This window comes from Cavia porcellus, unplaced genomic scaffold, assembly GCF_034190915.1.
Source record: "Cavia porcellus strain 051 isolate PalLab524CR breed Dunkin Hartley unplaced genomic scaffold, mCavPor4.1 scaffold_6, whole genome shotgun sequence".
Taxonomy (NCBI): Eukaryota; Metazoa; Chordata; class Mammalia; order Rodentia; family Caviidae; genus Cavia; species Cavia porcellus.
The window spans coordinates 58,555,417-58,627,505 of NW_026947489.1; the positions used below are offsets into that span (position 1 = coordinate 58,555,417).

The 72,089-nt window shown below is 39.9% G+C and overlaps 1 long non-coding RNA gene and 1 pseudogene across 2 annotated transcripts; one reads left to right on the plus strand and one right to left on the minus strand.

Moving 5' to 3' along the window:
- The first annotated feature begins 13,623 nt into the window (after positions 1-13,623).
- LOC134476263 (uncharacterized) lies at positions 13,624-41,276 on the plus strand. Of its 2 annotated transcripts, none has more exons than XR_010047846.1 (3): positions 13,624-13,757; positions 14,557-14,708; positions 40,470-41,276. It is a non-coding gene; the product is annotated as an uncharacterized LOC134476263 (long non-coding RNA). The 2 variants fall into 2 exon arrangements; XR_010047845.1 differs by lacking the exon at positions 40,470-41,276 and adding an exon at positions 21,309-25,086.
- A 10,732-nt stretch (positions 41,277-52,008) lies between these two features.
- LOC100717273 (tubulin alpha chain-like) lies at positions 52,009-54,156 on the minus strand (annotated as a pseudogene).
- Between the last annotated feature and the right edge of the window lie 17,933 nt (positions 54,157-72,089).

Below are 72,089 nucleotides of genomic sequence, written 5' to 3' on the forward strand. Positions count from 1 at the left end.
TGGAAACAAGGTCAAATCTCAGAATAGACCATAAAATGAATGAATATCTTACATAATTTTATTTTTTCAAATTTAAAGCCATCTTTAGATCTCACACTTAAAAGTTTTCACCTGTTGGCCATCTGCCTAGCGTCTTTGTGCTGAGCCAGTAGCTCTGTCCTCTAAAAAGAAAGATGGTTATAGTGGAATTCCACTAAGATGCAATTGCATTTGCATTTCCCAGAGCATTTCTGTGCCAGAGTGTTTATATAGCAAAAGTTCACATGCAATAAAGCCATAACTAGTTCTATATGCATTCATTCAACAAGTATTTGTGTGCTAGATGCGATAGATTTGGGATGAGATGAGACACAATTTCAAAATAAAATTAGAAGTTTTCAGTCTAGGGGAAGAGTCATACCTGGAAATTTCACTTCAGGGCAAACTTTATGAAGATAGGCCAAATCAGATGTTTTGAGGTCAGAGAGGATGAGTATCAGAGCCAGATGGGGGCACCCAGCTGCAGAACTTTCTCCCAAGAAACTGGAATTCAGAGGCATTTCCTTTCATATTCCTGTGTTCTCACAATTTCTTGGCCGCATATGGACTAACGATATTTTGTCCAGAAATACTTTCCTGGTCACATAAGGAGGAATTATGTATCCTCTCCAGGTCTTGTGACTTTTGGCAATGTTACCAGTTCCAACCTTAATTAAAAACTCTATTGAGGTCCATAAACTAAAAGCTAAAGTTTCATTACGTATGATGAGATACGCTACCTACTTCCATTCCTCCAGGAGTGTTGATGAAAAGGGGCTGAACATCAAGACTTTAATAAATTTGGTTCAAGTTTTATGACTTTTCCTGCATAGAGAAATGCAACTGACTATTAATGTTCTCTGAAATTTTTATGTTGAGCCCGATCTCTATGGTATTAAGTGGTGGAAACTTAGGTGATGATTAGATTAAGGAGGTAGCACCCTCATTCATGGAATTTGTGGTCTTATGAAACAGGGGGCATGTTCATCCCTCAGTGTGTGAGTACACACCTAACAACAAAACCTTTAAAGCGAAGAATGAGCCTTCTTCTGACATCAAACTTGCTATTACCTTGATCTTGGATTTCCAGACTCCAGCACGTGAAAGGTAAATTTATATTGTTTGTAAATCACCATCGAAGGTATTTTCTTGTCACTGCCTGAAGGGACAAAGACACTGACAAATAACTTTGGGGAAAATCTTTATAAGCTATTGAAATGCTGGGCTTTGGAAACTATTCATAATCTCTGCTAAGTTTCCATGGGAAGAAGAATGTCAAAGATGGTCAGTCTTGATGCTGCTGTTGCTCCTGCTGCTCTGATTTGCTGCAGACCAGTTCTTCACACAGTGTGCAATTTGCCTTGTAGATGACCTCTGCAGGCAGCAATAGTGGGACATCGGGATGGACCTGAGTGTCCACTGCCAAATCAAAGATTTGAAGTTGATAATGAAGTCAGCCGCGAAGCTCTTCAAACCTCTCTGAAATCTGCCTGCTTTCTGGCAAGGGCTAAGCTGTTGCATGCTGTTGCGTGGGGCAAATGCATCAAGTAGGAAACTTAAAAACACATATTAATTGCCATTATATCAGGAGTAGCAGCCAGGACCACCACTTGTAGGCCTGCAGAATGTGGGCCTGGGGAAGCAATCCCTTGGGGTTGAGCTGCATTTTTTAAACCCAAAATTCTAACGTTTCTAATCACCAGGCGTTGTCTCTCGTAAAAGGCCACTGTAACCCTAGAGACATTATTTCAACACTATGTTTGTCGGCTGCTACTCAGGCAAATGGCAGACCCAGGTGCCCGCTCAAGGAAATTAATGCTCTCATTTGTCACCAGCCTGCACCGCAAATGCCCTCCTTCCCTTTCCTGTGGATTGAGTAATAGTTTGGAAGAAGAAAAGTGATAGATAGAATGTTTCTCCTCGAAGGGGAAAACTGACGAAAGGGATTGACTACTCAGATTCCATTTCCATTTTAATGAGATGTTCTTTCTGCTCAAATTAAATGACTTTGTCAAAATAAATAAGAAGGTATGATCACAGTAGATGGCGAAAGCCAGGTAGTTGGTGGAAGAAAGCAGTCAGAGGTGGGGTGTTGGATTCTCACACTATCCAGCAGGCAAGTCTCTGACCATATCTGCTTCTTGTTCTAGTTTAGCACAAACCACTTCTTTCTGCCCTTGGGATAAGTCTTAGCCTCCTGTTGAGACTGACTTCAATCTCCTCTCCTCTGGGAGTCAGAGTATCCATCTCAGGATTTCTACATTTGCAATTTGCAGTTTGGTACTGCAGTTCTTCTCCCTAAATTATTCTTTCCTGGTTCCATGAGGGCTTGAGCTCTATGCAAGGCCAATTATGTCTTCTGTAATTCTGAATTCTCCATACCACTGAGCATCATGCTTGAGACTCAGCATGTAAGTGTTTGACTGGTTAAATCAGAAGGAATAGCATGTGTCCACTTTTTTTTTTTTTTGCTGTCTAGAATTCATTCTTTTTCCTTCAAAAAGTAAGGAATAATGTTGCACACTGTTTTGGAAGCCACTTCCTCCTCCATTTGGATCATGTGTCTTGTGTCTGATTGGCCTATTCCTCAGCAATAGTTTGATCTCACTGTGCTGGCCACTGTGACTGGCTCAGGGATGCTCAGGGATGGGCAGACAGCATCAGCTAATCCTTTTGGAAGGAACTCAGGTGCTCCTCTAGGGTGTGAGTGAAGACCCTCTTCTTGCACCTTGAGCACTGTGGGAAATCACTCTGGTCCTTGATGAGAGCTGGCATTAGAAGGAAGGGAGAGCAGGGAGAACTTCAGTAGGTCATCACTGAGCCACTGGGTGAAGGCATCCTAGGGAGTTTTCAATGTCAAGAACAAGTAAAATGATCTTCATTGTTTAAGGTAGTCTGAACCATGTTTCAGTATAACTAACAAAATGAATAGAGGAAGTGCTTGCCAAGCATCTCCATAAACTCCCAGTCCCTCTGTTAGGGCTTGTTTCTAGATGTCCTCCCAACAATCTCATGTACTTATAGGTAGGACTCTTGGGGGTCTCTGGGTCATGGGTGTGTGATGTTGGGTGAGGTGTGTGATACTGGGATTAGGAGTGTATGGTAACTACACTGGTTTAGCATAGCTCTGAGTGTGGATAATGGAAGTCTTACTCTGGGTGTAAGTGTAACAGATCAATAGACTTATAGCCTGGATGGAATATAAAGTGACAGAGAGAAGACATGATTGGTGCTGCTGCTTGCTGCCTCTATGTCATGGACTGTTTCTCCTGTGCAGTGCCTCTCTGCCATGCTGCCCTGCCTTGGAGCCAGTTGGCTACGGACTGAAACCTCTACAAATTGTGAGCTAAATAAACCCTTCCTCCTTTAACTTTGGCTGTTGGGTGTACTGTCTCAGCAATGAGAAAGCCTCTTATGAAGTAGACATTACTCATATATGTTTTCAAATCCATCAGATCAGACCAATCGCATTTTCAAATAGAATTATATGTGCCATTTCTTATTTTTAGTAATACCCTATTATTTCTAAGTGGAGAATTTCACAACATTCTTTCAAGTATTTGAGAAAAATCTGAATTAAGGAAAGAAAACAAAGAGCAAAATTTCCTATTTCAGTACATTATGAAATTAGCACACACAGCTCCATCCACCATTGACATATTGATGCAGGAGGTCATCTCCTGTTAAGAGTATTAATCAGTAATTTAAAGAAAAAGAGCAGGATGCCAAGGAAGGAGATGAGCAGGTGAGCCCTGGGGTCTTGTGTTGTGGGAAGTGAGGAGGAGCTGTGAGACACAACAGCATTTCCAAGTGTGTCATGTGGACTGCCGGGGCAGAGCAGGACAGGGAGAATAGGGGGACAACACCTTGTCCCTCTCTAGCTCAGCCCTTATGCAGCATCTCTCGCACAGAGCAGTAAATTCACAGCCCTTAATCTCACTTGCATCACACTTTCCCCCAGCCCACGCATCATTGCCTAGACGGGTTGTCCTCATGAGTCTTGGCCTTCATTAAACACCAGAGAAATTTTGATAATGTCAGCATCCAGGGCTAAGAAAAGGGCAGATGATTCAGTTATATGGGCCCACTAATATGCACACAGGATGATTTGAGAAACAGAAACAGAAGGTTTGGCTCCTTGACTTTAAGATGAGTGATAAATGATCCCAAGTGGATGATGATACAAACTTAATTATGTTAAGCATTTTGGAAATGCAAGCATTTGGCTGCAGGGGCTTGACAGCCCTTGGAAAAGATCAGGATTTTATTGGTCTTTTAGATCTAATTTGCAAGTGGAAAGTGATCGTGAGATATCATCATGCATTGGTGCTCAGCACTGCTTTGGGTTGATAGGCCTGGAGCTTACCTGAGTGTCATGGGACATGACAGCCCATGCACAGCTCCTTCTTCAAGGACTGCAGTTGGACAGAATTCTGCTCATCAGGGAGAAGATGGGTTGGAAAGGAAGCACCTCTGGGTGAACAGGGAGACCTCCAAGCGCTTCCACAGTTCTTGGGACTTATCTCCAACGTCAAGTGTTTGCTCTGCCCTAAGAACCCTGTCTCCACCTCCAGAGACAGGTCTGGTTGTTCTCTGCCAAAGTTACACAGCCAGCAACCACCAGGTACACAGCAAAGGTGACATGTTGGGCGTTAGTCTGTGAAGTGAACCACAGCCCCGAGTTAGTATGGCAGTCAGGGGCTACCACTCTGAGTAATACACTCTGGAGAGGACAGTCACTGTCCCCCATCTGAGGGTCTCTTAGAGCTGGTTGCCCTTCTTCCACCCTGTTGGTTTGTTTGGAAGTAGAGAACCATATGTGAGGTCTCACAGAGCTGTGCTAGAGAAAGCAACAGCAGGTGGACACAGGGAGTGGACAGCACTGACTCAGCCTGTGTGAGGAAAGAGAGGAAAGTAGGACACCTTTAGCCAGAAGAATGGGCCCAGTGAATGTTTGTGGGTGTGCATGTGTGTATGTACACATGCACCCATGGCTGTGTGTGCATCCATCCCTATGTGTGTGTACACATACAGTGTACACTTAAGTGTGCTGTTCATGTGCGTGCATGTGAGTGCATATGTGCATGTGTGTGCAGCTGTGTGTTTTTACATGCTGTGCATGTGTGTACCTGTGAGTGTGTACACCTATGCCTGCGTGTACACATGTGTGTACATGATGTGCCTGTGTATGTGTGTTTTTCATGATAGAGAAACCAGCTGAGGTCAGTTGTCTGGACTAGCAAGTGACCAGCCGCAGGGGTAGGAAGTGACCACTCAGAGCTTGTGCGAGGGCACATCATGGCAGGGAACAGGATTTGGATGCACTGAGGTGCTAGATGATGTGCATCCAGAATTTCCCTGGACAGTTTAGGTGCTTGGAAAACAGCAGTATTGAGTGGGTCTGAGACCAGGCTCATTTAGGTTAATCATTCTGATCTCCCATTCTGCTCCTGCCGCTAGCATGAGGCTGGCAAGACTTTCCACTCTGCCTCTCTCTAGTTTCTGATACTGGCAGAAAATGCCTTTTGTGTGTCTTTCCCAGACCATCTGCCGAGGATTCACAAGCCTGAGTTTGCAGAAGTTTGAAAAATTTGTTTTTCAAAGTGATTAAACTGGTCATGGTAGCTGTGTCTATAATCTCAGCAACTCAGGAGGCTGAGGCAGGAGGACTGCAAGTTCAACGCCAGCCTGGCTAACTTGGAGATACCCCATCACAGAATAAAATAAAAATGGCTGGGGATGTGACTTCATGGTAGAGCACTTACCTAGCATGTGGAAAGGCCCGGGTTTAATACTCAGGATGATGAAAAACACAAAGTGACTCTATGAGATAATGAATATGATAATTAAATTGTATTATGACAATTAAATAGTTCAATTGTAGCAATCATCTCACAGTATGTACGTACATCAAAAAAGTTAAAAGATGATTCTTTAAAATAAAAGAAATAAAACTTCCCAGGGATGAATGTTTCCTATGACTTAATTGTTCATTATCTTTCCTTGTGGCTCCCAAGAGCTTGGGCCTCTCCTCCCCTCTGCTGGCGCCCAAGGCGACCTTCAAAGGGAGAGAAAGAGGTCACACAGCGAGAGATCCAGGAGGGCTTTGAGGTCAGTCCTCTGGACTCCTGTGCCCAGTGAGCTGAGGGAGCCGGTTGTTTTACATTCAATATGCAAATATCTCTTCTTGACCAGCTTCAAGGAATATTCTGAAAACATCAAAACGGAGTTCTGTCTGAAAAAGTACTTGCAGCCCTGTCTCCAAAACATTGCTATTTAAGTCTTGAATATCTAAGCATCTCAATCAGAGCAGTTTTCCTTCCTCTCTTCCCTGTTCTGCATAACAATGACTAAATGCGGGCTTCCAATTTCCTTTTCACACAGTGATGAACGCTGTGTGACTCCCACTACTTCTCCCACAGGCCTGGGGCAGTCTTCAGGTAGGTGTCTTAGACTGCTGTATTTGTGTCGTTTAATGAGACTGCTGTAATCATGAATGTATAACATTGCCAGGCTTCTGGGCCCGGTAACCTTAAAACGGAATCTGCTATGGTTTAGATCTAAAATATGCCCCCAAGTCTCACATGTGTGGAAGGTGCTGTACCACGGGGCATTCTGCTTGGCAGTGGATTCACTCACTGATGGCTTCAGTAGTTGACTGTGCTCTTAGGACACAGGTCTGGGTGGAGCCGGTCACTGCAGTAGGACTCAAAGGTACATTTTGTCTCCTGTTCTTTCCTTTCTCTGCTTCGTGGATTACAAGGACTGAGCAGCTGTTCTCCTTCACCTAGCTGTTCCTGCCTCGGAGCCGGCTGACTTTGGACTGAACCCACGGAAGCTGTGAAGCAAAATGAGCCTCTCTTCCTTTAAACTGCAGGTGTCAGCTGTGGTGTGCCAGGGCAGAGACAACTTCAGAGAGAGTCTTAAGAGCAATTCAAGTGAGGGAACCTGAGAGGCAGATCAATAGTGTAGTTATCTTGGGTTTTTCCCATACCATGCACTGTAAGAAAACAGAACAAGAAAAAGAAAATATGACACTGAGTCTTGATTCAAAATAGAAAATTCAAGCTGGCATTTTAGGCCTGCCAAATTCTAACCACACATCTGCCAGTCTTCCCCTATTTCCTCCTCTGCCAGTACTGCACCGTACCCGAACAGCCTCTGATCCCTGGGGTCTTAGTGTCCCTTGCATGCTCTTGTCCACACTGACAAGACAAGGCACAAGGCTCACCTGCAGTCTCTCCCTCACCCCCTTTTCCAGAGAGCCCTTGCATCAGCTCCTGTCTGCAGTGATGGGCACACGACTGGGACCCAGTCTACGTGCCTGGGCTAATTGCTCAGCGGTGGTCAGTGGCCTGTAGTCACGCGAGACTACAACCGATGTCCTTCATACAGATCTCCACTCAGTCACGGTCTAGCATTGCAGGAGAAATACCACCTTTGAGGAGAAGGGCACTTGGTTTACCTCCAGCTCCACTGGCTGCCATTAGGTTTGGCCTGTGAGACACACAGTTCAGAGAAAGCACTTGGAGTAGTGCATTCTTCCTGTCTGCTCCCTGAGCCCACATTGCTAATGTTTCCTCAGCTGAAGGTCATCTACATGACCCTTTATCAGAAGACCCTACTCCTCTGATCCTCTGAGACCCAGATGCCAGTTGTTCCCCATATGCCTTGGCCTTACTCTTTCTGCTTCCGGGATGTTTTCCTGCAAAATCTTCTCATGAGTTTTGCAATGTTTTGCAATGTTTTCCACCCATGGTTCTGAAAAATACAGCCAGAGAAAATCCTGTACCTTGAGTCCTTTGATTTCCTGGAAAATTTCCCCAGTCATTTCTGCTTTATGTTAGTGAGCTCCTGCCTGTCACCCAGACATGGGTTGATATGCAGATGAGGGAAGGCTGCTAACTGTTGCACTGGTTTATTAGGGGATTTGTAGTAGCAATGTGTCTTAGTTACTTTTTTTTTTAATCGGTACCGGGGATTAAACTCGTGACCACGTGCTTGCAAGGCAGGCGCTTATGTTGCTGAGCTAAATCCCCAGTCCAACTTTTTTCATTGCTGAGACAAAATACCCAATGGCCAAAGTTAAAGGGAGGAAATATTTATTTAATTCATGGTTTGTATTATGGTTTCAGTCCATAATCAGCTGGCTCCAAGGCAGGTGGCACATGACAGAGGGGCAATGTTCATGGCAGCAGAAGACAGCAAAAACAAGAAAGGAGAAAGGACAAACCTCTTTCTGTCCCTAATATTGTATATAGGGACCTGCCCTAGGGCAGGTGTTGCACTCACAGCCTTAATCCTATCATTGGCCCATGAGCCAATCACAAACACTAGATTCAGCCTCCTCTTAAAAGCCTGCTCTCCATGACTGCATGAGGCTTTGGAGGGACATCTACATACCAACACACTGATTTTAAGGGGTTGATGCTGATTGTTGCTGGAAGAGGGACACCACATATCACAGGAGTGAGTTCTGTCTCAGCTATGAAGAGTAGCTGCATTCTCATATACTTCAAATCTTGCTTTTCATGGGCTGTTCTAGGAGGCTGGGATAGGAATCCTCTAAATGAGCCCATATTTCATATTTCCTAGAGTCAGTATCAAGTATCTAAAAGCTGAATTGCAGCCACCTTTTACTCTAGATATTTAAACAAAATTTTAAGGATGAGCACATATTTTTCAAATAAAATCAGGATCCTCCAGAATAATTCTGATGACCCTGGCTCAATCTCACTGACATTGGTTTCCTTCATTGTAGACTTCCTCGTGAATATAGATTCTCTTCCCTTTAGTCTTCTGAAGCTAAAATATACTTGGACCCTGGTTCCTCCTGCATAATCCCGGACATTTCAGTGAGGCTTAAAATTTTACTCTCTTTAAAACATTTTAAGTGAGTTTTTGGGAGGATTATACCAATTCAAGAAACAGATCAAGACTCTCTACTCACTTTTAAATTGCTAACTTCAAACTTGCTGATGAAAAGATGAAACAGCTCCTTGAAAGATTTCCCACTGGGAGATTTTGTTCCATTTACATCTCAATTCAATGAAAGTGTTATAACCAAGCCTGGCTCAAAAACTGAAAATGATAAAAAAAATGCAAAATCATTTCTCTATCATCTGGGTCACCTGACCCTTTGAGAAGCTATGGATGTGTCCTTCCTGCTCTGCTCTCTCCCTGGACTGCTTCAGGGGAGACCAAGCTTGCCTTCAGTGCCTGTTTGCAGCGGCTACTGTCCTCTGTGAGACATTCCCTCGTTCCGTAGCCATGCTGAACTGTCTTCTAGGCTAATCAGTTTCTTTTTCTTTTCACAAAAATAAACAAAATATTAGCTTATTTCAAGGAGGAAAACTGAAAATAAGTCTAGGGCCTTTGTTTTAATCAACATAAGCTATATAATAGAAAATAGAATGTCCCTAAATGTTTTTTGCTATCCTCTTTCTGAAACTTCGGGATCTGCTCTTTCATGCCCATTTCTGTAATGTCCACACAGCCCGAGTAAGTGAGTTCTGGACTTGTCACAGTGATCACTGCTGCTATGCAGACACAGTGTATTCCAAGCTGTTCTATGGAACAGTGGGACTCTGCTCAGGGCTTCCAAGGCCCCTTGCACTCACGCAGAAGGGAGATGCTACCGAAGCCTCCTGCTTCCATTCTAGGGGGCCCTGTGCTGTCTGCCAGGTCTGCTCATGGCTGCACTGCATCACCCTGTCTATGCGAGTAAGGCTGGTTTTCATGTACTTTTCATCCAGTTCTGTTCAAAAGAAGGGCTCTTCATTTCACTGATGAGCTGAACCTTTTCTACTGGGTCCTAAAGCTCCTGTCATCTTTCCTTTCTCTGGTTGTCAGATGACAGATGTTCACTTCCACAGTGATATTGGAGTCATTGAAGACAGACTCTTCCGAGGGTCATTACCCCATGCATCCCACATAGCAGCGAGCCTTATTGTTCCACGTTGCCACCGGTTTATCTCCATGGCAATCACTCTGTGAAGGATCTGATACTCAAACGAGGGTGGGAAAGCAAATGTCTAACAGACTTTTTCTACCAAGTTGCTGCATTTTTATGTTTTCTGTTTTGTTACTGACATCACATTTCAGCACACAATTAGTTTTTGAGATCAAATCATAATGACGCTAAAAATAAAAGTTTTTGCATAGCCAGCACTCCCAACATACATTAGCATGGCTCTTCACCCTTTTTTGGGTCTTGAATTCTTGGAAATGTTGACATAGGTAATTCAGAAAATACACAGCTTAAACATTATTGTTAACGAATACTGTGTACTGCATTTGTAGATACCCAGGATATTCCCAGGTAGATACCCTCTCTAGAACAAGGTCTATCCTGGGAATACTCATCAGTATATATTTTTACAAGTCTAGTTTATTAAAGTATATAGTGTATGCACAGTGAAATGCCTTTTTTGTAGTGCACAGTTCTATGAATTCTGACAAATGTGTACAATTTGTAATTACCAATGCAATACAATTATAAAGTATTTTCATCATCCTCAAGAGTTTCCTGATATCTCTTTGTAGTTAGTACCCTGCTTCACCCTCTGATTTTGGTAAGTGTTACTCAGATTTTGGCTCTTAGAACCTTCCTTTTCCAAAATACAATAGCTATTATGGATATATTTCTGTGAGAGTATTTATTTTCATTTCTTTCATTGAATGCTTAATAGTGGATTCATTGGGATTGCAGTAAGTTTATATTTAACACAAATTTGAAATAACCAAACTGTTTGGGTTCCATAATGATTCTTTGAAAAATTACTGGTACATGTATGCGGTACCTAACAATTTTCTTTATCAAGAGAGTTGGTACATGTACATAACACATTTTAATTCTTCCTTCCCCTTCCTTCTCTTTCCTCTTGCTCCTTGTTTCCCTTCTCATCTGAATATTTTTTTCCCTGTTTCCAAATATCTATCATCCATTTTGGTCTTTCTGTGCTTTTGGCTTTTCACACAAGAAAAACAGTGTGATATTTAAATATGTGTGTCAGATTTATTTCACTTAAAAATATGGTCTCAAGGTGCATCCATTTACCTAAGAATTGCAGAAGTCTGTCCTTCCTCATAAAGATTCTTGAATCTGTGATTTAATATATAAACTAATGAAAATTCCTTTTGCAAAAAACCTTTTTCCAGATTGAACTTTGAGCTTTGCACTGAGCTGTACACCCAGCCTTGTTGTTGCTGTTGTTATCATTATCATTCTTTTCTTTTTTTGATAGGAGAGATCAAAATCATGACCTCATGCTTGCCAGGAAGGTGTTTGTGCTACTGAGCCAAGTTCCCTGTCCCATCATTGATTTTGAGACAGGGTTTCACTAAGTCTCTAAGTTGCCCAAGCTGGGCTTGAACTTGCCTAAGCCAGAGTGGTGGGATTACATGTGTGCGCCTCTATACCCAGCTAGTTTCACAAAATTCTTGACCGTTGTTTCTTCAACAAGTTCTTCTGTCCGATTCTTTTCCTATCTTTTAGTGGATCTCTGATTATGGTGATATTGGAGCACATGCCACGCATATTGTATGACCTTGGTGTATTGCAATTCTTTCCCCCCCTCAGCTTCATTGAAATATAACTGACAAAAATTTTTGTATTGGTGTACAATATGGTGTATAATAAAAGTTATCAGAGTCAAATCAACTAGCACACCCATCACTCAAAAGTGAGTGTGTTTTGTGGGAACATTTAAGAACTCATTTCTTGGCAGTAAATTGTAAGTACGCAATTGACTGTTATTAACTGTAGTTCTTATGTCATATATCAATATCATTTTAATATATGTAAGAGTTGTGTGCATGAATTCTCTCAAGTTCAAAGACCTTTTGGACATGATGGAAAGATATTTTCAAATATTAGAGTGCAAAATGCAATCAAGTGATAAAACTAAATGAGGATTCCAGACTTCTGTGGGTAGATAAAAGATCAGGCTTCTGCTTTCTCTAGGGAATCAGTTTCTGAATATCAGAAATGCAATAGAGTTCCTGTGTAAAAATATCAAATAGTGAGAAATAAGTTACCAATCAATATACAAAATTATAGCACAATTACTGGTGAACTCCAGATAATTTTCTAATCTCTAATTAAAACAGCATAAATAAAATATATACAAGGAAGAAAAATCATATTAAGATGGAAAATATTGCTACCAGGTTATCAGTTAATGTAACTGTTTTCAAAATTGCAGCTTGCCATAATTTTTCATAGTGTTAGCAAAACTGGAAGCATACATCTCGTTTCAAAGCATCCGTATGTGACTCTGATCTTCTAACAACTGTATCTGGAATGAAATTCAAGTGTTTGCAAAAATCATCTGCTAAAAATACCGGATTGGGCTTTGATCAGTATCAACCCTTATGTCTTAAACACTTGCAGTAAAAGACACTGCTGAGCAGGTGGCACCTGTTCCCACCTTTGTAGCAGGAATATTGTGTGAGGATAGCAGAGGTCCCAGTTCTTGAAACCAGGGGCAGCAGGCTCAGAATTCCAACCCAGTGCATGATCTGTAGGTATTCAGGTCACCAAGAGAGACACGGCTCACATAGGCACTGGATAGAAGAACATTTTACCATATAGAGCAGGCTCAGAGCTATTGAGGGCCACCTTGATGACTCTCCTGAACAGAGAGAAATTATCTCTGCCTTGGCTAAACCTGGCCCTATCTCTATGTTCTGGTAGGAACAGAGCTGGATTGGCCATTTCTTTTTTCCTTCAATTGGCTTTAAGCAATGTAAATAGGGCTAGCTGAGGAGCTGATACGTAATCTTTGAAGCTAGGCAACAGTCGCTATTTCCCTAGCCCATGACTCCCATCAAAACATGGTTGAACTGGGCAGGATGAAGAACCACCACTGTCAACTGGGATGAGTCTCAAGAGGCTATGACTTCCTGGGGCAGAAGGGTTTGCACATCAGAGCTGAAGTACTTTCCCCCTAAACATTAAATGCTATATCAATTATGTTTTGCAAATTAGTCTTTCTGCATATCCTTCTCTGTATATTACAGAAGTTCTTTCAGGTCTCTTACATAACCCAGTTTACAGTACTCACATATCTCCCACCATTCTTACAGTCACTCATCCTCAAGCCACTCCCTTCTTCATGAATTAATAAAATCTGAGTTGGGCCCTGAGTTGCAGCCTTTGTTCTGGTGAACCTTCATCCTGGCTGGATTTAGGACCACTTTGGCTTCCTATAACTTTAAATATGTCTTAGTGTCTTTATTTTCACCTTGGGTTGCACTGGAAGTGGTGGATTAGAATTGACTCACTAGAATTTCAATAACATTTCCATGGGATTACAAATATAAGCTTCCTGGACTGAGACAAGGCCCAGTAAGGGCTCTCTATACAGAACCAAAGCAGCTTTGATTGTGAATGTTCATTCCCAGGGCCATGAGGTGTACAACCAACTGTAGATAACCTGTTCCTGCCCTGCTAGAAACAGCTAGGGCCAGGGTTGGTGTCATGGTTTATGTCAGGGGCCCCCAATCCTCATGCAGTTTTGTGTTTTGATTGGTTCATTGTCTGGCACTCAGATTGGTGGTGTGAGTGCTACACCCGCCTAGAGGTGGAGCCAGGATGTGATGTAATAGTGGGAAGAAGGTGTGTCTGTCTCTCTTGCTGGTTTCTTTTTTTCTGCTTGCAGCAGCTATGAATGGCAGCACTGCCAGGCCACACTGCCTTGGAGCCAACTGAGTATGGGCTGAAACCTCCATAAACTGTAAGAAATATACCTTTCCTTCCTTAATTTTGGGCAATAGGTATTTTGTCTCAGTGATAAGTAAAAAGTAACTAAGACAGTTGGCCAACAAAACAGAGCAATGATATACACAGCAGCCCTGGAACAGGGACAGAGAATCTCCAACAGGGCACTGGGCCCTGCACTGTGAGGTTTCTTGCTTCATTTCTATGCTAGGAGATGGTCACCAGTAGCACATTCTTAAGCACCCATGCAAATTATATTTTGTGTATACAGCTCAGTTCTGCAAATATTGAGGAATGAAGTGGCGAACCAAAGGAGGAGGTTTGGAGAAGAAAAATTCTCTTCATTGGTCTCCTGATCTAGTGCTAATTATTGATAAACGGTGTAGGAATTGCTCCGTTGTTTGGTAGCCCCCTATCACAGGTGGCTCTGTGGATTTAAAATGACCAATTGGGAACCAGGATTTTCACTCAATTCTTCAACACGTAGGGTTTATAGGGAATTGGGGCCTTAGAAGAAACTGGTAAATTTGCATTATAATTTCCTCCAAATTCAGGAACTTAGTAAGGAGTGGCTGCACCTCCATTTTATAGAAGGCACGCTGCATTCCGTGCTGCCTGAGAAAGTTCATTTTTTCATTCAGAGTCCCACTTCACTATCTATTCTTAATTCTTGTCAATATGGTTGATCATCCCACTCTGTCTCAGGCTCTTCACCCAGCTAACTGCTTTGCTCATAAGCTAGCTAAACTATCTTCTACATGAGGGTCAGTTGGCTGTGCATAATGGTCTTTCTCAATGGATGCTTCTTATTCTAGGATCCTTGGGTCACAGGAGCCAAGGTCAATAGCTGGGACTGTGTTAGCCAGGTGGAAGCTCTGCCGCACAGATCTATGTCAGGTCTGTAATCTGAATCTCACAGCTAAATTCACTCCCGGGCAACAGTCATTAACAGAACAACCTCAAACAGGTAAGAAGAAAGCAGACCTTTGCTCACAGGGCAATGGTCAGTCTTAGTGGACCAACATCATTCACACCTTGTTGATTTACAATTAAGTACAGTGGCATTTAAGATACTATGAGTCCATTTTACTATTTTATATTTAGAAATCTTTATGTTTGAAATTATGTGTTTACTTGCTCTATTTTGGAGTAGTTTTATAGAGTGGTGATCTAACTTATCCTCCTAAGAATTTCACAAGAGCAGAGATGGCCTTAGAACAATGAGGGAGATATTATATGTATTGTGGTTTTAAGCTTATTTAAAATTAGAATTACTATTAGAATTACTTAAGAACTGGGGAGGTTGTCAGACAACTGGGGTAATTAAAATTCATGTACACAATTTTGAATGTGTGAAGGTTTTTAATTAAAGTGTGTGAATAGTAATAAACGTTATGCAGAGGCCCTCTTGGGAGCAATTGTTAGTATTTCTAGACTCATAAGTAGAAGGCTAAGAAATACTGTACACATTAAACTTAGTGGCTAGAGGAAGAGCTAGAATTCTGAAATGATAACTTCTATAAATTAGGTATTAACTTGATTAGTTAAAGTCAACCTGGGAAGGAGTTAGGTGTGCAGAGGCCTGGGGGTGCCTGTTTATTGTGGCTTCCTACCCTAACTCTTTCATTCTTCTGTATTGATACCTGTTACCTATTTTTTTTAATTTTAAAAAGAATAAACCAAACCAAACCAAACCAAAACAAAACATAAAATAAAAAGATCACGTAAAACAATGCAAATAACACAGGACTTCAAACCAAGACAACAGGAAATCAACAGTGGCTATCATAATGTCTCTTGTCTTCTTCAAAATAGTTGTCTATATTTTAGCACACAATAAGTTAATACAAGACAAAATAGTATAAAAGCAATCAAAACAAAAGAATGAGAATGTCACAGGTCTTCAAAACGAAATAATAGGAAATCAATAATGGTTACTGTATTATTTCTTGTTTTCTTCAAAGTAGCTCTCTATACCTTCACACATATTGAAATCAAATGATTGAAAACAGACTAAAACCAATCAAAACCAAGAATAAAAGCATTATTAGACTTCAATGATGGAAAATCAGCAATGGCTACCATGATATCTCATTTTCTTCACTGCAGTTGTTCATACCATCACACATACTAAACTCTTTAGGTGAAGCTCTAAGGCATGTGCAAGCCTATACGTATATATGTATCCTTTCTCTATTAGAGGGAAAAATAAAGCAAAACACAACAAAATATGAGAAAAATAAGAAACAAGAGTCAAGTAAATAACTGTAACAAAAACCCCAAAACAACAACAATGTGGGCTTTCAAAACAAGGTGGTAGGAACATAACTAATTTTGTTGTTTTGCATAACTAGCTTCAAAAGTCTTACTCAAATTACCAGATACAGTCATGCTGTATTTATCTAACCTTACAGATGTCAACTGCTTTTTTCCAAGAACTAATAGAATTAGTAGTATAATCATCTTAGTAATCATAAGTGTATACACACAAATTTATATCTTTTTTCTTTTCTTTTCTCGCTTTTCCCCTTTTCCCTGTGTGAGTTACTTTTTCCTTTTTGAGCAATTTCTCACCCTTTCACAATATTTATTGAATATTTTGTATCTTATTTACTTTTTCAGTTCCTTACACTAGGAAAACAATATGGTATTAACACATACGAGTTTGATTTACTTCAGTTATGATTACGGTCTCAAGTCACATCCATTTACCTATAAAAGCCTCAATGTGGTCCTTTTTATAGCTGAGTAGTCCTCCATTGTATAAATATATCACATCTTTTTAAACCATTCTTCAGTTGATACACACTTAGGTTGTTTCCAAAATTTGGCTGTTACAAATTGTGCTGCTATAAACATGGGTGCACATATATCACTGTGATATGATGTTTTCATTTCTTCTGGGATTATGCCCAGAAGTGAAATACCTGGGTCAAATGGGGCCTCCAATCCCAGCTTTTTGAGGAATCTCCAGACTGACTTCCACAAGTGGTTGCACCAGTCTGCACTCCCACCAACAGTGCAGAAGTGTTCCTTTCTCCCCACAGCCTCTCCAGCATTTCTTACTAGTGTTTTTATTGATCCTGGCCATTCTTTCTGGGGTGAGATGGAATCTCAGTGTTTTTCTTTTTAATTTGCATTTATCTAATGACCAATAAGACTGAATATTTTTAATGTATTTATTTGCCATTTATATTTCTTCATCTGAGAAGTGCATATTCATCTCAGGTGTCTATTTTTGAATTGGGTCTTTGAATTTTATGGGTTTGATTTTTAAAAATTCTTTATATGTTCTAGATAGAAATGGTTTGTCTGAAGGATAGTTGACTAAGATTTTTTCCCAATTTGTGGGTTTTCTTTTCATTTTGTTGGAGATTTCTTTTGAGATGCAAAAAATTTTTAGTAATATGAGATCCCCATTGTTGATTCTGGGAAGTATTTTCTGTGCAGTTTGATTTTTGTTCATGAATTCTCTGTCGAACTCTATATCTTCAAGATTTCTACCTACTTTGTCCGTCAGCATATTTAGCGTTTCTGTTTTAATATTTAGATCTTTAATACACTTTGACTTTAGTTTAGTGCATGGTGTTAGACATGGGTCTAGTTTTAGTTTTTGACATATGGAAAGCCAGTTTTTCCAGCATCGCTATTTAAAGAGACTATCTTTCTTCCAATGAACATATTTGGCCCCTTTGTCAAAGATAAGGTGGCTCAATGTGTTTGTGGCTGTAGTATCAGGTCTGTTTTTATCCTATTACCATGGCAATTTTATCACAGTAGCTTTGCAGTATAATTTCAAGTCAGAGATTGTGATTCCTCCTGCCTTGCCATTGTTGCCTGGAATTGCCTTTGCTATTCTACGTCTCTTCTGTTCCCAAATTAGGAGTGATTTCTCTAGATCTACGAGGTATGCTAGTGATATTTTAATTGGAATTGCATTATATATGTGTAACCATTTTGGGAGAATGGTCATTTTCACAATGTTTGTTCTTCCTGTTCATGAACAAGGAATGTCTTTGCATTTTGAGATCCTCTTCAATTTCTTTTTTCAGAGTAACTTTACTGACTAGATCTTTTACTTTCTTTTTTAGATTGATTGCTAAGTATTTTTTTTTTTTGGATGCTATTGTGAAGGGTATGGTTTCTCTTATTTCTCCACGAGTTTGTTGTTTGTGTACAGGAATGCTATCGATTTTTGAATGTTGACTTTATATCCAGCTAGAGTATTGAATTTGGCTATTATATTTAGAAGCCTTTCAATGGACTTTTGGGGGTCTTCTATGTAGCTGTATCATTACATTTATCATTTCTTCTTTTATCTGGGAGATTATTTCTGATTTGAGTTCCTTTGCAGCTTCATGGAGTTGTTTCTTTACTTCAGTTGCTATCATTTCAGAAGTTTCAGGTATATGGCTTACATTTTCTTCTATGATGGACTGGAGGTTTGTAATTGCATTTTGCTCTTTCATTTTGTATTTTCCTGTATTCTTTTGGGGTAGTTGAATGCAAAGTCTCAGTTGCTTCTTGAATTGAAGATTGTTATCTCTTCCATACCAAGAGATGGCTGTCTTTGCTGCATTTCCCAGTTGAGTGGGGGATGTTAGGCAGTCCTTACCAGATTCCTAGTGGCACTCAAAGGCTGCCCAAATGGGGGTGGGTGCACTGCGTAGACCTTCCGTACATCCCACATAGCTCACCAAAGCTTCCTGGCTGTTTGAGGTTACTGGGCTGGGCCCCACCAGGTTCTAAGTGGCATAGTAAGGCTGAATGGTATGTGGAGTACACTGGGTGGGCCTTCAGCTCACACCACGTGGTGCACCAAAGCTCCCTGGCTTCGTGGGGTCACTGGGCAGGGCCCATCCAGGATCCCAGTGATGACCCAAAGGTCCTGGAGTATTTGGGGATTCTGGGCAGAGCCCCACCATGTTCTGAGCAAAGTCCCGCTGCTGCACAGCTAGCTAGGGGTTGCTGTGGTGGTCTTCAGGTTGCACTGATCCCCTGCTACCTATTTGTCTTGCTGTGGCAGTTTAGTTATTACACCAGTGAGATGATACTCTTAGTAGCCTAAAGATAAAGGTGCAGAGTTAAGCTTACAAATGTAAAAGAAAACACAAAAACAAAAGATAAAAGGTTACGATAAGCACAGAGAGACACAGACCTTTCCTCCCAGGAAGAAATGTTCTTTTAAATATGCTAACACTCCCTGACAGCTCCCCATAACCTCTTAACCAAACTTCAAGAAACATTAAAGCAGGAAGATAACTGGTTTCCTTCAAAGGCTAATTGGAAAATTAGCCTTTTCCTATACTCTGTTTATTCATATAAGAGCAGGACAAAGAGCACAATTTGGACATTGCTTTGGAGTCCCCTCCTAAAGTGTCAAGATCCGGTACCTATTCTTATTTCCAATAAATACTTTCCTAGCTCCCTTTGTTTTGGTTCATAATTTTATTCTTTGATTTAGTGAGACTTTGAACTCTCTTTATACAGAATTAAACTTAACAGTTCACCCCAAGTGTCATGCGGGCAGATGTCATTTCAATCAGTTGATTCTTGAGAAAATTTGAAGAATTGTAATTTTTAAAAATTTTGAAGGTAGTGAAATACAACAGAACAAGACAGAACAGAGCCAGCTGAGACAGTACAGTGAAACTGGTACAGAAGTCATAACAGGTTTCCAGGAGAACAGTAATAGGTGCCATAGTAGAATTGTTGTTTTTGTATTTCCTGCTATATTATTTCATAAAAATTAATATGATTAATAAAAACTATGCAATTTTTGGTCATCCTATATTTAAATAATTGGACTATTAAGTGGTTAACTGTTTTACTGCCTTGAGGAATGCAGAATGCTCCTGTTTTAACAGTGCACATATTTTGGGTCATGAATGTCCCAATTCTCCATTCTCTGCTGCTTCAGGTGAGGGTTACCAGCCTAAAGCAAATGATGAAAACCTTAAGGGTGAGGAGTTGCTTCCTTATCTTATGTCTCTGGGAGCGAAAGCTTACTATTATTTAGGTTCCTCAGATTCTCGGGGTGCTGAGCCTCAGGACAGCCTGTAACCCTACCTTTGGTTGGAGGAGTGTGAATCTCCTTTGCCTGTTCCATGCTTGAATTTGGATTTTTGCTGTGGTAAATTAAGAAACAGCTTGCCTTGAACGTCAGCATGGAGGACAGCTGCAAACCATTGATTTGTTGTGACTGCAGATGTCACCACTCTCAGATCTGAGCCATGTGGCCTTAGAGAAGGGAGCGTGTGCTCCCTGCCATGACAGAGTTGGTGCAGTCTGTCCCCGGGAGAGTGCAAAGCAGCTTGATTTTCCATTTCTGACTGCTTTCAAAAGCTCTTACATTGTCCCACCACCTAAATGGACAGGTGACTGCTCAGCTTTTGCTTATTTATTTTATAGGATTTCCATTCTCTTTATTAATTCTTACTACAGCAATAGAGGATGGGGGGTAAGTTGGAGACTCCTAGGAGGGTAATTTAACAGAATATATTAAGTTGAGGTAAGAGAGAAAAAAAGTCAAAAAAAGTCAAATTGGAATTTTAAAATGGTACTTTTAAGAAAAACTGCTGCCTCAGATAGGAAGCAGCATAGTGGTGGGCAGTGGATTTCAGCTTCAAACTCAGGGGAGGTGCGCTCCCTGCTTTCAGACAGAGCCCCACATGGGTGGCCTGTCAGGCAGTAGGGACACACATCCTAGATCGCCCTGAAGATGCCCCAAAGGTCCATAATATACTCAGCTCCAGATCACAGCATGTTTCTCTCTCTTGAGAGCCTGCACTCTATTTCTGCAAGTGTATACTTTTAAATCTCTGCCTAATGGGATACCTTATACCTCTTAGGGACACATCCTGAAACTTCTTTTTCCAAGATGGGAGTAAGCAAACCTGCAATTCAATTTTCAGGGTGGGTTGGGTTTAGGTCCTTACCTGGGTATGAGCCTTTTGGGTGACTGTGTTTTATTCTAATGCTAAAGAAAAAATATAGAACAAGGTGAGCAAATGGAAGTTGATTTTACCCCTAGCACTAAGAGTGGTAAAGCTTATCCAATACCAGCTGTGGCTGCTAATTGGCTTCATCTAGTGGAAAAATCAATTTTGCTTAAACTTTTCGATAGCAGGTACTTTTGCCACTCTGAGTACTGACTCCCAGAGAGACTGGGGGAGAGTGGCCCTTTCTTGTTTGATGGCTGCATCTCCAAGGGATGGCTCTCAAGTCTCTAAGAAATTCAGCCCTGGCTTATCAAACTGGCAAGAGGCTTTTTAAAAATTTGCATCTCAAAGGAACAGAGAGAGAAAACATTGGCAATTAGAAGGTTTCTGCAGTAGAAGTTCTCAGTGAGGAAAGTCAGGGCCACAGACAGGAAATTTCTGTCTGAAGCTAAGTCCCACTGGCGGACCTGGGAGAGTGGCCTAGGAAGGTGGTTTTGAGTTAGGATGGATAAAAAAGAGAGAGATGAAAAGGAGGCAAGGGAAAATGTAATGTTTAAATTGTACTTTTTAAGAAAAATTGCAACCACAGGACATAGAAGTTATTCAGCCTTTTCTTCCCTCTGCAGGAACATTGCTGAAGGCCCTGATGGCAGTCGGCCTGGTGTGCTGTGCCTTTCTCCTGTGCGTGGTGTTCCTTCCACCCCTCTGTCCTCCGGAAGCCATTATCCAGAGGACAGCAGAGCTCGGTTCCCAGCACAGGGAAATTGTTTGCATTTAACATGGCCCCTAAATGGGCAAAATCCTATTAACACTAGAATACACATTTTAGATAATCCATTTTAGGAATATCCTCAAAGCCCACAGGTTACCCAGCTGTAGGCCACAAGAAGACCATTATCAGTCACTTAGTTCATATGCTCAGGTTCCCTTGCTCGCCACTGATCAAATTAGAGGAAGAAATTTATTTTGGGAGAGAGAAAAATGGATTTATTTAAAGATAGCTCTGAGAAGATGGAGGGACCCATTGGTCCAAATCACAATTGCAGCTTGTACAGGTGGGCAAGGGCCTTTACAGTAAGGAACAGAGGACTTGGGGGCACAGAGGGTCAGTGCAGAGCTCATACTTGCTTTATCACTTCTGGCTATCTTTAGCTCCTGGTTCTCTTTCCAGTAGAAGTGAAACTGGGCTCCAATGAGGTAGTGAAATAGGGGAATGAAACTCCTGATCTACTCTATGTCCAGAACAAGTCCATGTTCTCTAAAATCAAAGAATGAACTTTAGGAACAACAGAGGTTAAGGGCAGAAATATTTATTGTGGGAAAGAAAACTTCTGAGAGAGACAGAAGGAGTCCCAAGTGGGTTGCCAAAGATTCTATATTTTTGAGGATTTTTACAGAGTAAAACCATGAGATGAGGTGGGTCTAATAGCTCAGACAGAATTGATTAAATTGGGAACAAATGAGAAGGCAAGTCTTGTAGAAAGTGGGCATTCTTAGAGAGCAGTGACTCCTCTATAGGGGATTGGGATGGTGACTCCTAGTTTCTCAGTGTGATCCAGATTTAATCCTTAAGGATTATACTTAAGGGTGTGGTTGCATTTGTTCTGTTTTGAGATCTGGCCCACAGCAAGAGTTGTGTGTCTCCTCCAAGCACATCCGGTGTCTGTGCCAGCTTCTTCGAGGGCCTACCTCAGTCTTACGGCCTATAATATATCCAACTAGCTCAGTGTCCTGTAACAGAAGAAATTGAAACTAGATAAAACGAAGACAAAGACATTGAGATTTTTAAAATTAGACTTAACTTTCCCTAGCACAGCTTTTGCCCGCTGATCTTTGCCTCTGTCCTCTCTTACTTTTCTCTCTGCCTGTGTTGTGGCCATAATGAAAACACCTCCTCTTAAGGAAGGAGATCAGGGCTGTGGCAAAGTGCATAAACAACTGGGCAGGATGTGTCAAAGTTCAGAAAAACTCTGAGGGCATGCAGAGAACCCAGGATCCACAATGACGCCATGTCTCTTTAGCACTGTACCCAGAACCAATCAGAGGGCGGTTTCTTCAATCTTTCTTTTGAATCTGGTGCTGTCTGCAGGGCCAATCAGAAATGTGCTATTTTCAGTCCTTCATTTACATATGGCAGGAAGTCAATTGAGTCTTTCCATGGGAAAGTGTAAATAGGCACTAGCCCAAATATGACTGTCCCATGATGGGGGAAGCCAATTTAGGAACTCACAATTATCCATGCTCACTGCCTTTGCTGTATGTCTTGTCCAGTTCTTTGTTCAGGACATCAAGGAGCTGGGCAGAACCAGCCCTGAGTCCCTTCTTTTATGCTCAGCTTGGTGCCTCAGGGTCTGGGATCTTGTGAGCCATGGGTCTGCTGTATGTTAGGGGGAGAGCAGAGCGAGGCTACAGGGTTGCTGAGAGGAGGGGTGTCACTGGCTATGTAGGTCCTTATTTTAGTAGAAATGGAAATTAAAACTAAAGCAGAAATTTACTAAAAATATACTTTAATTGAAAAATTAGAGGCATGATATAAAAGGAGGCTTGAGAGAGCAGTCTCTGATGCAGAGGTTCAGGCTGCCCACCAACAAACGTGAGAGGCCAGAGCTCAAGGGCCAGCTGGTGGCTGGTGTCCAGAGCTGGGGGACACCAGAACTGAAATCATGTGTATTGTGGCTTTGTCTTTCCTGGAATCCAGGTGACCAGGATTTGGGACAATGGCTAGAGGCTTCTGGCTGTTGCTGAAAGTCCTGGGAATCCTCTCACCTTGGTGTCCTCAGTACTACAGGCGGATGAGATTTGTAAATTCAGGGCTACCATCTGAAAGCTCCTAGACGGGCACTCCCTGAGTGATTGCACAGGTCCACACAGAGCAAAAGAGATTAGATTCGAGATTTACAGCAACAGAGGACACCCAATGAAGGTCAAGCTTTCATTTTTCTTTTTTACTTGCCTGTGGGAAATCTGTAGGCCAAGTGGAGCCATTTTTAGAGCAAAAATGGCTTATTTTTGCTGGCTGTCCCAGGAGTAAACATAAGTCAGCTTTTAATGAGCAGCAGTAATAGTCCCTGTATCATGACTGCATCAGATCACAGCTTCCGTGTGTGTCTGGAGCTCTCCAGCCTGCCACCCTCAGGAACTCTCAGCACCGTCTGGCCCTGGCAGTCTCAAGCACCAGCTCACTCCTCACCCGACTCAGGAAAGGCAAGAAGTGAAACTGTTAGGACAGAGCTACCATTTCGAATGCTGGATTTTATTGTTCCATAAGTCAGCTCCAGATCTCAACAGAGAGCCTGGCATGGTTCCTCTGAGTTTCTGCTCAAGATCCCGCCTCTGTCACAGTTTGTATGACCATATGGTCAGTGTGTCCACCATAGGAAAGAGGATATCTACTTCTGGCACCGAGATGCCCTAGTGCTGCTCCTGAGTACCCACTGGTCAGAAATTGTGTGTGTGTTTTGACGCTTCTACCCACAGCCAAATATTTTCTTTGTTAAGCTAAATTCATTCTATAAAATTGTGCTCCAACAAGATTAAGTAGGCAAGTGTTAACAACCTTTTATACTTGGCCAGGTTCAACGTGTGTGTCACAGACTCACAGCTCGAAATGGAGCAAGCTTGCCTTCAGCAGATAAACCACTGAGTAGGATACGCAGGGCCTGAACTCACACTACACTAGTTTTTACGCTGTTAGTGGGTATGTTTGGCAGCTCTGCTCTATGTGTAATTCTCTCTGTCCACCCCTGGAAATGCTGTTCTATTCTGATTAGTTGGCGAACAACTAAACTCTCTTGTTTCTGGGTTATTGAAAAACTAGATATGAATTAAGACTGGTTTAGGTAAAATATAATCTCTTTCCTGTCATATCAAAGTGTGCATTCTCAGACATGTTTCTATGATTTCCTTTGTTTCTTGTCTATCAAAGTAAAATGGTTGCTACTTCACTGTAAAATGTTTTGATCTTTTTAGCGAATGGTTCCATGCAACTCTCTAGAAGTATTTTTTTTAAATGTGAGATTCAGTAATGGTTTTCTGACATCTGAAAAGAGACTTATGAGTCTGAAAAAGAGGAAAGTTAAAAATGAAAAATACTGCTTTGTAGTCCAACGACAGAAGAGTTATTGATGATTTTTCCCTGGAGAAACATTTGGAAAATGGTACCAGCCAAGAGGTATGTATATCAACACTTAGACTGAAATGGATGTTAAAAACTAATCAGTGGCTTTGCAAATGAGAAAGGACATTTTTAGATGGAATGAAAATCTTGTAAATGGGATCCAGATTCCAAAGTGTGCAGCACCCTGGTAGAAAGGGCGAGAAGTGTATGGTTCTCCTGGACCCAGGCCCTGTCTCCCACCAGAGGCTGTGGGAGCCCAGGAAAGTGGCTTAGCTTCGTGAGCCCGATGCTGCTGTATACTTAATGAGGGTAATGTTGTGAGGATGAGGGTCATTCACACAAAGCACCTGGTAGGAAGTCTGATTCACAGTGGCATTCAGTAGTGGAGTTAGGTGGGATTACAATATCACCATAAGACATGGCTGGGAGGGTGCAAAAGAAATGCAGGAAGTAATCTAAACTTTATACAAGAATCAATTAAGAAAGAAGCTTAAAGAATAATCACACCAAGAATCCTGGGGAGGTGGTGGGGAGAAATCACTGCTATGAATTTTAAACATATGAATAACAAGTAGAAGTTACACATTTCTTACTATTTAACAAAATGTATAGTATTAATTAAGGCAGTGAAGCAGCCTAATTTCAATATAGAAAAGAATTTTAGTCTTTATGGAAAGCATTTGAAAACCAAAATTAACCTTGGGTTTGATCCCCAGCACTGCATTAAACAAATAGTTTGTATATCTCAGTTTTGTCAGGCATGGTGGTACACACCTGTAATCCAAGCCCTTGCCAGGCTGAGGCAGGAGGATTGCTGTGAGTTCAAGGCCTTCTAGGACTACATAGAGAATTCAAGGGCAGCCTGAATGACATAGTCAAACCGTACATAAATAAATAAATAGCAAAATTAAGAGCAATGACAAAAAGAATGTGAAAAATAAACAGATATTAAACTACAATAGGTACCCGTGGTAAGAATTTGATGAAGTTAAAGGATAGGACTAAGTAATGAAATTTCCCTCTGCATATCTGTTAGTCTCTATTTGCCTTCTTCCCCAAGTGTCATGGGACCTGAATGAGAGCAGTGATTTAATTAAGTCTCAGTACACAGTGCTATTCTTCTCTTAAAGAATATGAATTATAAGGCTGAATAACCAGTGCATTCAAACTCTTTGGTTGACCCAGTTCTTTTAAACTTACTTCTAAAACTCTTGGGCAGCCTGATTTTGTTTTTTATTTTAAAGAGAACAAAAAATTTAAAAAAATCAAAACAAGGTAGGAGAGTAATAACAGTTAATACACTGTATACTGTTATCTTTAAATTAGTTACTCAGAGTACAAGATATACGCATTGAATTGTACAAGCAATATTGGCATGAACTTTTCAAAGAACTAGGAAAAATTAGTAGCACTTAACTATAATATTAGTAGTCTATCTATCATCTATCTATCTATCATCTCTTGCCTTTCCTTTGCTTCTTTTCTCCTTTCATCCCAGTTTCTCTTTCCTTTTGAACAGTTTCTTCCCATTTTACAGTATCTATTATACATCTTGGATCTTATTTAATCTTTCAGCTTCTCACACTAGAGGACAATATGATGTTTACACATGTGAATTTGGTTTATTTGACTTATGAGTCTGGTCTGGAGTTGCATCCACTTACCTATAGAAGTCTCCAGTTTATGCTGATGTATGGCTGAATAGTACTCCATTGTATAAAAATACCACATCTTTTTGTCCTTTTCTCAATTGATAGGCATTTGGGTTGTTTGCAACATTTAGTTATCACAAATTGTGCTGCTATAAACATGAATGCACATATATTGCTGTGGTATGATGTTTTTAATTCTTCTGGGAATATAGATACCTGGAAGGGGAGAACTGGGTCAAATGGGGCCTCCAATTCTAGTTTATGAGAAACCTCCATTCTAATTTCCACAGTGGTTGCACCAGTCTACACTCCCATCAACAATGGAGAAGGGTTTCTTTTCTCCCACAGTCCTGCCAGCATTTTTTATTGGTTGATTTCTTGGTAACAGCCATTTGTTCCAGGGTGAGATGGAATCTTAGTGTTGTTTTAATTTGCCTTTCTTGATGATTATGATGTTGAAACTCTCTTCTTGTATTTATTTGCTGTTTGTATTTCCTCATCTGAGAAGTGTGTATTCATTTAAGATACCTATTTTTAGATTGGATCTTTAAATTTTGGAAGTCTGATGTTTTTGCATTCTTTATATGTTCTTGATAGCAATCCCTGGTCTGAGGAACAGCTGTCAAACATTTTTTTCCACATTATGGATTGTCTTTTCACTTTGTTGACGATTTCACTTGCTGTGCAAAAGGATTTTACTTTTAAAAAAATTTTTAAAAATTTCATTTAAAGGAAAAAACAGGAAAAAAGGTAGAAAAATACAGAATTTTGAAAAAATAAACACTAAGAAATCACCAGTTGATAAATTACATACTGTCATCTTAGAAACAATTGTTCAAGTTACAAAATTAAAGCATACAAAGTGGACATTCAAACAGTGAGACTGAAAACAGTTCTACTAAATGATCCAACAAAAACTTAGTAATATGGTTATCAATCCTACACACTTAAACATACATGCAGTTAGAGCACTTTCTTTTCTCCTCTTTTTATAATAGCAATTACACATTTTGGGTTTTATTATTCCTAAAGTTATTACTTTTTATACTAGAGACACAATGCGATATTTATAAATATGATTTTTATTTATTTCACTAATGAGGATAGACTCAAGTTGCCTCCATTTACCTATGAAGGCCTCAAAATCATCCTTTTTTTATAGCTGAGCAATCTATCTATCTATCTATCTATCTATCTATCTATCTATCTATCTACCTATCTAAATACCACATCTTTTTCATCCACCTATGGCCTACTTTTGGAGGGGGCTTTGTTATTGTTCTGGCTTACTCACTGAAGGTAGCAAACTCTATTCCTATTTTAGGGGCAAATTCACCTCACTGATGGAAGCCTGCTGAATTCTTCTTACTGAGCCTCCCCTCGATACTGCATGGTTCATCCACTACAGTCCAAAGTTCTGGGGGAAGGTGTGGGAGCTGAAGTTCAACAGGATTGCTAGGTCTTGAAGGAGGAGGAGTCCCCAATGACAGTGGTGGGACTATGGGAGCATGCATCAAGGGCTGGATTTCCTAGGTCCTGAGGTGGATATGGAGACATGGGAGGGGTCTGGTTTTGGCTTGGCCCACCCATGCTGCTGGCTGGAGTTTCTGGGTCCTGTGAGGTGGTCTGCCCAGACACTGGGGATCACGGGAGGGGCCTGGGTCTAACCTGGCCCTGCATGCACCACTGGCTGCAGTTCCCAGTCCCTTGAGATGGTCCGCTGGGATGGTGGGTGTTGCAGGAGGGGCATGGCCCCATGTGTGCCTCTGGCTAGAGTTCCTGGGTCCTGAGGAGCCATCTGCCGGGACACCAGGAGTTGTGAGTGGAGAAGCATTTAGTAAGATCAGATCCCAGTTGTTGATTCTTTGTGATAGTTATTGTGTAGTTGGAGTTTTGTTAATAAAGTCTTTGCTACAACAGTGTCTTCAAGAGTTTTACCTGTTCTGTCTTCCAGCAGATTTAATGTTTCTGTTTTAATATTTAGATCTTTGATCCATTTCAAATTTAGTTTAATGCATGGTGAAAGATATAGGTTCAATTTTAATCTTTAGAATGTGCAAATCCAGTTTTCCTACATCATTTATTAAAGAGGTTTTCTTCCAGGGAATGTGCTTGGCACTTTTGTCAAAGACAAGGTAGCTGAGTATGTATGGAGTTGTTTCTGCATCTTTGAATCTGTTTGATTAATCTTTGGGTCTGTTTTCTTAGGACCACTTCATTGCATTCCATAAGTTCCAATATGTTGTATTGTCATCGCCATATTTAAATTTTTTTTTATTTTAAATAGATTAAGACAAAAGAGGACAGAACAAACGAGATCAGAACACAACAATTTAAGCAACACAGTATTTCACCACAAGGCAGCCCGATATAATACTAGCTACCATAATGTCTCTTTATTTGAAATAGTTGAGCATACCTTCATATACAATGGTATCAAACATAACAAAATAGTATAAAACCTTTGAAGAGAATGAAAGTATTACAGAGCATTCAGAACCAAATAACAGAAATGAACAATGGCTACTATATTATCTCACTGTCCATAAAAATTTTGTTTATATTATCACATATAATAAATTCCAATAAGATACAACATGATAGAACCAATGGAAACAGAAGAACAAGAGCATGGTAGGACTTCAAAACAAGATGATATTAAAGCAGCACTGGCTATTATACTGTCTTGTTTTCTTCAAAATAGCTGTTCATACCATCACAGATAATAAAATCAAACAAAGTAGGATAAAATCATTCCAACTAACGAATGAAAACATTATAAGAGAGTAATGCAATGGGGAATCATGATTACCATAAACTCTTATGTACTCTTACCATTTCTTACACCAGGGAGACTATACAGTATTTATACATGTGAATTTGATTTATTTCGCTTATGAGTATGATCTCAGGTTGCATCCATTTATTTATAAATATCTCAATGTGATCATTCTTTGTATTAAAATATCACAAGTTTTTTTATCCATTCCTCAGTTGATGGACACTTAGGTGGTTTCCAAGATCTGGCTATTACACATTGTGCTGCTCTAAACACAGGTGCACATATATCACTGTTGTATGATGTTTTCAGTTCTTCTGGGAATATGCCTAGAAGTGGAATAGCTGGATCAAATGGGACTTCAAATGCCAGCTTTTTGAGGAATCTCCAGTCTGACTGGTTGCACCAGTTTACACTTCCACCAACAGTGCAGGAGAGTTCCTTTTTCCCCAAAGCCTCTCCAGCATTGGTTGTTGGTAGTTTTCTTGATCCTGGCCATTCTTTCTAGAGTGAGACAGAATCTCAGTGTGGTTTAAATTTGCATTTCTCTAATGAGTAATGATGATAACATTTTTTCATGTATTTATTTGCCATTTGTATTTCTTCATCTGAGAACTGTGTGTTCATGTCAGATGCCCATTTTTGGATTGGGTCTTTGAATTTCAGGGGTCTGATTTTTAAAATTCTTTATATGTTTTAGACAGAAGTCCTTTGTCTGAGGGACAGTTCACTAAGATTTTTTTCCCCAGTTTGTGGGTTTTCTTTTCACTTTGTTGGAGATTGTCTTTTGACATGCAGAAAGTTTTTAATAAGACGTGATCCTGGGTTTTGGTTCTGGGAAGTATTTTACATGCAGTTTAATTCCTGTTCATAAATTCTCTAACTACCCCTATGTCTTCAAGGTTTTTACCTAATTTGTCTTCCAACAGATTTAGTGTTTCTGTTTTAATATTCAGATCTTTGATCCATTTAGATTTTAGTTTAGTACATGGTGATAGGCATGGGTCTAGTTTTAGTTTTTGGCATATGGAGAGTCAGTTTTTCCAGCACCATTTATTAAAGAGACTGTCTTTCTTCCAGTGAACATGTTTGGCCCTTTTATCAAAGATAAAGTGGTTGAGCGTGTTTGTAATTGTGGCTGTATTTTCTAATCTATTCCATTGATCTTCAGATCTGTTTTTATTACAGTACCATGTTGATTTTATTACAGTAGCTTTGTAGTGTAATTTCAAGTCAAGGATTGTGATACCTCTTGTCTTGCCTTTGCTGCTTAGAATTGTCTTTGCTTTTCTAGGTCTCTTCTGGTTCCAGATGAATTTTAGGAGTGATTTCTCTAGATCTATGAGGCATATTGATGATATTTTTATTGGGATTGCATTGAGTCTGTATAACAGTTTTGGGAGAATGGCCATTTTCACAATATTTATTTTTCCTATCCATTAACAACTATCTTTACAGTTTCTGAGATCCCCTTCAATTTCTTTTTTCAGGGCATTATAATTTTCCATGTATAGATCTTTATTTCTTTTGTGAGATTAATTCCTACGTATTTCATGTCATTGCCATTTAATTGAAGAAACTAATTTATTATTTAATTTTACCTGTGACTCATTGGTTGTTTAGGAGGGTGCTATTTAATTTCCATGTGTGTATGAAGTTCTTGTGGTTTCTTGTGCCATTGATTTCCAATTTCATTTCATGATGGTCTGATGGTATGCATGGGATAATTTTAATTCCTTCACATTTAGTTGAGCATATCCTATGAGCTTTATATGTAATCTACTGTGGAGAGCATCATCTGAGAAGAATGTGTGTCTTGATTTTGTGAGATGGAACACTGTAGATATCTACTATGTTCATTTGTTCAACAATTGGGTTCACTTCCAATATTTCATTTTTGATTTTTTTGTCTAGTTGATCCTTCTTTTTGTGACAGTGGAGTATTCAGATCTCCCAATGCAACTGTTTAGTGCTTATTTGATTTTTCACATCGATAAATGTTTGTCTTATATAGTTGAGTGCATTGGTATTTGTTGCATTTATATTTATGATTGTTATCTCTTCTCTTGGATTGTTTCCTTTACACGGATGTATTGATCTTCTTTGTCTCTCTTAATCAGTCTTGGCTTGAAGTTCACTTTGTCTGTTAATAGAATAACTACCCCTGCTTTCTTCTGGATCCCTGTTGCATGTAGTAATTTTTTCATCCTTTGATTTTCAGTGTATTAATTTCTTTTCGAGTTAAATGTGTTTCTTGTATGCAGCATATTGTGGGATTTTGCTTCTTGATCCACTCTTCCAGTTTGTCTTTTGATTGGTGAACTGAGACTATTAACATTGATGTTTATAATTGATATTTGTTTTCCTGTTGTTGGTCCCCCCCCTCCACCATTCATTTGCCTTTCCTGGTGGATTCTTTCTGTTGGGGTTGATGGCATTGTAGTCCTTGTTATTTCTTCCTAGAATGTCTTTCAAAACATTTTAGAGTGCTGATTTGACAGTCATAAATTTCCTCATATATTCTTTATTATGGAAGTATCTTTTTTCTCTATCAGTTTTGAAAGAAAGTCTGTGGGATATATCAATCTCGGTGGAAGATTGTTTTCATTTAGAGCTTGAAACACTTCACTCCAAGGTTTTCTTGATTTGAGGGTTTTTACTGAGAAGTCAGCTGTGGTTCTGTTGGGCTTTCCTTTATAGTTGATTTGTTTGTTTTCTCTAACAGTTTTTTATATTCTATTCTTGTGCTGAATTTCTGGAATCTTGACTATGCTAAGCCTTGGTGTAGTTTTTTTTGATCATGGCTAATCAGAGTTCTATAAACTTCATTTACCTCTATGTCAAATTCTTTTTTCCTGCCATGGAAGTTTTGTACTATGGCACATATGAACAATTTTTAAAAATATAATTTGTATTATCTCCTGCTGTTTCATTGACTCCAATCAATCTTAAATTATTCTTCTTTGCCTCACCTAACAGTTTCTGCACTGATTCCTCATGGTCCCTTTCTATTGGACATCTGCTTGAATATATCTTATAGATTCCATTTCTTTCATACATTGAGCATTCATGGCTTCCATAATTTTCTTATGCTCCTCTACTGTTTATCTGTATCTTCTAAAGTTATTAAGCATGGTTTTCATTGTGGAACCATCTTTGAAGTTATATGAGACATTATTTCTGATCTGATTTTTTTCCAGAGCCTCATTCAATTGCTTTCTTGCTACCGCTTCACAGAGTCCAGGTGGATAGATTTCAGATTGTTCTCCCCCTCTGCCTCCTGAATTTGTCTTTGGTGAAATAGATATCTGGGATTGCATTTTGTTTAAGTGTCTTCTCATTTTCTTATTTTTTAAAGTTTAATTTCTTGGGTGATGCTTGTAAATTGCCCTTGGTGAGTTGTTTATTGATAGTATTTAGAAGACTTAGGAAATGACTACTTCTTTGAGGTATCTTCCAAGTGTAGCTGGTTTTTGGGCCTTGAATCTGTTGTACAATCCTGCTTCTTCAATTTGTTGCAGATGAGAAGTTTCTGCCCACTTGGCTCAACTCCTGGTTCTTTGGCAGTGTGCTACCATATTTTCTATGACCCTCAGTTTTGGAATACCAGGAAGAAAGCTGTTTAGAACAATCACATGTTTTGGCTAAAGTGGTCCCATCAATGATAACAATGGAATCAAACATAGCCTAGAAAGTGACAAACTGAGGTAACCATTAATTTTCCATCTTTAATCATATAAACTAGATTTGTGGTTATATAACAAAATCTAAAACAAATAAGAAAATTATATGCAATATATATGTCCTTAATTTTACTCCCAGGGTTAAAATTTAAAAGGGATTGGGAGAAAATAGAGAAGTAGAAGAACAGGAAGAGATTAGAAGTAAGGCTGGAGGATAAAGGGGGATCATGATGACTTTGGGAAACTGGTGAAGAAGACTGAAGGAATAGCAAGAAGGAAGAGACAAAAAGAACAGAACAGAAAAGCAACCATAAAGAGGCTAGAAACCATACTCATATAAAAATAATATCAAACAATGAATGAGAAGAAAACAGAAAACAAAAAACCAAAAACAAAACCACTACCACCACCATCAAAGCAAAAAGCAAATGAGAGAGAGAGAGAGAGAGAGAGAGAGAGAGAGAGAGAGAGAGAGGAGGTCTACTTCCAGGTTCATCTCTGCTCTCACTGGTAGACAATGTGTGGAGACAAAGTCCAGTTCTGTGTTGATTTATTCTAGGAAGCCAGCAGTAGCTTTTTGGTGGAGGTAATGGGTAATCTCAGAAAGCCTGCACCTTCCGGCCAAGACCAAACTCAGCTGGTCTGCAACCATTAGTACACCTTCCATGGGCCTGAGACAAGCTGGGAGCGCTAGTTGGAGACAAGCAGCCACTCTGAGCTCAGCCAGTGCCTGTCCAGGATGGCTTCCAGCCAATCACTCTCTCCCACAGGATGACTGAGCCCTCAGCACTCATTGCTAACTAGGGCAGTCCTTCCTGTCCACTGCTCCCCCTCTCCTGCCATGTCTCTATGGAGGCCGCTAGGGCCACCAGCAGTCACTGTGTGTCTGCGGATTTGAACTGTTCCTCTTATGCCGTGAATCCCATCTCAGGGAGAAGGTTCCACTGCCTACCTCCTTTTGCTGTGCTGAAGTTTCTCTCTTCACTCTCTCTATGGGCTTCAATCCATGCTTTAGATCCTTGCTGGGCCCAGGGGACCCACTTCTCCCCTTCTTGTCTTCGTCATGTTGCCATATTCCAGCATCTGGATGGTGACCTTCTGAGAGACTTTCTCCACTGCTCAGCACTCCACCATCTTGGTGCTCCTCTTGTGTTTTATCTGAGGATGTCTGGTGATCCCTGTGGTGTCCCAAGGTGACAGACATGTTCGAGTGTCAGTGGAAGAGAAAGACAGGCAAAGTGGGCACTGGGGAATATCTATAGATGAAAAGTTATTGTTATCAATAAGGTATTTGGCCTGCACCCATCAGTGCCATTTTATTCTCACACCTGCCTATTTTGTAGGTGAGGGCTTTGTAGGTGGGGAGCAGAGAGCATAGAATGTTTGTGGTTGAGTTTCTGCTAGCTGGCTTCACACCAGCACATTGTCTGTTCTTCTGCAGTGGATCTCTGCTTGGGTCCTTTTTTCTCCTTCATTTTCCTTCTCTTAATACCCAAACTCCTGGAAGGCACTGTGTCCTGAATCCCTCTTATGTGCTCAGATAGACTAGGACACTAGGAGCTAAGGAAAGTACTTCAAGTGACTGTAATTCTGACATATATTTGCATTTTTGATCAGATATTCTTTTTTTTTGGTGCCTTGCTTTTGCCAAACAGGCACTTACACTGCTGAGCTAAATCCCCAGAGATCAGAAATTCTGAAAAAAAAGATATTCCATGGCATTTCTCATTCAGTGTGGCCATCTAAATTCCTCATATAAACTACATTGAATTTACAATAAAGAAATATAGTGAAAATTTCTCAGGAGAGCTCTGTCATAGATCAGAAATTTGGGAAAATTTCTGAAAGATAGGTTTTTCACCAGACCAAGTCATACAATGTTATCAGAGAGGTAGGGAGGAACCTGAAGCCACCCTACTCATAGGATTAAGTTGCAGGTTCACTGACTCTTGTTGCAGAAAAAGAATTTTAAGAAGGCATCAGTAGAGGCATAAATGGATTTATTGGGAAGGACTCCTTTCCCTTCTCCCCTCCACCTCTTTCTTTTTTTTTTTTTTTGAAGTTATCAAGTTTTTAAGGATTCCAGAATAAGGTAATACCATACATTTGGAAAATAAGGATCAAAAGAAAGCATTTACAGTAGTGCCTCTTCCATTGTGTTGAATTGTATTTAGGACCAAGATGTCTCATGAAATACTGTTGAACATCCTTCCAGAGAACAGTTGACACACCGGACTGCAGGAGAGTTGGTAGGTGGCATCTGCTTGCCTGGCAGCGGTGACAGTTCCAGCTTCCTATCTAATCAAATTAGTTCCTCTCCTCGCTCAAACTAGTCAGAAGCAATCATTTCCTAATCTGTTCTTGATGGGCAAAAGCAAATACTGTCATGGTGTGATGCTCATAAGACAAGATGGGAAGGAAGGCTGCTAATGTAATAGACATATCATTTGGATATAATAAGCCATTTAGAAAAACTGTGGATATAGATTTTCTGTCTTATACTAAATTCATTTTATTTTCCACAAAGGAAAGACTAAGCAGCTGTTGAGAAGATCCAGGCACTTGCTTTATATATACCCTACCCTGCCACTGACTTTTTCCCTAGTGGAAGTGGCCGGGATATCTGGCGCTGGAGGCCCATGAGTGGCCTGTTACTAGCTCTTGAGAGCCTGTTTAGCAATGTCTACCTGCTTTCCATCAGACAAACACCAAGAATCAGCAAAGATAAGTGGAGACTTTTGAGAAATGTCTTTTAATATGAAAATAGTCCAGAGGCATTATGGTTCTGAAAGCCAGAAGCATATCCAATTAGAAGGTATTTAATCCTCAAATGAATTCAGTTAGGTGGAATTAATCTTATTTATTAATACATTGCGTTCCCCCCAGGTAGTAAGACAAAAGTTGGATAGAAATTTGAAAATGTAGCAGAGCATATATGAAAAAAGGAAGCCAAATAATAAAAATAAGAGATGCTGGAGGAAGTAAGACTACTGATGATCTTATTAATAAATCCTTGTACTTAGCCAACAAACATTTATTAAGATGATTTTATTCCAAGAGAGATGTAAGCAAATAAATTAATGACCAAATTAGTGAGCAGTGCTTTAGAAAAGGAGTAGTGAGAAGGATTGTTTCTGTTTTCATGGAAGTAGTAAACACTAGCTGAATCTTGAGTGATAGATTGTCTTGTTCTATGTCTTTACTTGCTTCTTTGGGAAAGGGCCCTTTCTCTGTGTTAGAGATGACAGAGTAGACTCTTTGCCCTGTAGATGCAGGTTGGACTATGCCACTTTCATAACCAATAGAATTGCAGGGAACTTGATGTGAGGGTAAGTGGTACCACCTGTCCTCTTGTGTTTCATCACTAAAGACACATGGTCTGTGCAGCTGCTGGTGCAGACACTGTGCAGACAACTGGGACAGAATTGGACTCAGTAAATAGCTGGGAGCCAGGCTGAGCCAACCCACAGCCTTACATGGCTGTTCTAGGTTACTGGTTGTTTTGTGAGCAAGAAAAAAATGTAAAGGCAAATTGTCATTTCCTGATTTTTACCATGGTGTTTTTACACAGTATTAGTGTGATAATAGCTAACACAACCATATGATCAGTATGACAAACATCACATTTTGAAATAAGCTTATTGGTGAGGTAATTTTGGCTTCTACTAAAAAATAGCAATTTTAGTTTTGAAATCATTTGAAAGACTTTTCTAGCTGAAAATACAGAATCTTCCCTAGTGTAAGAAATGGTAAGAGTACATAAGAGTTTATGGTACTCATGATTCCCCATTACATAGCTTTGAAGCCTTATAATGTTTTCATTCATTAGTTGGAATGATTTTATCCTGCTTTGTTTGATTTTATTATCTGTGATGGTATAAACAGCTATTTTGAAAAAAACAAGACATTATAATAGCCAGTGCTGGTTTAATATCATCTTACTCTGAAGTCCTACCATACTTTTGTTCTTCTGTTTCCATGGGTTCTATCATGTTGTATCTTATTGGATTTTATCATGTGTGGTAGTATAAACAAACTTTTTATGGAAAATGAGATAATATAGTAGCCATTGTTCATTCTCTGTTATTTGGTTCTGAATGTCCGGTAATACTTTCATTCTCTTGAATGGTTTTATACTATTTTGCTATATTTGATAGTATTGTATGTGAAGGTATGCTCAACTATTTCAAAGAAAGAGACATTATGGTAGTTACCATTAATTATGGGTTGTCTTGTGGTGAAATACTGGGTTGCCTACATTGTTCTGTTCAGATCTGCTCTGTTATGTCGTCTTTTCTCTTAATATCTTTAAAATAAAAAAATAAAAAAAGAAAATACAGAATTCACCGAAAAATGTACACATGCTCCAGGAAAAGAAAAAAACCCATTTAAGTATTTTAATATACACCAGATATTGACTCTCAATAAATTGATTGCTTTTTCCACATGCACTTTAGGATTTTCATGATATCTCAGTTAAATTAGGATTAAAATATTTGCACAAAGTTGTTTTTTCCTGAAGTCTGTATTCATCTTTTTTGGTGGACTCTGTGTATAAGGACAAAAAACAAAACAAAACAAAACAAAACTTCTCCAAAGAGCCCGATTTCACTTGGCTAGGTAATGTTTTGCAGACATTAGCAAACTGTCCTTGAGATTCTGTTTCACCAAGTACGATGAGTGCTCTGTATCTGTGAGCTCTTTGTTGGTAGACTCAATCAATCATCGATCAAAAATATTCAGGAAAGAGTTGCATCCTTACTGATCACATACAGACTTTTCTACTCATTGTTCCCTAAATGGTACAGAATACCAATAATGTCTTAGTGTTTACAGTGATTCAGGTGTTTTGAATAATCTAGAGGCGATGTAACCCATACAGGATGATCTGAATTGATAGATCACAAGACATACTGTGCTGTTTTATATAACTGACTTGAGTACTTTCAGATTCTGCTATCTATGGGAGTGCTGCAGCCAGTTCCCTGTGCTTACTTGGGACCACTGCAGTTCCCTGGCTGTCACAAGTCATTACCTCTCCCTTTCCTTCTCCACTTGCTATGGTAATTTTCTCATCCTTGTCAGGGCCAGATCAGCACCTCTGCCACAAACACTCCTTGGAAGTGAATTGTCATTATTCAAAGGAGCCTGCCAATGTCACATGCCCAGGGCTCATGTCCTTATGGAGGACACTTTCTCTCGTCATTGCCCAAGCTGTGGGAACAGTTGTGCAGATGGCTTTTGCGTTAAGGCTTCCAAATCTCACTCAGAATTATTCAAGGCTGCCATCTCATCTTGAAATTTCTTGTGTCAATCCCAGATGGGACAAACCATCTAAGAGCCAGACAACACATTGCCATTGAGTTATTCCCCAATCTCTGGCAATTTCCACACTCTGGGACTTGACTTAAGAAATTTGACATTCTTCCTGAGATGAGTGCTTTGCTAGAAATTTCTCAGCCCTCTGTGCATTGCTTCTGGAAGGCTGCGTCACCTGCTTTCCTCCAAGCCCAGGGTCCACAGCACGCAGCCCAAAATAGGATCCTGGCTCTATTTGGATTTCTTCACATTTTGCTTTTTTCCAGAATGGAGAATTAAATTAGAACAGGGTGATAGGTGACATGGGATGACCAGCATCACAGCCATGAAGAGCTATAGAGAAGGTGTTTACTGGGGAGAATTCTCTGAGCCAGTTCCTTGGCAGGAAACCTGTGTTTTGAGTCTCAGGGACATATGGGCTCTTGTATGGGTCTGGATGGAACTGAGAGTGAAGAAGGCGTCTGAGGCCAACACCAAATGGCCCAAATTGTGCAAAAATCTGACCACTGGGGCACGGAAGGAAGTGAGGCCACAGACTACAGAGGGCAGTGATGTCTAGAAGAGCAGTAGGAGATGAAGTCGTCAAATGAGTGAAAGAAGAATGACATAGGCAGAGACTTTTAAGACTTTGTTTTATGCTTCTAATACATAGTTTAATGAGGTGACTTCTAAGGACACCTGGACCTCTAACTTTCTATGACTATCGAGATATTTAGAGGAATCTCTTAGCTTTTCTCCTATTGCAGCTGCCACAGGCCTTCTTCTTCTTCTTCTTCTTCTTCTTCTTCTTCTTCTTCTTCTTCTTCTTCTTCTTCTTCTTCTTCTTCAACAGGCTTGCTTTAAATTCTGCATATTCAGAGGAGATAGAAATACACCATGCTGAGTTCCTTCTCCTCCAGCAGCTAAAGAAGAATGAAAGTGACATAAAATTAGGAGACTGACTTTGGAAAATTTTCTTACTTTATAGGAAAGACGATTAGTGGGGACTGTCTGTGAGGCTGTGATAACGCACCCTGGGAGGGGACAGAAGGTATTTGGCGATGCCTGGTTATTGACTTGGACTCTGGAATTTTGCACATTTTGGCTGTGTGTGTAATTACTATTGAATTTCCCTCATTTGGCTAAATTCCAACTTTTATTCCAATCCACAAATCTCATCTTTCCAGTTTTTTTTCTAGAGTAAATCTGATTATAAAAACTTTATTCTTCACTGCCTGACTTAATTCCCTTTATTAAAAATTATAATGAAATATCATCACTTAGATTTGGGGTTTGAAATCCCCTTTCTAAGCAAGTATGGATGCCCACTCTTGTACTGTGTGTCCTGTGCCCATGGATTCAACTAATTGCCTGTCAGGGATACTAAGAAAGATGTGTTCTCTACTGAAAATGTGTGAATTATTTTCTTGTCATCATTCCCTAAACAATACAGTATAATGATGAGCTACATAGTATTTATATTGTATTAGATATGACAAATAATCCAGAGACAGTTATAGGTATAGAGAGGATGTGTGTAGGTTATATGCAAACACATCCTCATTTTACAGAAGAGACTTGAACATTGTCAGATTTGGCATCTTGGTACCTAGAATCAATCCCACGTGGATACAAAGGAATGACTGTGATTTTCTTTATCTACCCTTAATTTGTGACCTGCTGAGAAAGAGCTGTGGTTTTCCCTTGGCGTCTGTTAAGAAGGGGGGTGGTAAAACCTACTTAGCACCTAATGAAGACCACAGGTAGAATGCCAGTCTGCCGAATAAGGGAAATTAAATGGTGCATGCGAGATCCCTTAGACCCTTTCTAGGGCACAGCAAACAATGTCCACACATTATAAACCCGAACTCTCACGGCTTCCAAAAAGCAGGTGTCAAAACCTCTCAGTCGAGTGCTGGGTCAGCTTACTCTATATGCTAAAAAATAGTAGAACATCTGTTGAAGAAGAGTTTATGATTTTATTTTCACTACAATGGGATTTACTTTTTACCCCTTAGCCAATGAGCCAATATTTGTTGGGAGGCAATTATACCTAAAGTCCCCTCTTTGCAAAATACAAAGAGAGAGAGTAAGGTTTATTCTTAAAATTAAAATTTGTTCGAAGAAGCCAAACTTCTTGTATGTATCAAATTAGCACTATCTGTCTCAGGTAGTATAAAGAAAATATGCCATTGTTTTCCACCATAGATGGCTCAAGTGTTAAAAAAATTCATTTTCTCCTTGTTATGCAATGATAGGAAAATTCAAACTATCCAATCCAGTTGTCTTCCTCCAGCCTGCACCCGTGAAAATCTGAAATGTGAATGACTCACCGGGGCTGCCTCTCCTGAATCCTGCCCAGGGCTCTGCCCATCTGGCTGTCTCTGAGAAGCTTCTTCCATGGACCCTGGAAGCTCCTGCCCACCTGCACCACAGTCATCCCTCCAGCCTTGGACCTGTACCAATCCATTTGCTACTGTTGTCTGTTCTTAGCCGCTTGGTTCTTGCTGTCTGCAAAGAATAAGATCCTGTGGAGAATGTGACGTTTGGTTCTGGTACCTTCTGAACTGTCTATCCCTTTCAGCATTTTGGTTTGATGAGGACACGTGTGAGTACAGAATTTTGGCACTATGAGAGTATTGGTGGTGTGAAATCTCCTGTTTCATCCTTAGTAATCAAACTCGCTGCTTATTGTAAACTTTGAACTGTGCAAACCCAATGCCTTCCATACATAAAAAGTAATTTGTTCCCAGCAAATGGAACAGATTTTAAAAGGATTGCTCATGGTGATTTAGTGAATTGTCAGATTTCTATTTCATAAATAACAAAATAGAAATTAGGAGCATGTCAGAATGCATTAACACTTACACATAAATAAAGTGATTTTATTAGAGTTGGTAAATTATGCTTCCTTAATCCACATTGTCATGCGTGGCACTCTGCTATATATCCTGGGGGTTTTTCACTTCCTACTTGTGTTACAATTCAATAAGACAAACACATGGGGTAAGAAATATAATGAGAATGCAATTATGAGTGAATAAATCTGGTTTTTGTTCACATCACTGTATGAAACAGTCTGTCTGGCTCTCTTTCTCTTGACGTATCAGACAGAACTTGGCTGAAAATGGGATATTAATACTCCCCCCCTCTCGCCCCCGGCAAATACAGAGAAGAAACAAAAAATGGAGAGTCTGTCAGTCTACTCTCCGGGCCAGGATACAGGACACTTGTTCTTTAGTTGGCTGTGGCCCCCTCTGAGCGTTATATCCCGGGCAGAAGAGGTCTCTGACCTGGCTTTCTATGTTACTGTGATGACCATGGACATCTGTTTGGCCGTCACATAGACCAAATCTCATGACAGTTGAATTTCCAGCCTCCTGACCAACCCATCTTCTGAGTCTCATCCTTCCCTCCTCAGGGCTCGTGATTTTCAGCCCCAGATATTGTGCCAAGTCTCAGAACTCTTTCTCCTTCCTTTTCTTTTTCTTTTTTCTTTTCTTCCTTCTGTCTTTCCTTTCTTCCCTCATTTCCTCTTTCTTTCCATTCCTCTTTCCTTCTTTTCTTTCACTCACTTTCCCTCCCCCTTCTTTTCCTTCCTTCCTCCTTCCCTCCCTCTCTCCCTTTTCTGTTCCTTTCTTCCTTCATGTGCTGGTAATTGAATCCAGGGCCTCATGCTTGCTAGGCAAGTGCTTTACCACTAAGTCACACGCCCTATCTATATTCTGATTCTGTAATGCACCTGTCCACCAGGCGATAATGCAGTGAAAACAGCACACATAAAATACTGTGCAAGGAATAAGTTAATTCTTCTCTTACTCCAATGAGAATGACTATCCATAAGTGCAGTGCTGTGGAGAGCCCAGGAGACTCTCAGGTGCCACTGTGTATGGGGTGCCCCTGGATTAGCAGTGCTCCCTGTGGGAAATGTCTCAGATCACATCATGGAAGCTCTTCTGGCCCCATGCTCCTTCCTCACCTCCACACCTGGCTGAGCCCAGGATTGTACTCTTTCTTTTTGATCATGTATTCAAAGCACATTCCAGTGGGATGTTTTGTATTTGATCCCCAAATAGCAAAGCAGGGGAAGGGATCTTTATCATTGGCAGATGGGAGAAATGAAACCACAAAGAAGTATGATTGCTCAAGATAAGTGGTAACAGAGACTAATTTGGTGCTCAGGTGTCCTGACACTCAGCTCAGATCCTTCTTCCCACCCTGCTGCTGGTGGGAGATAGGACCACACTGAGCTGGACTTGCAGATTTTCCCAGGCGTCTGGATATCAAGTTCTTAGCTCCAGAAGAGAAGGTGTCTAGTCAAGTGAGTGGATAAATTATTATCAAACTCCGGTTTTGCTCACTGAAAGAGAACAGTGGCTTTGGGGAGGGGGTAATCAGCGACAGCTAATTTTCAGTGCTTAATTAAAATGTAGTGGAACCTTTCCTCCTATCTGTTTAATGCTTTTCATTTTGCAAATGAAGCAGAGATTTAAAGGCACCCAGTGATTCCAGGTTGAATTTGCTGGTTTCTGACTCAACTTGGTATTTCTGCTTCCATCTGGTTTCTCTCTCACTTGGCTGATGAAGGGAAAATTGAATCCAAATATAACTCTGAGTCCATGTATGTGATGTGTAGTTACTGTATCCCTTAGAAATTCAAAATCTTTTATAGCAAAAGATTAACGCAACACATCTTGGGGTTTTGGTATCACAATTCATTTCCATATTTAAGCACAGCTGGTTATTTAAAAAATGTAGCAGATAAGCTGAGAATTATTTTCTGGGCAATAATAGGGAAGGGTGGATGTGGGTACTGGGAGCTCCTGGATCAGGAAAAATAGCAAGACATCTGCAGTATATCTTGTCTTTACACACATAGGAATTTCAAGGAATGTGCTTATTTCTCCTCACGCTCTCAACAACTTGATTCAGCAAACTCAGTTGATCCTTTTATTAGGCAATCTTGGAGATGAAGGCATAAAAGGTCATCAGGGAATATTGTAGAGGCCTCTGGCTACTCTGTAGAGGCAGAGGGTGCTTAGGAGGCCTGGTGCCCAGTGGAAAAAGGGACAGATCACAAATCCAAATATCCTCAAGCCATCTTTACTTTAATAACCTGTTAAAGATATCTTTGGTACTTGTAGCTTTATGTTTGATGCTAAATCTTTTGTTAGAAGTGATAGAATTTGGTGTGGGAATGCCTGAACATTTTCAAGACTATGAGCATTTGTTCCTGACATGCTGCCACCCTGACACTCTTGATCAGGCCATTTGGCTTGGGGACAGGGCCATTAAGCTGGAAGGAGCCCAGACTATGGAAATAGAGCATGTGTCATGAAACGTTGATTAGCCTCAACATGTTGTTTAATCAACTTGTGCCTCAGTTTCCCAATCCTTACATATTAATGTTGACCTAACAGTCCCTAGGTAGCTTAAATGGTTACTGTGAGGCTCAAAGTGATTGGAGACCAAACGAGAAGCCCATGCCTGTACTTGAGTGTGCTAGGTACAATTTGAAAGCTTTAGATAGTATCATTATTACTGTTAACTTCTCATAACTTCACTCTCCTTACCCATAGGATAGGCATAAAAACAAAACAAAACAACAAGATAATCATCGCTTAAAGAATATTAATATTCTTTAAAGATGGTAAAGACATGTCTGCTGTGATAATTATGATCAACATCATGGTACTCTTTCCTCTGATTCATGGCATTTGTGAGACAGAGAGACTGGGAGGGAGGTATGCTGGGTTGGCATCCTCTACTTATTCTTTTCAATACTGTTTACCACCCCCACCTTTGATCTCTACTAAAAATCTCCCTCAGCAAGCCTTGATGGTTAAGTGTGTTCAGTCAGAAAAAACAAAAGGTTGAGAGCCACTGGTGTAAATAGAAAAGTGAAAATTAGCCAATTAAAATGGAAGAATTTCTGTTTAAACTTCATTCATGTATTGAAAATTAGTAATGACATTTATCTCCCATTAATATGCTGAGCATTATCTGTCCATAATAACTAGGCAAGCACAGACTCCCCTGGTGTGAAATGAACTCCTGGCCATGGCCTGGCAGCTGATTGTTGGTGAATTCTATGTGGTGTCCACTGACGGTTGGGACAAAGCAGAACAAATAAGTCTATTAATATGCAGCCAAATACCAATAAAGTCCTTGTTCAATGTGATTTATTTATCGTATTGATCTTCCTTTGCTAAGCCAAGAGCAAATTAAATGAGCATTGGCTTGTATTGCCTGGAAAATGCAATCCAGATAAAAATCAAATTGTTATCTTCTGTGTACTCAGAAGATTAATTGGAAATTCCATTCTTTTGGTGTTCAGTGTGATGTGCTAAACTGTTGTTTGCAGGGGAATCATGGCCTTTGACTAACAGAACAGCATTTATCAGAAGGCATCTCTGTATTCATGAAATAGCTAATTAACAATTCTGCTTGTGTCTTTTTCTTTCTTGAAAATAATGTCAAGTTAACACTGTACCCCAATACCTACTTGTGGCCTGTTTTACCATCCAATCCTTGTGCAACCAGGATTTTAGGATGGACATGTCTCAGAATGAAAATGTTTTTGCAGCCTGTAATAACCGACATGGGACAGCAGAAACTAGAGGACCCAGGGGTGCAAAACTCTCTAGACACAGCCTTATACATCTGGGCTGAAAAATTTTCTGAAATTCTATATATTCTTTGAAGGGTTTTGAATGTTTCTGCCTTACTGTTTAAGGAACCTGTGGCCACAGAAAGTTAGAGCAGGAGACAGCTTTAGAACTTCTTGTCGGCCATAGGGTTAGAGTCAGGGTTAAGGTCACCACTCGCCAAGCCCCCAGAAAGCTAAGAGGCAGAGAAGTAGGCATAGGACTTGCTTTCCACCATCACATGGGGAGTCATGGACTGCAAGCTGAGTGCCAAGGACAGAATCCTTAAGGCATCATGACACATATGTACAGAATGACTGTTTTTCCCAGATGCTGTCTGGAAGCAGTTGACACCAGAGACAGGAAAGTGACCTGCCTGCCTCACCCTGCAAAAATCCCAGCTTCTCAGGGCTCCAGTGATTAATCAGAGCACAGCCCCAGAACTGAGGGAAACACCTCCATTCTGCTCATCTTTGTTTTCCAGGAAAAGTGTAAAGCAACTGAAGTTAGGACCTGATCTCTGCTCTTTTACATCTTCTGGAAACCTTGTCTCCCACCTCATGGTTTCCAGGGTACTCTTTGGTCATGTGGGCTTCCCATTAAAGCAGCCTCCTACCATCGTGCTCACACACATCTACACACACCATGTAGTTTGGATGTTAAATGTCTGTCACCTTGTTCTCTGGAGTGGTGTTAGTAGGAGTTTTCCCTGGAGTGGCACTTTAGCAGGTGGGACCTGTGAGAGGTTCTCAGGTCATTGCGGGGGGTGCCCTTCTCAGGACTGTGGGGATCCGGGCCCCTTCTCTCTTCACTTCCTGGATCATGATGCAAGTGGTTTGCTCTGCCACATAGTCTTCTTGCTGTGTTGTGTCACCCGGTCCAGATGTCTAAATAAAAGGGCCACCTGTTCTTGGACTGAACCCTCCATAACTGTGATCCAAAATATGCATTTCTCTCTATAAGTGGATCACCTCAGATATTTAATTGTAGTAATGTGAAGCTGCCCTATGTATATGCATATACACACATTCATACACCCAATACGTACAAACACATACACATATGCTCTCATCCACTTCTCTTTCTCTTCCCAAACTCAGGACTTACTTGATAATCATTTTCTCTTTTAAAATGACAACTTGGAGATGAGGGAAATTTCCCATCAGTTAAGGCTATTCTTGTATTTTAGAAGGCTACATGTTACCTTTGGTGACTTTATAAATCCAGTGTTGAGAGGAATCTAGTGGAAACTGAGGCGCAAGAAGTCACCCAGGCTCTGGAGTGCTCAGTGGTCTTTGGGGACAGCAGTGCTCCTGGCATCTCATTTTCAAGACTTTCACCTGATTCAGGATGATCAGGCACTGACCTCGCTACAAAGCATAGCATGGTAGGAAGCAGCAGGGTGATTTAAGGGAGCTGTGTGTGCTCCACCCCTCAGACAAGGGAAGTGATTTTACTTCAGGCAGACACATTGGTATGATTTACTTAACAGCAAAATGGTTCTTCTCCACAAATTTTAAGGTTCCTATTCTGCCTGGATTAGAGGAAAGGGCAGTAAACAACTGGATTCAAAACTAATGGTCTGTATAATATTGATTCTTTGGTATTTACAGAAATTTTTTTTTTTTTGCATCTCAGTATGTGATCAATTTTAAAAACGATTCTCTTCATGGTTGGAAAGAATTTTATGTATAGCATTCTATCTATGTCCTTTAGAACAAGCTTGGGATTGTGTTGTTCTGTGTCCTTAATAATTTAAATTGATTAGTTACTGAAATAGGCATAAAATCACTTTCAGTTTATATTTATCATATTTTTCATATTATCCTTTCAGTTTTAATTTGGTCTGGTTGAAACCATAATAGGTTTCTGTGAAGATCTAAATAGCAATTGCTTTCTAGTGATTTTTTCTTTTACAGTTCGGTTGTGTGTTTGTGTGAATGAGTGTGTGTGTGTGTGTGTGTGTGTGTGTGTGTGTATCATATCAAACATACTTTGCCTGATACAATGATGTGGAATTATCTTTTGATTTATTACGGTTTGCTTGTTATATCTTTTCTTCTCTCATTATTTTCAACTTCAAATTTAGGAATTTTCTCACACTCAAATTTAGGAATTTTTCTGTGCACATGGCTAAATGTTATTAGCCACATACCAAATGAAAACATATTTTCTGTAATCTGGAAGGTTTAATTCAATTATGTTTCTTTTGTATATTTTTTTATACAGGACTGAATTCACAACTTATTTTCTGCTTGATGTTTACTATGTTTTGCTTGTTGGTTTTCTTCTCTTCTTTTCCTTTACTGTATTATTTTTTTAATTTTGAAGAGAATAAAATCAAGTAAAATAAAACAGAATAGAGTCAATCAAAACAAAACAATGAACATGGTACAGGACTTCAAAACAAGATAAATGGAAACCAATAATGGCTACCATAATGCCTCTTGTTATCTTCAAAATAACTGCCCATACCATCAGACATAATAAAATCAAACACAGTAGAACAGAATAAAGCCAATCAGAACAAAACAATGAAAACAATACAGGGCTTCGAAACAAGATAATAGGAAAACAAGAATGGTTATCATAATGTCTCTTTTTATCTTCAAAGTAGCTGTCTATACCATCAGACATAATAAAATCAAACAAAACAAAATAGAATAAAATCAATTAAAACAAAACAATAAAAGCCAATACAAGGCTTTGAAACAAGATAATAGGAAGTCAATGGCTACCATATATATTTTGTTATCTTTGAAATAGCTGCCATTACCATCAAATACAATAAAATCAAACAAAACAAAATGCAATAAAACCAAACTAAACAGAACAATGAAAACAATACAAGGTTTCAAAACATGGAGACAGGATTCTCCATGCCACTGCCTCCCCTTTTTAGACATTTCCTTACCTTTCACTCTCACACTATCTGTTGTGCCTTTTGGATGCCGCTAACTCTTTTAGTTTTTTTGTACTAGGGAGACAATATGATGTTTATCTATGTGACTCTGAACCATTTCACCCATGAGCATGATCTCAAGTTGTGTTCATTCACCTACAAGAGCCTCAAGGTTACCTTTCTTTATAGCTGAGTAGCTTTCCATTGTATAAAAATGTCATATCTTTCTTTTTTTTAAATGTCATATCTTTCTTATTCATTCTGAAGGTGATGGGCAAGTTTCCCCTATTTTTTTCTGGTTCCTTGTCATGTGGAGCATTGTTTTCTCTCTTTTGAGTTTGTCTATGAATTTTCTTTCAAGTTAAATGTGTTTTTTGTATAAAGCATACTGATGGAGCCTGTCTCCTGACCCTCACTGCTGTGTTTCTTTTTACTGGTGAATTGAGGCCATTTATATTCATGATTATGGTCAACATAGTCTGTCTCGTCTCTGTCATGCTATTTTCCTGCTATTGCCACCCTACTTTTCCCCTCCCTTCAATTGTCTTCCTTGCTTGGTAATCCTCCTCTGCTGCTGTTCTGGAACTGTGGTCATTTTTATCTCTCTCTAGAATGTCCTTCAGTACTCTTTGTAGGGTTGTTTTGGTAGTCATGAATTCCTTCAGTTGTTCTTGATCCTGGAAGTATCTTGTTTATCCATTAATTTTGAAAGATAGCTTTTCAGGGTATATCAATCTGGGTTGGAAGTTGTTTTCTTTCAGGACTTGAAATACTTCACTCCAAGTTCTTCTTGACTTGATGGTTTGTGTTTAGAAGTCTGCTGTGATTCTGATTGGTTTTCCTTTAAGGTGATCTGTTTAATTTCTCTAGTAGTTTATAATATTCTGTTCTTGCGCTGAATTTCTGGGATCTTATTATATGTCTGGGTTATAGATTATTTTGGTTATGGCTATCTGGAGTTCAAAATGTTTATGTCACATCCTTTCCCCACGCTTGGGAAGTTTTCTGCTATCACTTCTGTAAATAGACTTTTTGTGTCATTTGTGTTGACCCTTGCTTTTTCTGACATCTGTTATTCTTAAATTGTTTTTCTTTGCATCATCTTGCAAGTACTGAATTGTTACTTCCTGGTTCCTTGTTACTTAAGAGCTCTTTCCTTTTGTGATTGCTAGCTGCAAACCTGTCTTCAAAGTCTGAAAGTCTACCTTCAGTTTCTTTCAAGCAGTTTTGCCAGCTTTCAATGGAATTTTTAATTTCCTGGGTATCTCTTTGAATCTGTTTCATGCATTCTAAATCTTTTATTGTTGATTCAAGGTTTTCCTCATTTTCTTATGCTTCTCTATTTTTATGTATGTCTTCTTTAGAGATGACTAACAATTTTTATTATGTTTTTCATTTCTTCTTTTACCTGAGATAGAATTTCTGTTCTAATTTCTTTTATTACCTCATTAAGTTGTTTCTTTACTTCAGTTGCCATTACTTTAGAAACTTCAGGTGTGCAACTCCCAATCTCTTCTGTTTTTACATCTTCTGGATTTTATCTGCATGGGTTGGAGGCCAGAGACAGGCTTTTGCTTCTTAATTTTGCCATTTTCCTGGATTCTTCTGGAGTAGCGGGTAGTGGGGTTCTAGACACTTGCCACATTGGCTACAATTTCTCTGCCTGTTTGGTTCTCCTGGCCAGTGCTGGCTATGGGTGTCCAATGGTGGCAATTGGATATGCAGGTACAGGGCTGGCTGCTGCTTTTCCCAGCCTGTGCTGGCTACTGGTGGTGAGAAACATCCCAGATGGTGGGTGGTATGTGTGCAGGGGCAGGGCTAGCCACTGCCTCCCAGACTTGAGCTGGTTCCTGGCAGGAGGCATCATTTCCTTTACTATCGTCTTAAAAACGGAATGTTTTCATAGTTCTTATTTCTCTTGACAAGGTTGGAAGTTTTAGATTTTATTCCCATTCTTTTTTGAGACTAAGCTGAAATTTTCTATTAATTTTTTAAAAAGCCATTTATAACTTGCAGAAAAGTTGCATTTGGAATATAAGAAACATTGATTTAACACCATTACCACTTCCATTGCAAAGAATGTAAGTCAGAGTTACATAGTACATGAGTTGTTTTATTTTGTTAATCTTCTTAAACCTAGAATAGTTCCATATCCATCTCTTTGCTGAGGAGCACCAACTCTAGCTCACTGGTCCCTGTACTTTGTACCCTCAGCAGGCCAAGTCCCTCCCTCATCTGTGTATGACACAGGGAGGGAGCCTCATGTCTCCTGATCCTTTGGATATTTTGGAACAATATACATGTGGTCGAGAGCATTTTCTTCCCCTCCCTGCATTGCCTCCTGAGAGCACTGGTATAAAAAGAGAGTGTGAATTGAGAAGGAATTTCATCTTTCAAGTCCATAAAAAAGATCAGCTACTATGGGAGAAGAGGAGAGGCAGTATGCAGACCAGACATCCATACCCTAGAAAGACCTAAGGGGAAAAACAGGACCAAGCCATAAAATGTTTATGGTGTCCTTGGAATAATTGAATATTTCCTAGTTTGTTGCACTGAGATTTTATGAACCAAAACAGAGGACCTTTAAAGCTGCTTGTGTTTTGCTCTTCAATAGGTTTAATTAAAGTTGGACTTAAGATTTAAAGTTGTTGGCAAACTTGAGATTTAAAATGAAACAACCCAAGAAACCTACTAAACCACCCATGCAAATGTCTGTGTGATGGCTGGATGGCTCTGTGAGCCCCAAATGGCCTCATCATTTCACACCCTGCCATAGCAAAATCTCTAATGTTCTCACTTAACAATTATTCAGTGGGTGCCAAAAGAAATGTATGACCGCAAGGCCTGCTTGATCCTCCTCCCTAGCAGTAAGGCTGACTGTGGCTTCCTCTTCTTACATCTTTCCCCTTCTTCCTTCCTCTGGCTATTGCTTCCTTTGTCATAAAAGGAATTTATTTTCCTTTCTCATTGCCCTCTGATCTCAGATCTTGCTGAACCATTAGATATGGAAGTGATTTATACCTAGATGTCCTGCAAAATTCTCACGTGCTCATTAGCAAGAGGTTTGAAAGGAGATTGAATTACAGGGCAATAGAGCTGATTTGGTGTCAGAAGGTCAGGTTTGGTCAGCAGAGGTGGGTGACTTCATGTGTCTCTCTCTCCTGGATTCTGGGCTTTTCTCTTCTCTCTGCTTCCGGGTTGCTATGATATTAGCACCCTTTCCTTCCCCCTGTTCTACTGTCATACCTTCCTTCATTGGAGCCAGCCAACTATGCTTTAAAACATGAACCAAAATAACCTCTCCTCCTTTGAGTTGTGAATTACAAGAAAGTAACTAAAAGATTTGTCTATCACTTAATACGTTCTTCAACCAGTATCAAATCTGAGCCATTACGTGCAGGAAAATATGTTAGAAGTAAAATAGTGACTTTCCTAGATATTAATATACTTAAGGAAAGGTTAAAATCATATACAAAATAAGCAATTTACCATGTGTTTTGATTCAGGTTATAACCAACCTGTGTTTCACTGATCAGTGTTTAATATATTTTATAGAAACTGGAGTTAACTGGAATATCATTAACTTAATAATGTTTGATAGGTTTTATATTTTAGATTCACAGCAAAATTTTGCAGAAAGACAGAGCATTCCAATTATCTTTTGCTGCCATACATCCAACAGTCCCCACTGGCACACCACATCAGATTGGTGCACTGTGGTAGAAGTGAGGATCCTGCAGTGACACGTCATGACCATCTAAAGTCCATGGTTTTACATTAAGATGCATTCTTAGACTTGCATGTTCAATGTGTTTGAAAAAGTGTGTAATGACATATGCATGCTGAATGGTTTCACTGTACTGTTCTGGTTAGTTTTATTATATAACAGAATAGTTTTACTGCACTAGAAATCCTTTGTGCTCCTCTTATTCATCCCCCTTTCTCCTAGACCCTGCCAGTCTTTTGGTGTCTCCAGCAAAAGACTGGCAGTTTTTTTTTTTCAAATTGTATAGTTGGAATCATAGACGAGGTATTCTTTTCCAATTTTTTTTTACCATAGTACTATGCATTAAATTTTCCTCAGTGTCTTTTACGAGCAGCAATATTTACGTGATATTTTTCCTCAAAGCTTTTCTTTAATAAATGATGAAAAAGTCATAGAAGTACAAGTGGAAAAGAGATGTGATCCAGAAGGCCACAGACATGATTAAGTGAAGATGATCTAACCAGAAAGCTTAGTGTTATGCTCTAAGTGACGTTCTGGGAATATGGCAGACTGCAAGGGCTGGAAAGGATGGATAAGCATTCCCCACCCTGTTGACCTTCTCCTTCTAAAGAATCCATGCCAACATCCTTACAACACTTCTCTAAGGCCTCTATGTCCTTTCTGATCTCAGAAAACTCTCCTTCCTCAATCCTCTTACTCATGCATATAGAGATGGGAGATCAGGACATGGCAAAGCTATCTGGGATTACAAAATCCCAGGACACATGTGCAGCATGGCTTGTAAGGCCCTGCAAATGGGCTTCTTATGAGAACTCAAGCAGACTTTAGAATGAGTGGTCTAGACCTGATGTCATCTTGAAGCATTGAGTGATACCAAGAGGACAAACCCCGCTGAGTTTTTGCCACCATGTTCTCCGTTGCATGTGTCCCATCCTCATGGGACTTAGGGTGTACTTCTTTTCCTACTTTTACTTGGCCCACACTTGCTTTGCCTGTTTCTTTTCATAACTGTAATCAAACTTTGTGACTGTTTGCACTTGGCCAATTCTTTGCTCAGGACAGAAAAAGCCTAGCAACATCCTGAAGAAGACTCCCACACTCCAAAATCTGGTAATGGTATCAGTGAACAGAGGAACTCTTGGTGTACATCAGAGATAAAATCTGTGGTTCAAGTGAGCGTGGGTTGTGGTATTGCTCAGTATGCACACAGCCTGCTGTATCTTGGCCAGGTTTCCACCAAGCACCATAGTGGGAGGCTGGTAATTAATGCCAACTTTGAAGCCACTGTGGCACACATCCACATACTGGATGTTAAACTTAGTCTTGATGGTGGCAATGGTAGCATTGACATCTTTGGACATCACATCGTTTTAGGACAGGCACCAAGCCATGTAATTATCATGGTGAAGGTCATATTCCCCATCTGGTTGCCTGGCTCAAAGGAAGCATTGAGGATCTCTGATGCAAAAAATTCTTCATGGTAGAAGTTCTCTACAGAGATAATGGGCATATGTGCTTGGAGGGAATTGGATGTGATGATAGGGTACCAATTGATCTAGAGATCTTTTAGGTTAATATACAGGGCTCCACTGAATGTAAGGGAAGTAGTGATGGAAGACTGCTGATTAGGCAGGTAAGGTTAGTAGGCTGGATGCTCAATCTCAAGCTTTGTATGACAGAAGTCATAGATGGTCTTTTTGTTTACTATGACATCACAATTAGATCATTCCAAGGTGGCATGTTTTCTTGGTTACTTTTACTTTTCTGTCACTGCTGGGACAAAACACCTGACACCCCAAATAAAGGAAGGATAGGTTTATTTGGTTTAGAATTTCTGGAGGTTTCAGCTGGCTCCAAGGCAGGATGGCATAGCACAGGGGCAACACTTCAAGGCAGCAACCAGAGCACAAAGAAGAAACAAACCTCTTCTGGCTAATATGGTACACAGGCCACGCCCCTCTACAGGGCAGGTGTAACACTGACAAAATCTCCTTGCCTTCCTTGCACAGGAGGAGGATATTTAAAAAGTAAGAACCCTGGCCCCCTGATGAGTCTCTTAATTAAACTTCTAAACTGCTTATATTGACACCATGTATTAACTGTAACATATGAGTAGTGGGGATAGAGTTGTAGGGCTTACTGGCAGCTGTGAATACCTTAGGGCTGGGTAAATGGAGAACTCCAGCCATAGTCAACAGAGAGACTTTATATCAGCGGGATGGAGAATCCAGAGCCTGTTGTCCCACCAAAGCTGTGGAAAACTAAAATTCCCTCTAGACCTGTGCACTTCCCATCCAGCTTATGAATTCAGTCCAAGATGAAGTCAATGGTTTCCATGCCAATGGTGCAGTGTTAATGGGCATGTTTGTTGGCAGCCTGTTTCTTGCCTGTGACAAGCTACTCAGGATGGAAGAGCTGGTGGTAGGTACCAGTGCAAACTTCATTAATGACTTTGGGTTTCAAGTCTGTAAAAACGTCCCTGGGCACATGCTGCTAGCAACAGTCTCACTGAAGAAGGTGTTGAAAGATTTGCCTCCTCCCCTAAGGATCTTGGAACTTGGCATCTGGCCATCAGGTTGGTTGTCCTGTTCTAGGCAGTGTAATTTCCAGAAGGCATTGCCAATGTGGACATCAGACTGGACAACAAGGGTGGAGATGTACTCATGCATGGTATCTACAGGTTAGGGGGTGAAGGCATAGAGTAGACAACAGGTCCCAGGCTCTGCCATTGACAAGCTAACAGTGAGCTAAGTAATGCACTCCATTTGATATTTTAGTGATGACTTAGGGTGACTTCTAAAAGGATAAATAACCCAGTCTCCCCCCAAACTGTGTATAACCTCTTCCTTTAAGAACACATAAAAATGATGTCATGTTGTCCAAAAGCAGAGATGATAGAGTCTCAGTTTCTGCATCATGGAAACTGAGTTATTTGTTCATACCATCTGACCATGGAAGAGATATCCAGCCAATGCAAAAGTCTTGCTGGAGCAGAGAAATTGGGAAACAATGATGTCTTACAAACAGTCCAGTGAACATCACTCCATGAAAGCATGACCTTCACTTTCATCTTGAAAGACTTTCAATATGCCTTGAATAAAATGTCAGTGCATCCTAGCTTTTAAGTAACAGACATATTAAGTGAGAAAGAACTCATGACACACAATGTCTCTCCAAATTTCACTGTGATCTGGAATCCAGTGACTCTCTTCCCTCTGGTTCCAACATGCAGCCCTGGCCAGTAGTTGCACATGTTCACTTAGACTGTAAGCATGTGAGAGGGCTGAGGACAGGATGTCCCAGAAGCGTACTGTCCTTTAACTCAGTGCCAAGCCAAGGGCCACTGGGAATGCATCTCCTACCCTCTCTTTCCCTGAGTTGGGATTTATGGACAGCCTTTTGGACCAGATTAGTCCTCCCCTTCCTCCACTTCTTGCCTCACTAGAAGCGCAGGCTTTGTATGTTTGAGTGAGCTCTGGGCTTATTATGGAACACAGTGATAAGAGCAGACACAGGGTATTTTTCACACACAGAAATTACTGCTGGGAAGACTTCATCCATCAGGCTCCAGAGAAGCCTGTCCCATCTTTGATTGATGACAAAGACATTTGGTCCCCAGTGAGGTACCTGGTGCTGCTTCTGCCCCAGCCTCTCTCCTTTTTAATTCACAGAATTTCTTCAGTAGCCACTAAAAAAGAAGTAACCACATCACAATTTAATGCCTTTTCTATGTTCATTGTATTTTATTAGTTGTTGAATCGCAGTCCAAGTTTTATCTTGTTGGAAGGTGTGTGGTCTGATGAATCTCGTGCAGTCTTTCAGACATGCCATTTAAAGGTGCTTGTGACAGCATGTATTAGATTCATGACATCACTGCTTTTGATGAATAACAAAGAATTATCAAGCTTTTCTAGGGTGAGCGAGTGTTTCATTTGGCACCTGAGGAAAGTGAGGTACTTTCAAGGGTCTGGTAACCTATACAGAACCACTCAATTTCCTACTCACTACTGACAGCAGAAATTGGTGCTGCTTAATCTCACTGCTACTTGCACGTTACTTATGTTTTAGAGCTTTACTGAGGTATAACTGATACACAAAAATTCCCACATTTTAATTTATACATTTTTATGATTATGAACATATGCAGATACCAGTGCTATCATCACTACCATCAAGGTAGTAAATGTATTGATCCACTCCAAAAATTGCCTGTGTTCTTTGGTTGTACATGTGTGCATGTGTATCTGTGTGTGTGTGTGTGTGTGTGTGTGTGTGTGTGTGTGTGTGTATGTGTGCAGAACACTTAACATGAGTTCTGTTCAAGTATACAGCATTATGATCTCATGTATAGGTGCTATGCTCTGCAGCAAATCATCAGCATCTATCTGTCCAGCGTTACCAAAACCTTACATACTTTAAGCAACAATTTTCCAACTTCCTTACCACATTTTTTTGGAAATAACCATTGCACTTTCTGCTTTTATGGGCTTAACTATTTTCAATACCTTTGAAAATGAACTTCTACAAACAATGGGGTCCTCTTTGGTTTTAAAAATGAAGGATGTTCTATATCAGCGTGGATAAACATAGAGGACTCATGCTGAGTGAAATGACCCAGGGGAGGGGACAATTGCTATGTGATTCTACTTCTAGGATTGGCCTAAAATAGCCAAACACAGAAAAGCTCTCTGTGTGTATTTATTTCATTAAACAGATGCAAACGGAACTAACATTTGAGCCAAGCACCATTAGAACAATTATTAGCACTGCAGAAGTCTGCACTATTTTTATCCCTAGTCTGCACAGGAGAAACTAAGAGAGGTTTTAATAATTACCCCAAGGTTGCAGAGTGTGTGAGTGGCTGTGTCTGAGGAGAACTTGGGCAGATTGGCTTCCGCAGCCTACACTCATGCCTGCCCTCCCTCTGTTTGTCTGCTACAGGCAGGGTCATTGTTGCAGCCTTACCATAAATTCACAATGAGAGTACTGTCCCCATATGGGAAAACAGATATTAACTTTGTCTGCTCAGTCTTCAACATCCAATCAAAGTTTAACTATGGTTCAGCTCTTAAGTTACTTCTTAGGAATAATTTTATTTCCAATTTAAGATCCTTTGAGAATCTTGCAAAAATAATGATTTCTTTATACTTGTTGGTGCCTGATGGCTTCAGAAAGTGTTAATGTTATTTATCTTGCATATCTGAATTATTCAAAGCAGTATGGAAAAAGAACTAGGCTGCTTTCCCATCCAAATCTCAGCCTGGAGAGTTTTTTTCCCCTTTGATATAAACAATGATGCCCAAAAACATAATCACTCTCACGAATGACTTTTATCTCATCACACCTGCTCAGACTCCCAGGTTCAGGACAAGCCTTGAAAGCAGCCAGATGCTTTGGCTGTTTTTAGCTTTCTCAGCTATTTTTTGATCTAAAAGAGGAATGCAATGTGAAAAGAAATGTTGTACAGTGGTCCCTTGACTTAGGAACTCAGTTTGTTCTTAAGGGCTGACTTTAACTCAAGTTGGTTGTAAGTCAAGACTATATTTCCTATAAGAAATAATGGAAATATCTGTATTCTATTCTGACTCTCCCAAAGTACCTGTTACCTTTCAGGATAAAAAGTGTTGCGTGGTATGCATAATTTACCATAAACACCAATAATTTTTTTAGTATATTCACCAAAAAATTATAAAATGTGCCTGATTTACCAGATACCACAGTTTCATATTGTGCTCACCATTCATGTTGGTACCTTTGGCTTGCAGAAAGTGAGGATGAAATGGAGGTGGTTATTGTTTGGAAGGAGAGTCCTTATCCTTAGGACCATCAGGAATCCGGCTCTCTGGTGTCCTCGTTCTTCTTGGGAGAGTCTGTAGCACATTGGGACTGCTTCTGGCTCACTAGATCTCAACATTTTCAGAGCTAAAAATTGGTCTAAAGTTTGTTTCTATATTTTCTTTAGTATTGTTCTGTAGTATGACATTCTCATAAAGCAAGTGAATGCAATGATTACTTTTTCTCTGGGTGGAACTTTTCTACAGATGATTGCAACTGTGTCCATTTTTTCAGGGTTTCCTTCACTTCAGAGAACTTTGATGCATTGATTATTGATACTTTCCCTGCTCTCCAGAAGTCTCCTTAGCTGCCATTCTCTGGCGCTCAGCCAAAAGTTGCTGACCGTCTGTAAACCGTTCCTCAACATCACCACTGTCTGTCCATCTGCAAGCCTATGAACCCTGCTATCGTGACAATGTCATCGACCAATTGAAGGATCAGTGGAAAACTCAGGCACCTCAATAAAGCCTTCAAAATTCCTCCTGTGTAATTTTAGGCCACACTTTCTATAGGCAGATCTCAGTATCCTCAGAGAGACATGGCCCCAGGATTTCTTAACCCTCTAAGGAAACCATCTTGTAATGTTCCTTCCAGAGCTCTTTAAGAGTTAAATATGTATCTGAGGCCATCTGAAGGACTCCAGGAACAGTTCTTGGTGCATAGCTTCTTGAAGTCAGCTATAACCTTCTGGTCCCTAGGCTGTAGTAGAGGAGTTGTGTTATGTGGGAGGAACTCAATTAAGAGCCATGGGAATTCTTCAGTCAATTCTTCCAAATATTGTGAGCAAGCAGGAGTGTTGGGCACAATGAGAGAGCCTTGAGTCATAAACCTTTCTCCTCTAGATATTTCTTAATAGTAGGATAGAAAGTTTCCCAGATGCACTCAAGAAAAACTACTCTTGTTATCTAGGCTTTTGTGCTAGATTTCCACATAGCCCCTAGCCCATTCTTCATGACTTTATGTTTTCTGAACGCTGTAGGGATCTCAGAGTGACAAGGCAAGCCACCACTTACATTGGCAGGTGACAATAAGTTTAACCTTCACAGGCTAGAGGTCTGGCATTTCCTTCTGTGCGAGGTCTGGCATTTCCTTCTGTGCCTGGCTAATATCTGTTCTTCTAGGTGTGTTCTTCTAGAAAAGGCCAGTTTCATCACAGCTGAAAACTTGATGAGAGCAAAAGCCGTTTCTGTATCATCATTTAGGGTGGTGTATGTAATTTTCAGCAGTCGTTTTATGAGCACTGACTACTTTACCCTACCTAGTTATGTTATGAATCCCAGCTCTCACTTTAAAATTGTGAAACCACCCCTTTCTGGCATAATATGTTTCACCATTATCACGTGTCAGTGGATCATCTTTTCTAAGATCTGATTTTGTAGCCCTAACTTTCTCACAAATATAGACTCAGATAGACCATAACCTGCCATCTGCCTTTCATTTATGCACATTAATAATGGGCTTTTTGGCCTGTCTATCTCACCTAACACTGTTGATTGTGACATTAATTTGAGTACCACCTTTGGCCACACTAACTTCCTAATACAAGTCTTTTTAAGATTGTTGAGATGATGGATATTACTGAGGTCAGTCACATAAACACCACTCTCATATTCTCCACAATTTTGTTGTTCTTTTCAATTGTGATTGCTTTCTTTATCCTCCCTTTCTTCTTTGTATCTTTTCCTTCTGTGGGCCATTTTGATAGCAGTAAATGTAGGATTTTATAAAGCACTGACCAAAATTGTGTCCACAAACACATGCACTGGACTCAGACTGATGCTTATGTGTACATTTGCACATGCTTTTCTGGCATCTCGAGTCTTTGTTTACAGCTGCATAAGCAGCTGGTATTTGGGCTGTAACCCAAGATTTTGGTTCTAAGTTAAACCTACAATTCTGGTCATGACCCAAGTTGTTCATTCATGAGGCTGGTTGTCACTCAAGCACTGCACTGGACTTTAGAGGGGAGATAAGTGTTTCTTTAACATCAGTAGGAAGCTCTTTGGGTTCTTTCACTATTGATGAGAAAGCAAGAAGAGGCACAGTGACAGCACAGTGCTCTTCCCAAAAGTTTAATCTGGGACCTTAGGTTCTGCAGTGCAGGCTGTGTAGATCTAGTGGCTGCAGCATCACTAGGTTTTGTTCTGGCTGAACGTGACTGTGTGGCAGATGCCTGAGTGAGCCCTGAGTGTGGTGTGCAGAACAGCAGAGGGGGAGGGGGCTGATGGAGCTCCCATGGGTGGCTCAGGGTTTGGGTATATGCCAGTGTTTGGCCTGGAGGGGCTTTTCTTAGCAGCAGAAGAAAAGGGCATCATTGTAGCCTAGCATTCAGCATTACCTCTGGAAATCTCGAAAACATTAACCTCAATAGGAGCTGATGTTTTGCTCTCTCAGGTCCTAGTAATCATCAAGATATTTATGTTTATAAGTTTGGGGATGTGACCTGAAGACCACTAGCAAAACCAGCTAACAGATTTCACAAGTGAGTGAGAAAACTCCTTTATGAAAGCTGAAAGGTGCACAACATATAAAAATTCTTTAGAAAATTTAGCTAACTTGAAAAATGTCCCAGCATAACTGAAGTAAGAAACTTGACAAATAAGAATGAGTGGTAGAGCAGAAACAGCATGGGAAGGAGAAGGAGAAGAAAATAAAAGATACAGATAGAGAGACGATAGACAGATAGATAGATAGAGACCAATAATTGAAACCTGAGTACTGAAGTGCTTGGGGTAAGCTTCTGGGCACCAGAATCTAGTCTTTTGATGATTTTAGGAGAAAAATCTCAGGCTTTCTAAGTGAACAGCAGTTGGGTTAATGAGCAGGTGAAGGTGGATCCCTAGTGCATGAGTGTCCTGGTGTTGCTGTGACAAATACCGTCATCCAGGTAACTTCAGCAACAAAACATTGTTTTCTTGTAAGTCTGGAGCATGGAAGGCCAAGATGGGGTGTGAAAGGGCTGGTTTCTTCTCAGGCATGTCTCTTGGCTTGTCGATGGTACCCTTCACTGTTCTCTCGTGGCCTTCCTTTGTGCTCTCTCTCCTGATAACTCTCTGTTTCACATTTCCTCTTGTTATAAGGAACCCTGGTCAGGTTGAATCGGTCCCCACACCAAACAGTACATGCTTTTTTTTAACCCTTTGTCAGCCCTCAAAGACCCTGTCTCCAAGTACAGCCCATTCTAAGGGTCTTGGGTTTAGAGCATCAAAATGTAAACTGGAGAGGAGATCAGAATTCATTTAGGAATGGGCAAGGCCAGAGCCAGTTAAGAAGGCATCAGCATGTTTTGGAGATTCCTCAAAAAACTGAAACTAGAAATTCCACTGGGCCCAGCTATTTCTTTTGTAGGTATTTCCCCAAACAGTTAGACACATCATGTTATAGAGATCCATGCACATCCATGTTTAGAGCAACACAGTTCATAACTAAATCTTGAAAGGGGCTTACCTGTCCATCAATGGATGAATGGATAAAGAAAATGTGGTTTCTATAGACTGTGGAGCACTAATCTTCCACAAAAGACAAACCTAAGTCATTTCTAGGAAAAAATACATCTTGGACCATAATGTTAAGTGAAATAAATCAGAAACATGAGTTTAAATATCCCCTGGGTTATCTTACATGAGAAACTCAAATTATAAGTAAAGAGAAAAATAAAAGGGAGATAATAGAACATAGGTAGATAGATCTTTCTGAAATGGCAGGGAGATGAAGAGATGGAGGGAAGTGTGAGGGAGGGAAGACAAAGGGATGAAGAAAAGGTACACGTCCATGCACCCATTTCTCACAAGTAATGTGAACATTATGTACCACATACATTCGCTAATATAAATATTTATTTAAAAAGAGGGCACTATAGTGTATTTACCACGTCAGTAAAGGAGAGAGTCTTGTTATTCATACTTTAGAAACACAAATTTGAAGTGTCTATGGGCTATGGTTTAGCTCTAGATGGTCCCAAAGACTTGTGTGTTCAGAGGTCAGAATTTTGGAAGGTGAGTATACTGTGGGTTTAGAGGAGAAAGTGCTGTTAGGAGCGGGGGCCTGGTCAGAAGAGGCAGGTTATGAGCACTGAGATCCAGAAGGGTCCATCTTCCTAGCTGCTCCTCCATTTTCTCTCTGCTTTCTTGCACCCATGATGTGAGTAGTAGCTTTCTTTTACCAGACCCTCCCACTATACCTTTCCTACCTTGGAGCCAGCCGATTGTGGACTGAATCCTCTAAAGATCATGATCCCAAATGAATTTCTCCTCCTTGAAGTCGTGGGTATCAGGTATTTTGTTCCAGAAACGAGGAAAGTGACTTAGGACACTATGAATTGTGAGATGTGGATAGGATTAGCCTTCACACTACAGTTCTCTAACAGTGTTGTTTGTGCTTTTCTGTGCACTATGTACTGTAGAAGATCCTGATTGTGAAAACTCAGGATGGGCTCCAAACATTAACCTCTGTAGAAAGCTGCTTCTTTAGGTCCAAAAGAGAAGGCTTCCCCATCTACATGACCTAGCTGTCTTATTGTAAAAGGATTTGTGCTGTGGCACAAAAAGGAACATTTTAGGATTTATGTTGCCCAGCCCACAATTAATACCTCTTATGTTAATTTCTTTTTATTTTAAAGAGGGTAAAATTAAACAGAGCAAAACAGATCATAAAGAAACATTTTTAAGAAACACAGATTTCAAAGCAAGTCCACTGGAGATCTTCGTTGTCTATAATATTGTCTCTTGTTTTTTCCAAATAGTTGTCCACATCTTTACACACAGTGAATACAGACTGAACATTATAGTACTAAACTAATCAGAACAGGATGATGAAGGATTTTTAGGTCTTCAAGACCAAACAATAGGGAAGTCAACAATGGCTGCCATATTATCTCTTTCTCTTCAAAATAGCTGTCCATATTTTCTTTATTTAAGGAGAAAAAGAAAAAACAGAAAAAGGGTACAAAGAATACAAAATTTAAAATATAAACAGCAAGAAATCACTAGTTAATAGATTACATATTCTCATCTTAGAAATAGTTGTTCAAGTTACAAAATTAAAGCATATAAAGTGGACTTTCAAACAGTGAGAGTGCAACCAGTTTTGTTCAATGATCCAAATAACTCAGTAATATGATTATCTATCTTATTCACTTAAACATATATGCAGTTACAACATTTAGAGCACTTTCTTTTCTTTTGTACAATCACAATTACACATTTTGGGTTATTACTCCCACAGTTCTTTTTTCTTTTTTGAAGAGAGTAAGACCAAATGTGACATATCAGAACAGAGTCAGTCAAATTAAAAGGATGGACATAATAATGTAAAAAACAAAATACAAGGTGATCAACAATGGTTACCATACTGCCTCTTGCTATTTTAAGAAGAATTGCCTATATCATCAGTTATAGTAAAATTGAACGAAACAGTAAAGAATAAAATATAAAGCATTGGAGACATTGCAGGACTTTAAAAGAAGATAATAGTCAATCAGAATGGGCATCATAATGAATCTTCTTGTCTTCACAGTTGTTGCCTACACTTTTGAACTTGGTACTATCAAGCAAAGCAGAATAGAGGAAAATCAGTCAAAACAAGATGGTGAGGGCAATACAGGATTTCAAATCAAGTTAATAGGAAATCAAAGTAGGTTACTATAATGTATCCTGCCATTTTCTGTTTATTTTTCCCTTAATTAAAAAGATAAAAATAAAAAGTAAATAATTAAAAAAAGGGATTGAGATAAAAGAAGGCATAACAACAGGACAGCGCAGGCTAAAACAAAACCATTTAGGCAAAATAGGGTTTCACCACAAGATATCCTGAAATAAAAATAGTTACCATAGTGTTTCTTTCCTTGAAATCTTTGAGTATAACTTTGTATACTGTAGCACCAAACATATCAAGACACTATAAAACCATTCAAGAGAATGACATTATTACAGGGTATTTAGAACCAATTAACATTAAATGAACAATGGTTTCTGTATAATTTCCTTGTCTATAAAAGTTTTTGCTTATATTATCATATATAATAAAATCCAATAAGATACAACCTTTTAAGACCGATGGAGACAGAAGAATACAAGTTTGATGGGACTTCAAAACAAGATGATACTAAATCAGCACTAGCTATTATGTCTTGTTTTCTCCAAAATAGCTGTTCCTACCATCCGATCTCTGCCTCATTTCTGTTGAGCTCTTTTTCTGTCATTTGTTGTCAGTTTGTCTTCTTCATTTTGCTTTCTGCTCCATTCATTGTGGCCTCTCTGCCACTATTTCTCGAATCTTGGTATTTTCCTTTTTTAGAATATCCTCCAGTATTCTCTGTAGAGTTGAATTGGTGGTTGCAAATTCCCCTAGTTCCTCTTTATCCTGCAAGCACCTTGTTTTTCCATCAATTTCTAAGGACAGTTGTGCAGGATATATCAATCTTGGCTGGAGGTTATTATCTTTCAAAGCTTGAATTATTTCCCCCCACACTCTTCATGATTTGATGGTTTGTGCCGAGAAGTCTGCTGTAATTCTGAAGGGTGTTCCCTTGTAAGTGATCTGTTTTGTGTCTCTGATGGCTTTTAATATTCTGTTCTTACATTGGATTTCTGGAATTTTGATTATTATATGCCTGGGTGTAGCTCTGTTTGGGTTGTAGGTGGCTGGGGTCCTGTATGCCTCATACATCTGAGTATTTTTATCTTTTGCTAAACTAGGGAAATTCTCTTGGATTATTTCTGTGAATAGCTTTTGTAGTTCATTTGTTTGTGTCCCTACTTCTTCTTTTATGTTCTTAATTCTTAAGTTATAGATCCTCTTATCATCCTCTAGCCTTTGTATTATTGCTGTTTGTTTGTTTTTGTTATTTTTAAGAAGTTTTTCGGCGCCTGGCCATCGGTGTGCGGAGGAGGAGCCGCCGGATCCGGAGCGCCTGCAGAGGCCCCTTCCTTTGTCTGGAGGAGGAGGGGTCCCGGGTTCCTGAGGCACCTCGGCCCGGGCCCAGCCGCGCCTGGCCATCGGTGTGCGGAGGAGGAGCTGCGCGGATCCCGTGCGCCTGCAGAGGCCCCTTCCTTTGTCTGGAGGAGGAGGGGTCCCGGGTTCCTGAGGCACCTCGGCCTGTGCCCAGCCGCGCCTGGCCATCGGTGTGCGGAGGAGGAGCTGCGCGGATCCGGTGCGCCTGCAGAGGCCCCTTCCTTTGTCTGGAGGAGGAGGGGTCCCGGGTTCCTGAGGCACCTCGGCCTGTGCCCAGCCGCGCCTGGCCATCGGTGTGCGGAGGAGGAGCTGCGCGGATCCGGTGCGCCTGCAGAGGCCCCTTCCTTTGTCTGGAGGGGGAGGGGTCCCGGGTTCCTGAGGCACCTCAGCCCGTGCCCAGCCGCGCCTGGCCATCGGTGTGCGGAGGAGGAGCTGCGCGGATCCGGTGCGCCTGCAGAGGCCCCTTCCTTTGTCTGGAGGAGGAGGGATCCCGGGTTCCTGAGGCACCTCGGCCTGTGCCCAGCCGCGCCTGGCCATCGGTGTGCGGAGGAGGAGCTGTGCGGATCCGGAGCGCCTGCAGAGGCCCCTTCCTTTGTCTGGAGGAGGAGGGGTCCCGGGTTCCTGAGGCACCTCGCCCGGGCCCAGCCGCGCCTGGCCATCGGTGTGCGGAGGAGGAGCTGCGCGGATCCCGTGCGCCTGCAGAGGCCCCTTCCTTTGTCTGGAGGAGGAGGGGTCCCGGGTTCCTGAGGCACCTCGGCCTGTGCCCAGCCGCGCCTGGCCATCGGTGTGCGGAGGAGGAGCTGCGCGGATCCGGAGCGCCTGCAGAGGCCCCTTCCTTTGTCTGGAGGAGGAGGGGTCCCGGGTTCCTGAGGCACCTCGGCCTGTGCCCAGCCGCGCACAGCCATCTGCGTGCGGAGGAGGAGCTGGGTAGATCCGGAGTGCCCGCAGGAGGCCCTTCCTTTGTCTGGAGGTCTGTGGATATCTCTGCAAGCAGGGAGGGATCACAGGCTCCTGAGGCACTGCGATCTGTGGTGAGTACCCTAACCCGGCTGCGATCCAAGAGCTGTGGATCTACCAAGGGGCAGGTGGGCGCACAATGTCCCTGAGGCCCAGCTTGTCTGGAACCGCGGAGTTCTGAACAAGCAGAGAAGGGCCATTGGTTCTGCAGGCCCAATGGCCTGGGGTAGCGCGGTGCCAGAGTCTCAGTAGCTGCAAACATATAAGGGGATTTTCAACAGATCCTGAGGAGGCTTTCAAATAACACTTGAAACACAGAAATATAGGAAAATGACAAAACGAAAGACCAAATTACAACCTCAAACCTCCAGCTCATCTCAGGAAACCCTAGCAGAAGTGTATTTAGAAGAAAATATATCCCATCCTCCTCATATATTAGACACAATAGCTACTGAAGTTGACAAGCAACTCCAGGAAGCTTTAAAGAAATTCAAACTCGAAATAATATCCCAGATAAAAGAAGAAATGATAAAAGAAATGAAAGAGATTCTAAATATATCTAAAGAAAACACAGATAAAAAATTGGAGGAACTAAACAAAAAGATAGAATCCCTAGAAGAGCAATATAAGAAACAAACAGAATACATAATGCAGATGCACAGAGATATACAGGAAATAAAAAACTCCACTGAAAGTTGTAAAAACCGCCTTAATGAAAGTGAAGATAGAATTTCAGACCTTCAAGACAGGATTGCAGCTAGTGAACAGGAAAGGAAAGATCTTTTAAAAATAACAAGGAATCAGGAAACAACAATTCAACAACTGCAAGATGATGCAAAGAAGAATAACATAAGAATGATAGGGATTAATGAAAAAGAAGGAGACAACATAAAGGACATCAAGAGGATATTTAGAGAAGCAATAGCTGAAAACTTCCCAAGCATGAGATCAGAAACTGACATCAGGATCAGTGAAGCATATAGAACTCCAAATAGTCATAACCAAAATAAAACTACACCCAGACATATAATAATCACCATCCCAGAAATCCAACACAAGAATAGATTATTAAAAGCTGTCAGAGAGAAAAGACAGATCACTTATAAAGGAAAACCTATCAGAATCACAGCAGACTTCTCAGCACAAACAATAAAGTCAAGAAGAGCATGGAGTGAAGTATTCCAGATCCTAAAGCAAAATGATTTCCAACCTAGACTGATGTATCCTGCAAAACTATCATTCAAAATTAATGGTGAAATACGATACTTCCATGACAAAGAACAGCTGAAGAACTTCATGAACACCAAACCAACCCTGCAAAAAATATTGAAAGACAGTTTAGATACACAAAGGAAAAAACCACTAAGCAAAGCAGATAATTAAACAGAACAGAAAGATAAAGATGCAACAGCAGAGAGATAACATGTCAACAATAAACCAGCATTTAACAGTAATAACCATTAATGTAAATGGTCTCAATGCACCAATCAAAAGAAACAGACTAGCAGAATGGATCAAGAAACAAAATCCAACCATATGCTGTTTACAGGAAACCCATCTAACCCAGAAGGATACTCACAGACTGAAAGTCAAAGGATGGAAAACAATTCTTCATGCAGCAGGAATCCAAAAAAAGGCAGGAGTAGCCATTCTGTTTGCAGACAACGTGAACTTTAAACCAACAATGACCATAAAGGATAAAGAAGGTCACTACATACTCGTAAGGGGAAAACTCCAAGAGGAAGAGATAACTATCTTAAATATATACGCACCAAACTCCAGAGCGCCCAGTTATATAAAACAATTATTAACAGAAATGAAAACTCAAATTATCAGTAACACAATTGTAACGGGAGACCTTAATACGCCATTGACACCAAGGGACAGATCGACCAGACAGAAAATGAGTAAAGAAATAACAGAACTGAATCATACCTGTGAACAAATGGGTTTGATAGACATATACAGAATGTTCCACCCAACAACATCAGAATACACATTCTTCTCAGCAGTACATGGATCATTTTCTAAAATAGACCATATATTAGCTCATAGAACATATTTAAACAAGTGCAAAAGAGCTGAAATCATCCCTTGCATGTTATCGGATCACAGCGCTCTGAAATTAGAAATTAATGATAAAAGATACCGCAAAAATCCCACAAACACATGGAAACTGAATAACACACTCTTGAGTAATCAGTGGGTCACAGAAGAAATTAAAGAAGAAATCAAACAATACCTAAAAGAAAATGAAAATGCAGATACAACTTACCGGAATCTGTGGGATGCAATGAAAGCCGTCCTGAGAGGAAAATTTATTGCACTGAGTTCCCACATCAGGAAAACAGAACAAATACAAATAAATAACTTGATGCTACACCTCAAACAGCTAGAAAAAGAAGAGCAAGTCAAGCCCAAAGCCAAAAGAAGAGAGGAAATTATAAAAATCAGAGCAGAAATCAATGCAATAGAGACTAAGAAAACAATCCAAAGGATCAACAAATCAAAGAGTTGGTTCTTTGAAAGAATAAATAAAATCGATAAGCCCCTAGCCAACCTTATCAAAAAAAGGGAAGAAAAAGCTCAAATTCATGCAATAAGAAATGAAAAAGGAGAAGTCACTACAGACCCAATAGAAATACAGAAGATCATCAACACCTATTTTGAAAACCTCTACTCTCAAAAGTTTGATAACACAGAAGAAATAGACAGTTTCTTAGAAGCATATGAAGTGCCAAAGCTAGATCAAGAGGATGTAAAACTGTTGAATAACCCAATCTCGGTTACTGAAATTGAGAATGTAATTGGGTCCTTGCCCACCAAGAAGAGCCCAGGCCCAGATGGATTCACTGCAGAATTCTACAAGAAATACAAAGAAGACCTAATACCGACACTCCTCAAACTATTCAATGAAATTGAAAGGGAAGCAATCCTTCCTAAGTCATTCCTGGAAGCAAATATCACTCTAGTACCAAAACCTGAGAAAGACCCAACTAAAAAAGAGAACTATAGACCGATCTCCCTAATGAACACAGATGCAAAAATCCTCAATAAAATATTGGCAAATAGGATCCAGCAAATCATCAAGAAGATTATACACCATGACCAAGTGGGATTCATCCCAGGAATGCAAGGATGGTTCAACATACGCAAATCAAATAAATGTAATCCACCATATCAATAAAGCCAAAAATAAGAATCACATGATCATTTCTATAGATGCAGAAAAAGCCTTCGATAAGGTCCAACATTTATTCATGATAAAAACTCTACAGAAAATTGGAATAGATGGTCTTTACCTCAATATAATAAAGGCCATTTATGACAAACCAACAGCCAGCATCATACTAAATGGCCAAAAATTGAAAGCCTTTACTTTAAAATCAGGCACAAGACAAGGATGTCCTTTATCACCACTCCTATTTAATATAGTACTGGAAGTACTAGCCAGAGCAATTAGGCAAGAAAGAGAAATAAAAGGGGTAAAGATAGGAAAAGAAGAAGTTAAGTTGTCATTGTTTGCAGATGACATGATACTCTACATAGAAGACCCCCTAAGCTCCATTGAAAGACTCTTAGATACAATAAATAAATTCAGTAATGTGGCTGGATACAAAATCAATACTCAGAAATCAATAGCATTCCTATACACAAACAACAAAACCACAGAGAGGGAAATAAGGGAAACTGGACTATTCACATTAGCAAGCAAAAAAATGAAATATTTAGGAATTACTCTTACGAAAGAAGTGAAAGACTTATACAGTGAAAACTATATTACACTGAAAAAGGAAATTGAAGATGATCTCAGAAAATGGAAAGACATCCCTTGCTCATGGATAGGAAGAACAAACATTGTGAAGATGGCCATTCTCCCAAAACTCTTATACAGATTCAATGCAATCCCAATAGAAATACCATCAACATACCTTATAGATCTAGAGAAATCACTCCTAAATTTCATCTGGAACCAGAAGAGACCTAGAATCGCAAAAGCAATTCTAAGCAGCAAAGACAAAGCAGGAGGCATCACAATCCCTGACTTGAAATTATACTACAAAGCAACAGTAGTAAAATCAACATGGTATTGGAATCAAAACAGAGCTGAAGATCAATGGAATAGATTAGAAGATACAACCACAACTACAAACACACTCAACCACCTTATCTTCGATAAAGGAGCCAAGCAGGTTCACTGGAAGAACGACAGTCTCTTTAATAAATGGTGCTGGAAAAACTGGCTCTCCATTTGCCGAAAACTAAAGCTAGACCCATGTCTATCACCATGTACTAAATTAAAATCTAAATGGGTCAAAGATCTGAATATTAAAACAGAAACGCTAAATCTATTGGAAGACAAATTGGGTAGAAACCTAGGAGACATAGGAGTAGGTAGAGAATTCATGAATAGGACTCAAACTGCACGGGAAATACTTCCCAGAATCAATAACTGGGACCACTTCTTATTAAAAAGTTTTTGCATGTCAAAAGAAATCTCCAGCATAGTGAAAAGAAAACCCACAAACTGGGAAAAGATTTTAGTGAACTCTCTCTCAGACAAGGGACTCTTGTCTAAAACATATAAAGAATTAAAAAAACTCAGACCTTCAAAATTCAAAGATCCAATTCAAAAATGGGCATCTGAGATGAATACGCAATTCTCAGATGAAGAAATGCAAATGGCAAATAAATACATGAAAAAATGCTCATCATCATTGGTCATTAGAGAAATGCAAATTAAAACCACACTGAGATACCATCTCACTCCTGAAAGAATGGCCAGGATCAAGAAAACCAACAACAACAAATGCTGGAGAGGCTGTGGGGAAAAAGGAACTCTCCTGCACTGTTGGTGGGAGTGTAGACTGGTACAGCCTTTGTGGAGGTCTGTCTGGAGGTTTCTCAAAAAGTTGGGATTGGAAATCCCATTTATTCCAGCTATTCCACTTCTAGGCATATTCCCAGAAGAACTGAAAGCATCATACCACAGGGATATATGTGCACCTATGTTTATAGCAGCACAATTTGTAATCGCCAGATCTTGGAAACAACCCAAGTGTCCATCAACTGAGGAATGGATAAAAAAGTTGTGGTATTTCTATACAATGGAGTATTATTCAGCTATAAAGAAGGATCGCATTGAGATATTTATCAATAAATGTGCGCAGCTTGAGACCATACTCATAAGCGAAATAAATCAATCTCGCATGTATGAATACCGAATAGTTTCCCTAATGTAAGTAATGATTCAAATATATAAAAATATGTGATAATCATGATTCCCCATTATGTGGCCTTGAAGCCTTATAAAATTTTCACTTATTAATTAGAAAGGCTTTACTCTGGGCTTTTTGATATGGAAATATTTGAAGCTATAGTATATGAAGTTTTATCCAAATATTTTAAGGAAAAAGACAGACACTATGGTAACTACTATTCTTTAAAAAAATTATTTAGCTATTTCTTATGTTTATTTTAATTAAGGGAAAAACTTAAAAAATTAGGATATATAGTAGTAACTCTTTTTGATCTCCTATTAACTTGTTTTGAAGTCCTGTAATACTCCCAAGATCTTGTTTTGACTGATTAGACTCTGTTCCATTCTGTGCGATAGTAGCAAGTTTGAAGGTATAGGCAACTAATTTGAAGGCAATAAGATTCACAAAGATGCCCATTCTGGTTTGACTATTGTCTCCTTTGGAAGTCCTGTAATGTTCACAATGCCTAGGTTTTGTTGGTCTTGTTCTCCACTGTTTTGTCCGGCTTTGTAATATCTAATGAGATGGACAATTCCTTTTAAGGAAACAAGAGACAATGTTGATAACCATTGTTGATGACCTTGTACTCTGTTCTACATCATGTGCTATGTCTATCCTTGGTTTTGACTTACAGCTTTGTTTTGCCATATTTGACTTTATTCTCTCCCCCCCAAAAAAGTAATAAGAACTAAGGAGTAATAAAATCCAAAATGTGTAAATTTTGTTATAAAAAAGAGAGGGAGGGGAAAAAAAAGAGCTCTAATGGATATAACAACAAGTGTGTTTAGGGATGTTAAATAGCTGACCATATTAATGTTTTTGGATCATTGAACACAGCTGTTTGCAGTCTCTCCCTTTGAATGTCTACTTTGTATTCTTTGATACTGTGATTTGAGCAACTATTTCCAAGATGATATTATGTAATCTATTAACAGGTGATTTCTTACTGTTATGTTTTTTTTTTGTAGTTCTGTATTATGTGTAACCTTACACTACTTTGTTTTGTTTTGTTTTTCTCTTTTTCCTCTTGAATAAAAAAAAAAAAGAAAAAAAAGTTTTTCATTTCATGTTACCATATTACAAGTCTGCCCTCCTTAATTATTTCTGTGAATAGCCTTTGTAATTCATTTGTGTTTACTCCTGCATCTTTGCTCACATTTTTTTCTTAAGTTATAGATCCTCTTGTCGTCTTCTAGCCTTTGTATCATTACTTCCTGTTTTCTTGTTATTTTTAAGAGATCTTATGTTTCACGATCACACATTGCTAATCTATCTTCAAATTATGAAAGGCTAACTTTAGTTTCTGTCAAGGCATTTTGCCAGCTTTCAGTGAAGTTTTTAATTTCCTGGTAGTCTCTTTGGATCCATTTCATGTATTCTATATTTTGTTTATATTCTTCAACAAAGGTTTCTCTTCTTTTTCTGGGTTCCTCAATTCTTCCATCTGTGTCTTCTTTTTATTTATTTCAAAAAGATTAAGATAAAAGAGAGCATAACAAAGGTCAGAACAGAACAATTTAAGCAACATAGTGTTTCACAACAAGACAACCCGACATAACAGTATCTCTGTCTCTTTCCTTGAAATATTTGAGTATAAC